At 35.6% G+C, this 72,089-nt stretch overlaps 1 protein-coding gene across 1 annotated transcript; it reads left to right on the top strand.

Annotated features, from left to right (window-relative positions):
- Positions 1 to 26,770: 26,770 nt before the first annotated feature.
- LOC124245030 (glutamate decarboxylase 1-like) lies at positions 26,771 to 50,061 on the top strand (the record flags this gene model as incomplete). The annotated part of the gene is made up of 14 exons (XM_046672146.1): positions 26,771 to 26,798; positions 27,015 to 27,269; positions 29,755 to 29,845; positions 32,673 to 32,785; positions 33,117 to 33,232; positions 34,764 to 34,843; positions 35,931 to 35,985; positions 36,504 to 36,620; positions 37,418 to 37,482; positions 37,585 to 37,663; positions 40,194 to 40,343; positions 46,217 to 46,324; positions 47,727 to 47,816; positions 49,888 to 50,061. Coding segments are annotated over 14 exons (1,521 nt in total), but the record flags the coding sequence as incomplete, so codon positions are not given.
- Positions 50,062 to 72,089: the final 22,028 nt, after the last annotated feature.

Raw genomic sequence — 72,089 nt, 5'->3', positions numbered from 1 at the left:
AAAAAAAAAAAGCATCAGCACCACGAAAACAAGTAGAAAATTCTCATCCACAATGCCACACCTAAAGAGAAACTTTAAATTTTTTTTTTAGTATATTATGTTCTAGTATTTTTCCATGCATTTGTCTTTCTGTGATTAAAATAATATGGAATATTTAGTAACATGGCATTGAACATATATTTCAAAGAAAAATTACAATGCCACAATATAACCCTTTTGTAAACAAAAATTTAAATGGTTGTGTAATATCCCAGTATATAGAAGTATAATTTACTTGTAAAAATTTGTAAAGCAAAAAGTTAGGGGGAATACAATCAAGACTTTGATTGAAGATATAGCATAATAGTTATCAAGTTTGCAGCGGACAATGCATATTGAAGAGGCACACTAGCAAATTTCTATTCATCCTTAGAGGGTACTTTGGAGACTGACTGGAAGTTATTGCTTAGCTGGTCCTATTGACAGGAAAGCCTTAGAATGTATATTTGAGCCAGTTCCAGTATCAGACAACATTGAAATGGGGGGAGGCACAATCACTAACTCCTCAGTTTGTTTCCACCTGGGGAGAGAGCAAATATTGACCTTTCAATGACCAAGGAATGAAGGAGGTGGATCCCAACTGGAGATTATTGCTGAGGGAAGTTTATGGATGTGGAGTGCCCTGTGCAGTGAAGGCTTCATCACTAGGAGTGTTCATGGACACTAACGGGTAATTAGAATGGGAATAATGCATATTTATAGACTGTATTTGGTAGAATGTTGGGTAACCTCCATTCCAGGTTTTTAGTGTCTGCAATTCTATTTCCCAAAAATACGCTGATAAATCTAGATAAAAGGGCCTAGTGAGTAAAAATTTGAAATTTTTTTGATTTACGGTGAAATTTTTAAAAATGGAGTCGTTGAAATGACATGAATAGATCCTGGGAAAATAATTATACTCAATCATGAAGTCGTTATACTGAGCTTAAAATAGTACAAAAGAGTTAACTGTTTTAACTAATTTTGTGAAATAAAATCCACTTTACTTCAGGGGCTGGTCCCTCAGCGCAGTGGTTAAGTCCACACGTTCTGCTTCAGCGGCCCGGTGTTCACCAGTTCTGATCCCAGATGTGGACATAGCACTGCTTGGCACACCATGCTGTGGCAGGCATCCCACATATAAAGCAGAGGAAGATGGGCATGGATGTGAGCTCAGGGCCAGTCTTCCTCAGCAAAAAGAGGAAGACTGACAGCAGATGTTAGCTCAGGGCTAAGCTTTCTCAAAAAAAAAAAAAACTACTTTATTTCAAAGTTGTATTAAATTTGCATTAATTATGAAATTAAAGAAAAGTGGGTTCTTAAGAATTCATCTTAAAGATTTTTCTCTAAACTCTATTGCTAGAATCATCTATTGAAAAACTTCAGGAGTCTCAAATTAGCTCTGTAGAGAAAAATAGAAAAATAAAAAGAGAAGTGAAGAAAAAAAATAAAAAGAGAGGAGAGATAACCACTGAAACACTGCAAGTTAATTATTTCACGTACATTTATTTGTACTCTGGACTAGGGAGGTAAAGAGGTCCTACTCTGTTAACAAGGAGGCTAGATAAATACGTTTTCGAAACGCCATTGGGCCATCAACGTGGGGAAAGAGTTGGAGGAAAAAGAGCGTTTGGGAATCAATAACATGTTATTTTCTCCTTGGCACTTTTAAAGACAACCTCCTGAAGAATAATCTATTTAGAGGATAATAGAGGACCAATTAGAACTGAGGAATCAATGGTGCATACCAGCAACCTAGAAGCAAGAATAAATCCTAAATAAACACTAGTTAAATGAAAATCTCAAGAAAAAATAACTTTAGGGGCTATTAAACAAGTACTTTTTTGGAGTTTAAATATAATCTACAAGATAATATATTTTGTGAGATTTTTTTATTTTCAATTTTTCTTTTTTAACGCAGGATCCACTTCTGAATAAAAACTTGATACACATTGCTGCATTTGCTTCAATATGTGAATACAAAGAAAATTCTCCTAGACTTTGTATTGTAAAATTAACTCTATAGTTAATAATATAATTCATAATAACCTCTCCATAAACTAGAGAGATATTTTCCCCGTGGAGATCATTATCTGTGAATTAGATCCTGTACTTTGCGGTAGAGTAAAGCCTGTTATTTATTTTTTTTAAAGCTTCAGGGCATGGTTGTGTATCCTAGTTGTTGGTTTAGTTTTCTCTGTGTGCTGCCGCCACAGTATGACAACTGACAGACAAGTAGTGTGGTTCCACAAGCGGGAAATAAACCCCAGGACGCAGTGGTGAGAGCCCAGATCTTAACCACTGGCTTGTGGTTAAGGCTGTTATTTTGTTCTAAAGTTGTTGCTTGACTTTTCAGAAATGACTAATGATTTTGTGGCCAAATATACATGGCATCTAACCTTTAGTCAGGAAATTTAAAGAACCAGGTTCTTGCCATGATTGCAAAAGATTCAGCTTAAACAATGGTGAAACCAAATGTATGAAAATTATAAGAGAATAGGCAACTCTAAAAGAAAGTAATTGCTATTTTGGGAGCTGGATGAGTGTAAGATAGGCCCAGTTCTCCAGGAGCAAAAAGAGATGAAGCTTTTGTGAAACTCAATACCAAATTACACAATGAAAGAAGAAATCACAGATAGAAAGAACTGACTGGAATTAGCAGACTGTAAATGTAAAGTACAGAGACAAATTAAGTATCCCGTTTTCGGTATCTATTGGACACACTTTACCATTATGCTACTAAATGACAATATCCCTGTTTTATTTTTAGCATTTTCTGTATATTTCACCTTAGCTATTTCCTCAGTACTTAAAGAGAATTTCTCTACCAATTTTCTTCAAACCTTGGAACAAAATGATGTATTGTTCAAAAGTGCAAAACTTTAGGCAGAGATAGTTTTAAAATAAATGAGATATTATTTTAAAATAAAAATATTTTTAAGGATTTCAAGTAAATTAATTTTTATCCTCCAATTTATAACATCTCTAAATGTTTAGATCTCTTATGGAATTTATCAGAAGATTAGGAAAAAAAAATAAATGATTCTGCAGCCTTTGCTTTGGGTTGAAAGCAAATGATTATTTGCCTTTCACTCTAAGTGAAGAAACCCAGTATGCCATTTTTATTGTAGGTTAGGTTGCCCTATATTCACAACCAGACTAATTTTCAGAATTATTTTGTATTCAAGGTTACTGGAGAGAAAATGAAAAGGAACAACAGTCGGGAAAAGGAATAAAAAAAGGAAGGGAACTCTCATTGCTATGCTAACATTATATGCCTAGCTCTGTTCTAAGCCCTTAAAATATATTTTATATTTATTTTTTTGAAACAAATATGCTGAGAAATATCGTTATTCTAAGTTTACACAGGTGGAATCTGAGGCTCAGCCTTAAGTAACTTTCAATGGCCAACGGTAATTTTTAAAAGTGGGTTTGAGATTCAGGTCCAAATCTCTCTGGAGCCATCCACATTTGCACTATGGTCACCAGTTCGGGCAGAGGGGAAATTTGCTTTGGGACGGATGGAGCAAGCGGGGTAAAACTCATTTGAATAAAAAAATGATGATGTAGAGATCCTCCTAACAGCTTATTTGAAGGGAAGAGATTCCTACTATCCAAGATTCAGTTCTGAGGCTGAAACAATTTTTTTACTCATTTTGAAAGAGCCTTAGTAGAACATATTATGTATGAGGCATACACCAGAGGCCAGAAATACAGAATAAAACAAGTGCCATTCCCAACCCTGGGAAGATCATATTGTAGCTGGAGACATCACTTAGATTGTATTTCTTGGTTATCGTGACTCAATAAATCACGTGATTACAGTGGTTTGAAGTTCTCTTGGGAGAAGTGGCGGAATCTCCCCCAATATGATAAGATTAGAACTGATTTTGACGTCCAAGTTGGCTAGGTATGAAAAAGGGAAAAAGTATTCCAGGCAGAGGAAATAATACAAACGAACACACAAGGGAAATGTTTCATAGTTTAAACATAATTTACATCTGCTCTGAATAGGGAAGATTTTTTTCCCATGATTTTTCTAGAGAAATAAATAATCCTTACATGGTCATTTGAATCAAATAAGAAAAAAAATCCTTAAGATTATTCAGTTTTGAAGAATTAAACATAGCAGGCAGGGAAAATTGATGGAGACAATACATCGGACTGGTGGAAATTACTCTAGGATAAAATTAAGCTGATGACATTTCTGCTAGAATAAATCACAAATAATCCTATGTGTATATAAAAAACTATGTATGGAAATTTTGCTCTCCTAAATATAAGGAAAACATGATCACTAATTCATTTACTCATGATCCCTTAAATTATAATTATTAGAATTATTTTTGTATGTTTCATATTTAAACTTGGCTGGCAATAAAAAGCCATAATTAATCTAAGAGCAATACGTGGGGTGGGAAAGTCTAGATCAGATGATGACAAGAGGTAGATAATCAAAGGAAAGTCAGTGTAAATGTAACTTTCGCCCTTTTACTGACTAGAGTGCTTCTGGTTTATAGGAGCTGCAAGGAATTCTACATATTTTATGTTATTTACTTCAAGATTTTGAAAAAGCAAAAAGCAAATCACTCTGTTTTTGCAAACCCATAGCTCGTCAACAGGAAAAAAATTGTTCCACTTTGAATAAAATCCAGATTGGTTTCTCTTCTAAAATGCTAATTGCTGCCGTGAAAGGAGGGATTTGCACAGGAGGTTTGTCAAGAAGGTAGTATCAAAGTAGAAAACCTTCCCAATGGGAGGATTCGAACAATGAGGCAGGAAAATGGTAGCAGGATGAGAAATGGTAAAAGCACAAAAACAAAACCCAAACCCATGTTTTTGGTTGCAAAGGAACAGTCATAGTAGGAACCACAGTAGTAGATTGGAAACAATTTTGTCATCAGAGCTCTCAGATCCTGTGAGCTCCAATACGAATGAAAGAAACAGGAAGGCAAGACGAGTTCACCTTGAATTTTTTAAAGGATAATGACATAGAATCTTCAAAAATTTAAGAAGAAGAGAATCCATTTATTCACATCATAATAACGATTTCCTTTAACCCGTTTTTGAGAACAGAATATTTCCCTTATTAATTTCTTTTCTTTTCCTTCTGTAATATATCTGATAAATTGAAAACACTTTTCTATCTATTTATCCCATTACACACACCATCTCAATTTCATTTAGTGTCATTCACAGTAATCAAGAAAATGTTCCATCACAACTTTTAATCTCATATCTCAGTTTAATCCCTACTCTCATGAATCAACTTGTTTAGGATAAAAGTCTATAGAACTCAGGGGAATGTAAGAGCTTTTCTACCTCTCAACAGCATCCTTCTTACTCACATCCCTTAACAATAGAGACAAGATTAGACTTCAGAGGTTTTAATCTTGGTTTTGAGGAAGCTATGATAGGCTTATTGTTCTACTCATAAACCAACCTGACTATGATCCACTTTATGGTTAACAGTAATGTGGATAGTATTTTGAACTTGCTTACTCAAATGTATTGAATTAAATCTTCCTATAAATTATTGATCCAAAATGTCTATAGAAATATAGTATGAATTTGAAAGTCAACATCCAAGGTTATTGTGAAAATGGAGGGACTGTTCTTAATATTCAATTCTCTTCTTACACTAAACTTGTAGTAGGTAAACTATATACTTATATAGTGGGTCAAATAACTTAGTAGCATACAATATGTTTTTAGTTTGTTGGGTTTTTTTCTTCATTGTATAACTTAAAATCTAAGAGCACGGGGATAGATAGCTCACTTTGTACACAACGAGCACATCACTTACACAACTGAGAATTTGGAATTTACATTTTCATCATAAATCCACAAGATTCCTAACATTAGGGCTTAGTCACTGTGAAGGGGACTCTGCCTCAATTTCTTGGCCTCATATTCCTCTTTATTTATTTACTTGAGGAAAGTAATTTTAAAATTATAGACCACTTAAAAATATGGAAAAATACAGAGACTAGATAAGGAATATCCACGTATCCTCTGACAATCTTAACACTGATACTGTTTGTTTAATGTCTTTTCATAACTTTGATACACAATATTTTACACATAAAGAAAATATGTGTAACACAAATGTAAATTAAGAAGCAAAATGATGAAACAAACATCTACAAACCCAAGCTACCTATGTTCTCCTACCCCATCCCATTGCCCTGCTTCAGATTGCTTTTCCTAAGGAATAAAATATTCCCAGTTTAGTTGAAACCCCCATGTGCTTCTCCCAATTCTCTATCCTTTCTTCTCCACTCTCTTGAATTTGTTGTTTGTAATTCTATGTAGTTTGCTTTTCCTAACACTTTTACAACAAATATATGAAACTCTAAACAATGTATTTTCGTTATCCACGGATTTGTTCAACTGATACTTGGAATTTCAGTTAATTAATTTTATTCACATATTAAATGAATATATCAATATTATTTATCCCTTTTTCAGTTGATAGTGTTTGGATAGTGATATATATAATATAAAAATATATATTTTTATACATATGTATAAATACATATAAATATAGAATGTATTTTATTATAATATATATTAATAATAATAGATATATTTGCTGTTTGTGTTAATGCTTCTATGAACATTCTTATGCAAGTTGCACACAAATGTTGATGTTTCTCTAAGGTAGAGGTTCTTGACTTTGCACATTGAAGTCACCCAGAGAGTGTTAAATTCTGATGCCTGGATCCCATCCCTGGAGATTCTAGCTTAACAGGTCTGCAGAATTTCTTGTCCATTGAGATTATATTAAAGGTTCCCATGGTGAATTGAGTTAGGTTTAGGATTATATATCTAGAGGAAGAAATATTAGGTTGTAGGTAATTGTGTATAAACACCTTCAACTTTACCACATATTACCACACTGTTCCTTTGAATCAGTGTTCCCTTTTACAATTCTAGCAGAAATGCATGAAAATTCCCTTTTCTTTCTATCCTTGGCAACGCCTGATATTTCCAGGCTTTTATATTTCTGCCAATTTAATTAGAGTACAACGTTTTATCATCTATTGGTTTTAACTTGCCCTTTGCCTGATCATTAACGAGTGAGTAATTTTTCAATTTTATTGGCCATTAGGCTTTTGTTGCATGGATTATCTTTTAATATTTTTATGCATTTTAATTACTGAACTTTTTCTTCCACACTTAAGCCATTAATCAATTCTGCATAGTTATTTGTGTATTGTGTAAAAAATCTAAGTTTAAAAAACACTTCTATATGAATGAGCGTCCCCGCATCATATGTCTAAATAATCCATCCTTTCTCCACAGATAAGGCAGTGTTACTTCAATGGTATATCAAATTTCCATATTTGTGTGGGTCTGTTTCTTGGCTCTCTATTCTGTTTCAATGGTTTGTGTATCCCTGCATGAGTAAGACTCTTCTTTAATGATAGCTTTATGACAACTATTTATATCTGTTAGGATAAATCCCTTTGTCTTTTTCATCTTTAACATTGTCTTGACCGTATTTGATCTTTTGTTCTTCCTTACTAAGTCTAGAATTAGCTGATCAAGTTAAGATTTTGATGGTAATTGCAATGAATGGCAAAACCTGGGCTGCTGAAGCAGAACATGCGAACTTGACCGCTAGCGCCACCGGGCTGGCCCCTCTAGCTCATCTTTTACGGAGGGTGAAGGCTTCCCAGAGTCTCAGCCTAGGATGATGGTCTTGAAACCGGCAAACAGCCATTGATGATTAAGTATCTAAGTACTAAAGTTGTTTTTCCTTTCTGCAATTACTGATTATAGCTTTTAGCTTTCTAACCCACCCATTGTTAACTGTGCTGCTTAGGCAATATGCTATCTGACTCCCACTAGGCTCCTATAGATAACATCTCCCTGGAGCCTGGGTCACCATGGAAATGGGTGTATGAGCTGTTTTTCAGGAATTAGAATTCCTTGTCCACTTCAGGCCAGTTGAGACCACCAACTCAACTGGGCATGCAGAGATGTCTGATAGCCGACCTTTTCACGTCAAGAGGCCAGAAACTCCACGCTCAGATCATGCTAACGCCGCCATTTTGTGAACATGGGTCCTATTGATGTGGATTAAGGCTGCCCCAGCTAAAGAAGCCCAAGGTGACCTGGCCTACATGCCAAACTATATAACCCTGTGGATTTTTTTATGGTATGAATTATGGCTGTCCCAGAGAGAGAAGCCCAGGGCATCCTCACCTACATGCCGATCTATATGACCAGATTCGTATCTAAAGTTATACGACCGCACAATAACCAGACCTCATCTGCACTGAAATCATTTAATGACTTTTTACATCATCTTTTCTTTTTCCAGTAAAAATAAGTCACGTACCCATGCCTTATAAATTTAGCCCTAACCCTCAACTCAGGGCAGCAGCAGGAGCTCTGACTGCCCATGGGTCCTGTCCCCATGCCTGCAGCTCTTCACTGCCCATGGGTCCTGTCCCCATGCAGCAGCTCTTTACTGCCCACGGGTCCTGTCCCCATGCTATTCCGTACTATTCTCTAAATAAAAGAGCACCACTGCCAGACCTTGAGAGTCCGAGAAATCTTTCTTTCGACTCCTCGGCTCACCGACCCCGCATCACTATGAAGAGGTATGAAGTCTGACTATGCTTGCGCAGATTATTACCTCACCTCGCCTCACCTCCAATCACCTCTCTGCACGTTTCAGACCACCTTGCCCCCATCCCATAAATACCCCTGAGTCCCTACTTTCAGGGAAGTGAATTTGAGGCTCATGCCCTCGCTTCCTCACGTGGCTGCCTTGTGATTAAACCCTCTCTTTGCTGCAATCTTGTCGTCTCGGTGTTTGGCTTTCTGGGCAGAGGGCAAAAACGAACCTGGTTCGATAACAGTCTCAGTTTCAACTTGCTGCCTCAGGAAGACTCTATTCCTACTAGTGTGTTGAAATCCAAGCTCTTGGTTCCTGAGATGAGCAAAAACCACCCCTTTAAACTTCTTTCCCAATGACAGCATAGTGTCAGCTTGTGTGCTTGTGACTATTCTTTTCAGATCTGCAAAGATTTCCCCAGTTATTTGAAAGAGCTCACCAGAGTCCACAGAGCAAATCACATAAGGTTTCTACCTAAAGGCAAAGGATGGATGTGGTGTGGTAAGAGAAAGAGAATGCAGCAAAGATCCAAAGTCCTAGACATCTCCTGGACAAAGTCCCCAAGGATCTTATGGACTCACACACTGGGACTGCACTGTGTCCCCAAGTTGGACTCCCAGGATCTGTGTGAGGAATTATGGCTTTGAGAGAGCTCAAAGGAAAATTTTCAAGGAGGCCTTTCAAGGACCTAAGCTAGGCTTATCAAATCAGTTAGTCTAGTTGCAAAAGGTGGGCAAAGAATCTGACTCTGGAAGCCACCAGGGAAACTTAAACAGGACATTTTAAACAGTGCACCTTAAATTCTACTTCCCTTATCTTGGCTCAGAGTAAAAATCAAACATACAAGCTTCTCTAGAGATAAAGACAGAGCTTTTCCACTCCATCTGTAAATCAACTCTATCTCTACAGGGTCTCTTTTTGTTTTGGTTCCTGGAATTTTCTCTTATTTTATGTGAGTTTAGTTATACAATTAAAGGTTGTTTAGGATGGTTGCTGCATTTTACCCAGAATTTTTAGGTGATTTTTAATAGGGAAATTTTCGAGTTATCTAGATGTTATTCAAATCAGTAGTCCTATTATTTTTATCAGTGAGAGTGTAGGGGAGGAAAAAATTTTTCCTCTATCCTTTTAGGTTCTTCTGGCTAGTCTAAGAATTAAATTGACGTGAGATTAACAAGAGAAAACTAAATTTAATTATGTATGTACAGGGTCGGGGGTGGGGAGGCACACAAGAATATGCCACCCAAAGATAGGCAATTGAGGCTTATATGACATCCTGAGCTAAGGAGAAGGAGGTAGGGATCTGGGACTTCAAAGGGGAAGAAGATAATTCACAGGGAGATGGGAAGAGCAAACATTTGGTAAACAAAGGTTTCCCCTGCCGTGCGGAGAAGTCTTTCTTATGTAAAAGAAAGTTATCTTTGCCGATAGCTCTCTTCTTGGTGCAGGCTCCCTGTCTAAATCCTTTTAGGCAGTTAAGGGGGAGGTTAAAAGCTCTTCTTGAGTCTGTTAGGTTTTGATTGTTTTCCGTTGGAAATAATCCACATGCCAAAATGGCACATTCTGGGGTAGCCTGCCCTGAACCCCATCACGAGAGAGATAATTCATTGGATTTACTACAGTCCCACTGGGCCGGAATCCTCTGAATCGAGGCTCCTTATTATGTTTTTGATCTTCCCTCTGAGGTTACTATGTCCTATTTCTTATACTTTAGGCCTCGGGCTGGGCTGGGTTGCCATGTGGAAGAACTGTTTTCCATCATACCTCATCTATTTTACTCAACTTCTGTTATTGAAACTTGCCTCACTGGTATCTGTTTTCTTTTCTCTCTCTCTCTTTTTTTTTTTGTCCTTGTAACTAGGACGGTTCCCCAGATGTTATTTCTTGGTTCTAGCAATCTCTTTTTTCCACAGGCCACAGCTACTGCTGTTTGATTATACCTGCTGCTCAAATCTGTTCAATTTATAACAGGGAGCTTAAAAATTAAAGGTTAAATGAGAAGAAAGAGCATATTTTGATCTTTTTTTTCTGTATGAAACAAATGTTTTTCTTCAGTTGTTTATCTTGTTGAGGATTAAAAATTCTACCACAAAGAGAGATCTGTCAACAAAAATAATCCATAACCAATCTATAAATGAAAATTTGGGTGAGTTTATTCTGAGCTTAAATTTTAGGATTATAACCCGGGAGAGTCTTTCCACAAAGGAACAGAGCACTCCAAAGAGTGGGGTACACAGGGTGGTTATATACCCTCAAAGAGGGTGTTTCACATATGATTGAAATGTCCTTCCCACAATAGTCACAAGATCGCCCTGTCAACACAGCGCTTGATGGACACAGCAGGTAGTGGGTCTGCTATCTCGGTGGGTTTAGGAGGTGGCAAGTCTATTGTCTCAAGCTGGGCGGTCACAGGTGAGCACAGCAATCAGTTTCTAGCCTAAGGAAAGATACTTAATCCTTAAGGAGGTGCCAACGTTGGGAGGAGGAGAGACGTTGCACCTTTATCTCAAGGGCCTTTGCTCTTGCCATAGAGAATCTCTAAAGCAGATATACAATGCATGCTCAATGGCCTCAGTCAGGCCCTTTTGGAAAGACAAGGTCAGGCCGAATTAGGTTTACACCAAATGGCTTCCTCATACACTCCAATATATCCTATTGCTTGCCATTTTTATTTGTCAGATCCCTCCACATAAACGTAGAAATAACACTGATTTCTTATTGAATCAGCATAAGAGAGTACATACATGTAGGTGGAACATAAAAGACTAGGAGCCAGGATAAAATTTTATACAATTTATACAGCAAAGCAGGTACAAAGTTCACTTGGGAATTGTGGTAGCTATTTGTTTAGTTAATTGACTTCCTCCAAAAGAATAACAACACTTCTCTTATCTTTCCAAAAAACCAATGATTGTAGCTGGCACTGTGCGCCTAAAGATCAGAGGAGGGAATGAAGGAAAACTTCTTTCATTACTTAAGATCTGTACTTTCCCTTTCATTATCACGTCTGAACCTCAGTGTCCTGGGGAAGGAGAAAAAAAACCCGTTTCAGATTGGGAAGACCCCAAAAGGCTGAAGAGACTTGCTCAACAACACACGCTCAGCTGGTGTAGTGTTACAACTCCTTCCTCTCATCCATCCTTCCTTCCTCATTTGTTTTTAAACAGTAAGTTGGAGTCTCATATCAAAGTAAATATAGGGATGTAAGATTGTCAAAATATCGCTTTTGGCCACTTTAATTTTCTTTTATATCTTTTGTTCTCATTTTTATTCTATAAAGTTAAGTCATTATAATTTTCTATACATGATTAAGCTCTAAAACTATTGTAACATTTTCAAATCTCTTTCTCATTATTGAAGAAATTGAATTTTCCCTGAAGGGAAGTTATAATTAAACTTGATTTCCTTTTATCCAGAAAATAAAAGAGAGTAATATAGAACTATTTTCTAAGTCAGGCTTTTAAATAAATATTTCCCACAATTGATTAAAATAAATAAATGTTGTGTGCTTTGAGCCATATATTATTTATATAAATATTCAAAATTGTTTTCTTTATAATTTTACCAGGAATTCTTTTGGGTGCTCCTGGATTCTATAACTATCCATTATATGCCAATTACATGTGCATATATAGGTATGCGTATATATATATAATTTGTAATATGCCAAGAAGAGATTTTGAGTGAAAGGCTACAGCAATGGGTAAAGGAAAGTCTCAGCTTTCAAAAAACATATACCTCCTTGGGGGAGAGAGATAATATCCAACTCAACATATAATATTTTTGGTGCAATGTTCTGCAGTGGTAACAAAGAGAAGCAAATTATAACCCTCCTGGTAACTTAAACATAATAAGCATTTAGATAAGCTCACAAGCTTCACATAATATTTGCTGCAGGCATATTGATTTATTAATCTTAAGGGAATCTGCAATGCAGACTAGTGTCCTCTCTAATAATAGTTAGTAATTATTAAGCACCTTTTCTTATTAATATACACACTTGTAACTCTGAGAATTCTGAAACACAAATCTGATAATGTCAATTTTGTGGTGAATTCCATAATAGTTTCTTATTTCCTGTAACAGTCCTTTCAAACTTTTCCGCCAGAGTACCTGTGGTGAGAGTAAAGGATAGGAGAAGCTACCTTTTTGTAAGAGACATTTATATTTATAAGGAAATCTCCACTTGTAGGATATCTCTCTCTCTGTTCCAGGAAGAGGAAGACAACTAAACTCTCATCAATGAAGAAGGCAACAACTTAAATCTGTGCAACAACTTTACATTTGTTTACTATACTTTTCCTGGTCACCCCCTATAATGGCTTGCCCTCTACTCCCAGCATCTGTTGTCTTTAGCTGGAGATGGTATTTAAGGTGGTGGCTTGGGCCATTTTGGGGAGTCACTCAGTTTGTCTTAGGTATCTCTCATGTATACAAGGGTTATACATGTTATTAAACTTCTCTTTGTTTTTCTTCTGTTAATTTGCCTTTTGTTACAGGTTGGTCTTAGCCAAGAACCTAGAAGAGTAGAGGGAAAATTGTTTTTCCTCCCCTACAGGCACAGTATAGTCACTCAATAAATGTCCTTTGAATAAATCAGTGAATGAATATAAGTAACACTTATTTGGCTGTGGTTTGTAAGAATGGAAGAAAACATACCTACAGAGAAGTTCAGTTAGAAAATGATTGAGATATTGTTGGCAACTTGGAAGATGAATGAGGCAAAGACATGATTAAAGATTGACTCCCAAAAGTGGAACCTTGATGTAGCAGATGCTGTAGGTGTCTCAGTTCCAGGTCACATCTCTAACAGTTCATCTCTCCATAGAACCTAATACTTAGTAATTAGGACTTTGACATAATTTACAGGAAAAAAATAAAACACTATGTTTAGCATTTATCCCAGTATTTAAGACTAGAGTTTTTATGTTTTTTTTTTCTTTTTTTTAGTGTGTTCTTAAATTCTAATGCAATAGTAATACAAAACAGAAGGATGGTACCCTGGACGATTGACTTTCCTTAGGTAAAGTTTACTTTTTGGTCCTCACCCCAGGAGATTTGAGCTGAGAGGGTAGAACTGAGATTGTTTAATACACTTCAGTCAACACAAAACAGCTGTCTTCAGTCACCCATTGATTAACAACAGGGATACAATCCGAGAAATGTGTTGTTAGGTGATTTTGTCGTTGTGCAAACATCACAGAGTGTACTTACACAAGCTGAGATAGTACAGCCTACTACACATGTAGGCTATATGATACTAATCTTATGGGACCAACATAGCATCTGCAGTCAGTCATTGACCTAAATGTTGTTATGCGGCACATGACTGTACTAAGTTCTCAGCTCTGCATCAAATCCATACAGAGAAAGCTGAGTAAGACACAATCCTACTTTACTTCAAATAACTGATAATGTAGTCAATGAAGTAGAATATATCTACATAATTACATTTCAAGATATGTAATAGACACTCTAAGGTAAAAACCCAGAGTAAAACTTAAAATATTCTATGTCAATACTGAGGAAAAAAAATTTTTTATTTTATGGTCTTGAGAAGGACTTCAGGGAATCCTGTGGGAATAAGTAGGACTTTGGGAAGGCATGCAAAACTGAGATAACAGCAAAATAGAAGAAGTTAACCTTTAATTCACTCCAGCAAACTTTCATAGGGAGATGAATATATGTTGGACATATACCCAAGACCCTGTCTTCTTGTATGTATAGATTACACAAGAGACTAAGTAAATGAGAGTTAATAGATGATAGAACTCCATTCTTACTCCCATAAAAACTAGATGGATGAGAGATATATGTACTATCCTCTGCTCTTTTCCGGTTAATCATCAACTTCTCTGACAGTTTTAAAGTTATCTAATGTGTAAACAATGATCAAGCTAATATCTCATTTTCAAATGGTGTTCAATTATGTGAATCTTCATCTTTCATCTTTGCTTTTATTAGCATAGCAATGTCCAGTGATTATAATGGGAGAGCATTTTTTCAACTATTCAAATGTCATCTATTTAAGGAGCAAAAGTTTTGCATAATATACCTATTGCCTTCTACAAAAGATCAAATAGATAAATAATTCAGGGAATATTTATGAGTCTATTCATTTGTTTTGCAAGCCTTGCTTATCTGTAGGTGAATTAATGTGCAAATTAAATATTCATGAGCCAGTTTGTTATTGGTTTATTTTGTGATATCCAGATGTTATTTCTTTCCTCTTTGTATTCAGAAACGATCGTTTGAGATTCAAACGCAAACACTAGGCATGGTTGTCATACCTGTACATCATTAAAAAATGAATAGTAAAGCACCATAAGAAAAAACATTTAGCTTATTGCTCCACTTCACATAAGACAATACCACTGGGAATCCTATTTTCTCCCTCAGAATGATTTTGTATCTACAACATCTGTGTTTATGATGGAAACATTTTATAACGCAGTACTTGAAAATTTTTGTCTCCAGATCCCTTTAAATTCTTAAAAATTACTGAAAACTCCAAAGAATTTGTTTTATGTGCCTTATATCTAATAATTTTGGCTGTGCCAGAAATATTATAAATTAAAATTGATGAATTTAAAAATACTTATGAATTTATTTTAAAAATAACAATTATAAACCAATATTAACATAAACAACTTGGCTTTATAAAAAATAATTTTATTTTCCAAAACCAAAATAAAAATAACACTATCAGTCACTTGTCAACCTGAAGCTGGGTACCTGGGGTTACTGTAAACATTCAATAAAAAGGTGATTACCTTTGACCTTGTTACCAGCAAAGACATGGATGAAAAGAAGTTAATCTAGTTAATTTTGCTATTTTCTTGTTTAACCTGAGGGGTGACTCAAGGGTCATAAGGATTTATGAGCTTGTTTTGCAGAAGAAGATGAATGCCTTCAAAGAAGTTATGATCACCAGATAACCAGCCCCCAGGGGCCCTTGACACCCAGAAGTCAGATTGCCCTAAGGGCTTATCTTGAGTGAAAGCAGCAAAGATTTCCCCAAAACTCCTCCTGCCAAGCCCCTTAGCTCTATAAAACCCCTGGCTTTCTTTTTTTAAGGCTGATTTAAGAGAACCTATCCTCTCACCTTCTCATTTTCATCAATTTGAATAAACCATTCTCCATCTCCAAATGTTGGTGTCTCAATGATCAGCTTATTGTGCTTTGGCACATGGATTTGAGATTAAGAGCTTTGGTATCAAATCCATAACAGCTGGCCTCTCTTCTTCATATTTCATTGAAACTTTATTTGACAAAGACAACCAATATTCTCCATACTACTGAATCCAACAAGTATTCTCTGTTCTTATGTCTTTATATTAATTGATTTTCTCTGTTGCACCTGAGAAGAATAGTTATTATCATTATTTTTTTTTTGCTTTAAATGATGAATTGTTTTGAAAATCTTTTTTAAATAAGGAAAATAATCTGATAACTTTACTCACACATTTATCCTTTCCACACATTCTTCATTCTTTTATGTAGAGTCAATTGTTTTAAAAATCTTTTTATTGTTTTTGCTTAGCTTGAAGAATATCCTTAAATGTATCTTGTACTGCTGTCAACAAATTCACTTTCATTTGTGATATAGAATTCTAGTTTTCAGTGTTTGTTGGTTTTCTCTCAGCACTTTAAAGAAGTATTTTCATTGCCTTCTGACTACACTGTTTCTGATAAGAAATCGTTGGTCATTATTAACTTTAGTCCCCTGTACATAGTGCATTTTTATTATTCTGGCTTCTGTAAATTTTTTTAATAATTGCTTTCAGAAATTTGGTATATGTGTCCTGATGTGGTTTTCTTTCTGTTTATTCACCTTGGGATATGTTGAGCTATCTGGGATCTATGGGTTTATAGTTTTCACAAATTTGGAATTTTTTAGCTATTATTTCTTCAAATGTTTTTCTGCTGCTGCTATCCTTCTGGGAAACTCCAATTAAGGATATATTAAACTGCATTTTTACGCTACATGTATCACTAAGTTCTGGTCATATTTTTTTTCAGTATTTTTTATCCCTGTGCTTCAGTTTGAACAGTTTTTATTGACCTTTCTTCAAATTCATTAGCCTGGTCTTTTTTTCTATAACCTCTGATCTTCTATTAGGCCAGTTTAGTGAATTTTTCATTTTCAGATATTTTATTTTTTCAGTGCTAGAAGTTCTATATAACTTAGTTTTATTCTTTCCATTCCTCTTTGTATTATGTTTGTATTTTCTCTAACTCCTTGAATATATTTGTAGTAGCTGTTTTTAAAGTCTTTATCTGCTAATTCCATCATCTCTGCCATTTCTGGTTCTGTTTCAAATTACTGATATTTTTTCCTGGTTGTGGATCACATATTTTCTTCTTTGTATGTTTTATAATTTTTATTGGATGCTGAACATTGTGAATTTTGTGTTATTTTGTATATAGATGCTGTCATCCTTCAATGTGTTGAGTTTTGTTTTGGTGGGTAGTTAACTCACTTGTGGATCAGCTTTGTCTTTTCAAGTCTTGTTTTTAAGGATTGTTAGGTCTAGAGTAGCCTTTTTTCAAGGACTACTGTTTTAAGTAATTAAATCTTACTTTTTGTCCAATCTAATGAGCATTTTTATAATTTTAATTATTAAAATATTGATCATTTTGTCAATTAATTCATTAATTATTAAAATATTACTAAATGTATTAACTGTCAATTATTAAAATATTAACAATGTATTAATTGTCAATTAGTTTATCAATTATTAAAACAAAGAATTTATTGAAGTCATATTTTATATGATATTCTATGATTACTTTTGAGATTGATAATTTTTTGTTTGCTTAATGGCCATTTTTGTTTTTCTTCTATTCCTTGTTTGCAATCTCCATAGTAGCTTCAAGCTTTGGTAATTTGGCTAGGCTAGGAGGGACCAATTCATTGACAATGATCTTATATATCCTTCTAACCCTTAGTTTCTAAAATATCAAGAAAACTGGTTGATTTATTATCATCCATTCCATATATGTTTCATTCAGTTACTGGATTAAGTTGTTTCATTATAACAACTATTTTTAATGAACTAGATACTATTTAATTGTTTTCTGGTTTACATAAATGGGATAACTTAAGGTTTGTCTTGATTTTCCAAAGCTACTGCCAGTCCATTAGCACAGATGTTATAGATCTGGTTCAAGCCAGGTTACACAAAAACTCACACAATTCAGCTTGGAATTATTTGTCCCTATTAGTCCATATTCTAAAATCATTCCTCACAATGTAGGCTTTGACAAAATGTGGGAACTTTTGAGAAAAGAAATATAAATTACATGTGTCATCAAATAGAATGGAGAGATACGAATGGCAATTCAGTTCCCTCAATATGGAGAGCCATTTAGAAATGCCTCAAAAAATGCAGATGACTGAAATCATTAATGTTGAAAGCAAAGAATCAGTATTGCTTTACTTATTAATATTTTATGTTCAAGTAAAACACACATTGCTTGCAAACAATTTAAAATATTGATAACACGACAGGCTCTATTTAGAAAGTCACTAGGTGGGAAGGCATAGTTACTATCTTATTTTGTTTTAACAAAATGAAGAGATTAAGGTTGGAATTTCTGGGTTTTGTTCTGGGGTCAAAACTCTGCGTTGACAGTAGCTAGTTGTACTTTGTACGGCAAACTGTCTAAGTTTTCTGTAAAATAGTTTCTATGCTGTAGATATTTTGTTAGAATTGCATATCTGAATAATGTAAATGGTGATTTACAAAAAAAAAAGTAAAACTCTTTTTCAACTTTAAAGAGCAAACTAATAAGAGAAAGATATCCTGTAGTCTAGACACAAAAACCACAAAGAACAATAAAGTTTCAAGTATATTAGATGATTGTGATCTTTTCTTCTTTCAATATGTATAAAAAATAGGTTTACAAGTGTTCCTGGGAAAATTAAAGTAAAATAAAAGATAAAAGAAGTATGTGAACGTAAAGACCAGATATTCCCACAAAGCATGAGCTGTTTTTTCTGTACTTTGTGTATTTACAATATGTGCTTCATGTTATTGTTAAAAACGATTTCTCAAAGATGAAAAGAAATTCTCCCAAAAGAGATCAGTGACTTATGAAAATAGATGAAGTCAAACCTTACAAAGCAAACACATGTCAATATGTCTTCAGGCTGTTTATTGAGTTATCATATCTTTCTGTTCTACAGTTTTAGTTTTCTACTCTATCTTCAAATTTATCTTTTTATTTGAACCCAGATAACCAGAAATTATATGGAAAAAGCAGCTGATAAATATGACTTTATAGATATGAAAGGGATGACAATTCTTCTTCGGATTTTACAGTGTGACTAAGCATCAGATAGATGCATAAAGAATTGAATGATATTTGGCACTGTGAAAGTGTAAAAGGAATTGAATGATTTTTTTTTCCTGTCTTCAAAGTTTGTACAATCTAACAGCTAGAGGATCAACGCAGGTAAAGTTAAAAAAAAAAGAAATTATTAGGTAGCAATTGTCATAATCTTATACGTTTACCAACATATTGAAATTCCAAACATCCTTTATACTGTGGTCCAAATATCATTTTTTTCAACTCTGCTAGTTAAAAAATGTATAAATGTGGGCAAGGTACATAATCTTTTGGTGCTTCCCTTTCCTTCTCTGAAAAATAGTGCTACAATAGGACCTGCACATGGCATGGATTGTTAATTTTTCCCGATATCCATCTCCTCATCTTTGTTTCAGTAATGGAAAATTTCCCCTCTCCTGCTCTCATCTTCTCCACCTTATAGACAAAGTGTAGGCAAGGAAGATGTCCATCTAGCAGGAGACCATAGTTTCTATCCTTGTCTCCCAGCAGCTGTGTGTGGCCATGTCAGCTGTGTCTGGTCACATAACTAAGTTCTGGCTAATGGGATGTGCACAAGTTCCAGATCATACCTTAAGCAGTAGGTTAATTTCTCTCATCTCCCTTTTCCCCTATTTCTCGGTCTGGAATTCACACAAAGTGCTAGTGAACCAGCCTTGTGGATAAAAAATTGGTAAAACAATAATCTCAATCCGTGCTATCCAGTTCAGCGCCCACTGGCTATACGTGGCGATTGAGCAGTTGAAATGTGGCTAGTGTGTTAGTTTTAATTAATTGAAATGAAAAAAATTGATACGAATTTAGTTATTGGAAAACCTTTAAGTATGTTTGCAACATACACAAGTTAATGTATTTCTACAGCAAAAATTTTATGAGATCTAAATACGGGCCAAATATTTCCAATGAAATATATCATCCTGAGATGCAGTGCGTGTTTGAAATGATAATATTTTGGCTATCTGAGGCTAAATCAAATGCATTATTAAAGTTAACTTCATCTGTTTCCTTTTACTTTTTAGAAATATGATTAATAAGAAAATTTAAAATTACACATGCGACTCTCATTTCTTTCTTTTTTATGAGGAAGATTAGCCCTGAGCTAACTGCTGCCAATCCTCCTCTTTCTGCTGAGGAAGACTGGCCCTGAGCTAACATCCATGCCCATCTTCCTCCATTTTATATGTGGGACGCCTACCACAGCATGGCTTTTTGCCAGGCGGTGTCATGTCCACACCCGGGATCCGAATCAGCGAACCCGGGCCGATGAAGTGGAATGTGTGTACTTAACTGCTGCCCCACCGGCCGCCCCAACAGCTCACATTTATTTCTGTCAGCTGGCACTCATCTAGGGAGTGGAAGAGCCACAAAATTAGAAGAAACCAGGTCTTTGGATGATGTCATGGAACAGAACAGCGTGACAGCCCTGAACTACCTACGAGTTTAGACTTCTTTATAGGAGAGAAATAAATATTCTAATTGGCTTAAGTCATTATTATTTTGGTTTCAGTTAAAGCAGCCATATGCTATTTTAACTAATAAACCACTTCATAGAGTTAGTTGTTGGGAGGACTGAAGGAGTTAATGCTCATGATAGAATAGAGCATGCCACATACTAAAGGCACAAGGCCTATAAGTTATTATCATTCTTATTGTATCTCTTAATTTTAATGAAATTTCCCCATGTTCTATGGCACTTTTCATATTTGTATAATATAGTGCCATCATCGTTCAATGTCATGTATTTAAATTGGAATTCACTTTGAAGGATTTTGCAGAAAGCATATGTTCCCGTCTCTACAGTCTCTGTTAATCCCACAGATGATAAAGAACTCTTGCTCCAAGTTTTACTAACACACTTACTTTCAACCACTATCCCTTCACCATTGTTTCTCCGACCATCGGGAAACCAGTCCTGTCACTCAGCTTAATCCCTTCTCTGGTTTTATACTGCTTCAAGGATAAACACCCAACGCATTCTCATGCCTTCCCACCTCCCCAGGACCGTGTCTCTCTGTTGGTTTTCTGGGCTGTCCCATGCTCTTGCTTTCTCTTATTTCCTCAATTGGAATCTCAAGATCTTGTGCATTTGTTTGGTTCTCCCTTGAATATGCTTCTCCTCCCGGATCACCCAGTTAAACGCTATTTATCCTTCCTATCTCACATGTCAACCTCTTTAGAGAGCTTTAGATGGCCTTCCAGACTGTGTTAGTCTCCTGCTAGATACTCTCAGAGCACCTCGGTGGCACCCTCCCACGCCACTCTGTCCCATGTCTCTACTCCAATCTATGATTATAATCTTACTGTCAATGTAGCACTTCTCTGCATTATTAAAATACAACACTTTTTTTCCGTCCATTACTCTCTTTTCTGCTAAGTTATAACTTCCATGAGGGCAATACAGATTGTATGTTTTGTATATCCCCTCCTACATCAAGATGAAACTTCTAATAAATGCATTAAACTGCCAAATAAACCGTACAAAAATATTTGGTGTCATAATTCGGAGGAAAATAAAGATGACTTCAGCTCCGTGGTGGAGATAAGGAAATATTTATGGAGCTGCTAAGATGTGAGTCAGACCTTCTAAGATCCAAGTCAGGGTAGGGGTTAAGAGAGTGGACTCTAGAACCAGCATGGCTGGGAGGGAATCCTAGATCTGCCACTTCCTAGCTGGTGATCCTTGGAAAAGTGCACGATTTCTCTGTGCCTTAGGTTTTTCATCTGTAAAACGGAGACAGTACACAGCAGTGTTATCTTATAAGATTGCAGGGAGAATTAAATGAGTTAATATGAATCTAGCTTAAAAAAGTGGTTTGCGCATAATACCTACTCAGTAAATATGTATTATATGTGGGCTTTGGATTAGAAAAAAGAAGATATTTAAAGCAGATGGAATTGCATGAAATATAATGCAGGGAGGTAAAAAAAGGTGACGTGTACGAGAGAGCGAGTGAATCTACATTTGAGACGAAGAAAGTTCCCGTAGATGAGCGTCAGGAAGTAAGGCAAGAAAAGAGCCAACATAAAGACTTCATAATATAGTGTATGGGAAGTCACTGAAAGGTTTTTGGGCATTGTGGTGATATTATCAAAATTTTCTTTTTGTTTATTTTTGTGTTGTCAGTAAGGATTACCAGGGAAAATAATGATATAAAGAACTAATAGATTGTCAGGGGCCGGGCCTGGTGGCCTAATTGTTAAGTTTGGCATGCTCTGCTTTGGCAGCCTGGGTTCAGTTCCTCGGTGTGGACCTACACCACTCGTCTATCATTGGTCATGCTGCGGTGGACGGCAGCTCACATATAAAATGGAGGAAGATTGGCAACAGATGTTAGCTCAGGGCAAATCTTCCTCAACAAAAAAAAAAAAAGAAAGAAAGAAAGAATTAATTGATTGTCAAAAGCACTTCAGAGGCATCTCTCTTGATACCATAAACCCATGAGTTGGTATTATTTAAATGCCCACTTTATTGATGGGGAAACTGAAGTAAATAGGTATGTGAAACAGAACAAGGCAATATAAACTCCTAATTCATAGAACTTCTATAAGAATACCACATATGAAAAATATTTAATACTGTATGCAAAACAGTAAGGGTCCAATGAAAGAAATCTATCGGTTTTAGTATTAGCGTTATTATCAATCCTAAGAGGAGAGTACTATTCTCTTTTCCCCCTTTTTAGTCCTGTCTGATGTGGTATAATATAAGAAAGCTTTCACCACATGCTTTGTAGAGAAAAACTGTGAGTTTTAATTTCAATTTATATGTTTTATAAATGTATAAAATTAGGCTAAAATGAAAAATTTTTTAAAAACCCCCATTAATTTCCCTTCGGGCCTTGGAGGGTCAGTTTCATGCTGAACATGTCTGCAAGTAAAAGTCTAATTGTCAAGAGCTAGGACATGAAGGGAAAGAAGTGGAATAATAGCTAGAGAGTGCTTTCTGGCTCAAAGCCCATTTCTTCAGAATTGGGATTATTTGAATCTTTTTGAACATAGAGTGCTATCGGTTATAATATAGGAAGAAGGACTGGTTAAGGATGAGGATGAGGAAGGGAAGTTTGCAGGATGAACTTCATGCATGAGGGTTATATCACAGCTAATGCAAGCAGTGGGAGAACGTGGGTGGGTTTATTAACAGACAGGAGCAGATGTCCAGGAGTCATGAGAAGAGATCATCTTTCTGAAGGAAGACAATGAGACCATCTTCCTTAGTGGATGTAGTGGCATATTAGAGCAAAGAAGCTCTGCAGATCATTGAAGGAAATGGAAAAGCAGTTGTGGACTCCTTTGAGCTTGTTTTTTCTACCTTAGCACTTGTATGCCACTTCCACATCATCAATCAGCTCCACTGGAAAGCAGTCAAAGGAGGAAGAAAGGAAAAGAGGAACTGGTTTTCAAGTCATCAAATATATATATATATTTATTTGTTAGAGGCTCTAGTGATCTCTTTAATAGGAAAAAAACTTGCAATAACTTGCCCAAATTAGGTTGGAATGGCTTTTGATAATCTACAATATCTTTTCTATTATTATTAGAATGAATTAAGAATTACTTAATCTTTTAATAAATTACTCCCCAGTGCCTAGGCTAATGTATTCCCAGGTGCTTTTGCTATGTGAATAATCCATCTTTTCTTGCTCTTTCATTAACAGGCTTAAAACTTGCTTAGCAAAGAAAAATAATGTTGACCAGCGCATTATTCAACAATTGTAAAACCCATGAGATAAGTTGACATTTGATAGATTCTTGAGACAATGTGTATCTGGAAATGGGGCTCAGATGTGATGATCATTATATATTTTTGGATTATTTTAAATTTTAGAATTTTCAACCCACAAGCACAGAGTAATTCTTGTGTTACAAAGATGTGAGTTGTACTATAATATGCCCATGCATTTTTTCATTTCTACCCTAGAATGATAAGTATGTAACACTTCACTCTGTAGATAAAAGTTGTAATCCTTAAAGGGGAAGTTGAAGCCCATTCCGTTTTTTTACACTAAATCATACTTCTAAAAAGCAAGTGATGTTTACACACAAATATCTCACAGTCATCTCTCAGTCTATTCTCTAAACAGATAAAAGTATTGTATCCCTGGCTGTTTTACAAATAGTGGAATTGCTCCAAATTTCTATGCCATCAAAAAAAGGACTTTGAAAGGCTCTGCGTTATAAAATACAGCAGGTGCACACCTTTAACAGTCAAGTTCTTTTTCATTGCCTAAAAGCACACTCTGGCTCCAGGTATTTTTTTAAAGCAGATATTTTTCTCACAGTTCATGGATTTCAAGGAGCGTGGACATAGCCTGGCAAGTAAGTTGAAATTTTGTGAGAATAAATGGTAATTAAATGGGAATTATTATTGACCAAGAAAGTAAATGTTCACAGGGTCTTTGAGTGGGATTTTGTTACTTGTCAAAAAGTGCAGACCGTCAACAAGTCTCGCTTATTTCATAAGATGATTAATTATCAACATATTTTGATGAGCATATTAGCAATCTTTGTCTTACTTATGCATTTAAAACAACTGTTTTTTTATCAAATGTAAATTTAACATAGTTTTAGATTGTAGATTCAATGTGTAGTTGAATTATTAATGGAGTATAATTCTTATGCCAATATATCACACCCTTTGGTTACTTAATTTCTTCATAAACTTTCTGTAATACTGTTCCATGTATAGGGTTTTTTTTTTAAATTTCAGTTTTTCTTGTGATTTTTGTTTCCACTAATTATTTAGAAGGAGTGATACTTCTATAACTTTAGTCACTTTAGGATTTATTTATTAATTTTTATTCAGTGTTTATAGCAGTGAAACTTTAAAAAAGCAATTTTCTTCCAGAAAAAAAATTATGCAAAGAATTGACCTCATATATGTATACTGGATCAACACGTAATATAAAAATTTATTGATTTATTTTCTGTGAGGAAGACTGGCCCTGAGCTAACAGCTATTGCCAATCTTCCTCTTTTTGTTTGAGGAAGATTGTTGCTGATCTAACATCTGTGCCCATCTTCCTCTATTTTGTATGTGGGGTGCCTCCGCAGCATGGCTTGATGAGCGGCATGTAGGTCTGCACCTGGGATCTGAACTGCAAACCCTGGGCCTCCAAAGTGGGGCGTGTGAACTTAACCATTACTCGACAGGGCTGGCCCTTGAAAATTTATTTTTAAGTATACTGCTAGCTTTGAAAATCATCTCACATTTCTGTAATTTACACCATCTTTTCTTATGCATAAATCTTTTATGTATTAGGATTTTATTTTTTAAGGAAAAAGCTATGAGAACATTATTATGTCATACATAAGCATTTAAAAATGCTTAAACATTGTATCAGTGCTTAAAAATTAAACCAAATTATCTTGCTACCATCTTAACAAATGCAATTCTGAAATATATAGGGAAAGACCTTATTTTATTTTAAGAAAAAAACATTAGAACTGGAAGCAATATTAAGCTTGTGAAATCAAAACTGAAAAATTTAGCTTTAGATCATTTTCTGAGTACTTCATGTTTTCTCTATATAGCTATTGGTAAGTATTTTGATTTTAAGAATTATAGTTTGTACTTCCTTTTTCCCCCTACATTGCCTAGAGCATTAAAAGTTGCTTAAGAATGACTTGTTTGCTTCCTTGGATTTTGGTTTAATATTTTTATTGGAGATGATCTTAGGACTTACTATTTTCATCTATTAATTTTTAAAGAGGATAACAATGGTTTTTGGATTCAAACATTTGTCTATAAACCCTAGTTCCACCATATAAAGCTATTTTTGTTAATAATAAGAGTATCTACATCATAACCCTATGTTATGAGGATTGAATAGAATAATACATGTGAGATACGTAGTGCCTGGGCCATAGTATGTGCTCAAAAAGTGTAAATTATTTCTATTACTTCACTTTTTAAAATCTGTTTCTTTATCTACATACTGGGAAAAATGTCCTTATATTATAGGATTATTCTGATGATTAAAATGTATGCAAGGCACTTAGTGCGCTTAATATATAGTAGACATTATTATACACAGTTAAACATTAATAGCAGGATCTTGTTATGTAGTAGGTATTGTTATTTATAGTTAAAGATGATATGTCTTAATTACTATATTCCTAATCCTGGACACTAGGCTTATATGAAAATCACAATCAAGAATTGTACCTTTTGCTCTCTATGTGGTTATAAAAGAGCCTTACATAATTCCAGTAGAATTAATGCTTCTCTCCAGTTTACACCTCTCCACCAGAGATCACATGTGAATGTAAATAGGAATTTCAATCATTATGAATTTCTTGGAGGCATCTATTTGATTACAGATAAAAGCGGTAAATACATGTTATCAGCATGTTTTAATACTCACAAAATATTTTCCTTTTTTTGACTTAGATAAGGAACAGATGAGAAAAAAATCTGTTCATACTTTTGAATCAACTGAGAAAGATGGGAAAAAAGATACTCGTCCTGAGAATTTAATGACTAATTTATCAAATGCTTATGCTTCAGGTATGAATGTCATTAACAAATATTGTTTTAGTCTTTTCAATAAACTCAATGTCATCTATGCAGGTCCATTTGAAAGACCTTGAAGGACTCGTTACTCCAATGGTATTAATCTAAAAGAGCTTATTTTGGGGGCTGGCTCTGTGACATTGTGGTTAATTCTGGTGCACTTCACTTCAGCTGCTTGAGTTTGTGGGTTTGGATGACAGGCACAGACCTACACTTGTCAGCCATGCTGTGGCAGCGACCTGCATACAAAGTGGAGGAAGACTGGCACAGATGTTAGCTCAGGGCTAATCTTCAGCAAAAAAAAAAATAAAAAATAAAATGGCTTATTTTTGGTAAAAATTATTATCCAATTAGACTTCAAATGAAAGGATATGAGCAAATACTACTTCACTTGCAATTTGACCTGGCCTTTCGATGTCTCTAATTTCCGATGATCAAAACTCTATCTCATGGAGATTTTCTTTGGCACGTTACTTACTGACCTTGTTGTTTATCTCTTTTTTCCTCTAGATTTGTTGCCATCCAAGGGTGGCCAAGATTTAACAGAAAGTTTTCTGCTGCATGTAGTAGATATTCTTCTGCATTACATCCAAAAAACCTTTGATGTTAAGAGTAAAGTGCTGGACTTTCACCACCCTCATCAACTTCTTGAAGGTTTGGATGGATTTAGCTTAGAACTGTCTGACCACCCAGAATCGCTGGAACAGTTACTTGTTGATTGCACAGATACCTTAAAATATGGTGTGAAAACAGGTGATTTTCAAAATGGTGTGTCTGAACTGGAGACTGGGTGAATGCAACAGCCTTGAGTTTACATTTGTGTTGAAAAATGGTCCAATTTTACTCATTTTTATTTAAAACATTTGTCTAGTTTATTTTCAAGTTGGTGTTATAAAATGTGAATTGCTTATTAAATAACAAATAAAATAAAATAAATGGGTTTGGTTTGGGGAGTTATATCCCAATGGAAACTAAATGTACAATATTTATTTACCTTTTTTCATTTACCAATTTCATTTTATCATATTCAATATTGATGCTCAACTGATTATCCTTCTATGTCAACCAAATATATAGCACCAAAATTATCATATAGATATAGATATACAGAAATATAGCTTATATTTTAGAAATTGTCTTTTTAAATTAAATTAGCTCTATTATAACTTGATTGTTAATCACTTAAAGCAATAACGTTTCCAGGAGCAAACGATTTTGAATAGGCTCTATGAAACATTTTTTCTAAAATCTTAAACATATACTAAATAATGTATTGGCAAGAATATAGTCTTTGGAAAGAAAGAAACAAACAAACAAAGGATCCAAACACAACTTGCATCCCTGGGTTTATTATTCATTTCTTATTATGTGATCTTGGAAAATATTTTATGTATTATTTCAATAATTAGAAGTTATTTGTGTATGATGCCTTGCCTTGTATTTGATAGACATCAAGTAAATGAATACGTAACAATGTATTTTTAACATCCCAGAAACTTTGAGCATAAGAAATATTTTGTCTACAGACCAAACTGATCAACTATTCCAAGAAACAAAAATGATTTACATTTGAGAATGCTCATTGCTGCTTTAGTTTTAATAGCAAAACCCAAAAGTATCCTTATTTTGACCTTTACCTTACATAAGCTATATACATCCTTTGAGAGGACTATTATGCAGTGTTACTACTTAAAGAACTAGGAAAGTCATGGGGAATTTCTCATAGAATTTTGAACATTATAAGAAGACATACCACAGAATAATATGCTCAATATGACTGCAATTATATTTAATTATATTTTAAGTTATATCTTGCAAATGTATTTGTTAGAAATAGTTGGATAGATATGTAGATAGATCATCTTTGTATGTGCATAGAAAATTACCGTTCTGTGTGTACTGTTTCCTATTCTATGCAGAATATTTACAACCAGAAAAATATTATTGAATAAGACAAAAAGAAATCCTTGTAATATTCCAAAATAAAAGACACATATAAAGACTCAAATTCAACCACGTAAAGTAAATGTGAAGTAGAAATAAGTTTTAGTTAGAAATAAAAATAGTAAAAGGAAGTTCTGAAAAATAGGGAAGCAATTGGGAAGCTCTTCTGACAGATGTAGCTCAAGGTCTTTCTCCTTCCCTTATGCAGCGCTGCACATGAAGATGGAAGCGCCGGGAGCCCATCCCCCACTTTCTATTGCCCAATGTCAAATGAGAGGAAAAAAGCAAAGATGTTAAGTGAAAAATAAATAATAAAAAGGAACACTTTGCTAACACAGTCACAAATTTCAGACATTACATTCTTTCATATTTAAGAAAGATTTATGGAATGCCTACTCATTAAGAAATCATACAGGTGCTATGGGGGTGGATGAAATCATGGATAACTCGCTAGAGGAGAAAAGAGAGAAATTTACAAAGAGCTATGATGCACGTCATCTGTAAGAAGTACAAAGAACAATCTATTTTGTAGCTAAGGAGGGGAAGATTAAACTGAGTTAAATATAGATTGTTTAGTTTGTCAACTATTGCTTGATATTCTTATTAATATAAATCTTTAAAAAATCATTGTAAGAAGAATAATTTATCCAAAAAATGTATACATAGCTTTTGAGGGAAAATTATTTCATCTTTTAACTGGTCCCTCCACATTTGCTGAGGTGGCTTTACACACTCCCATCTTTGGTCTTTCTACTTTAGACACAGGATGGGTTCCTCACCCTTGATCATACTGAGCTCTTTCTCAGCTCGATGCCTTCTCATAAGCTGGTCCTCACACTCATATGATCTTCCTCCGCTCTTTCTTTGTCTGAACACAAACTTTTGATCTTACCTTAAAATATCACTTCCCCCTAAGAAGCTTTCTCCGGAGATTGCCTCTCTCCTGACTGCCTTCTACTTTCTCCAGGGATGGTTGTATGACATCCTGATGTTTTCCTTTGCAGCACTTCTTACAATTGTAATTAAACACATTTGTGTCATTATTTGAGTAGTGTCATTCTTCCACCAGTCAGTGAGATCCGCACGATAGTGACTATGTCCACCCTGTTTACTGCTGTATCACGCGCCCTGTCCTGCATATGATAGTGGCTCACTGATGTTTGCTGAATGAAATAATTAGTTTGTGTGCTTAATCTACAAATACCTGTTAACTGAGAAACTGCTATTAAATTTAACCTCTTTTTAGCCCTGCGTTTTTATTTTGGCCCATTTGCAATTCTGTCCTTTTTTCTAGGACATCCTCGCTTTTTAAACCAGCTCTCCAGTGGGCTAGATGTGATTGGACTTGCAGGGGAATGGTTGACAGCCACTGCAAATGCCAACATGTGAGTATCCTTCTGTGCCAAAGAATGTAACAAGATTAGACACATGTAAGCAAGAGTGAAGATGTAGATTGTGGAAGCTACCTTTGACTAGATATGACGGTTGTTGTAACAAAAACAAACGGTATCCTTAGAGAAATCCAAAGGAGCTGCTAAGTGTTCCCCGGTGATGTGTTTGAAGTTTACCCCATCCTCTGGACATTCTCTCTCTAGAAACTTTCAGGATCTGAATCCCCTGGTAAGAGGTAAACAGTTGATTAGCCTGAGTCATTTGTGTGCAGACTGAAAGTCTAGTTTTGGGATTAGATTCATTGCCACACTACTCAAAACATCCCACAGTACAGAATATTCTAAAGACACGTGTGAGGTTATGAAAAGTTGCCTGAATATAAATTGGAACCTCAATCTGATTGAAAGCGAATAAAGTAAACTTTTAAAGAAAAGTTAAATCTAACTCCAAAGTGATTCTTTTAAAATTTTGACCTTTGCCGCAGCAAAACTTTGGCCCTAAGAAAATTCAATAGACTGCTACAATGTTTTGAGGTAAAGTTAATTTCAGCGCAATATTTTTCAGGGTTAAAAGGGATAGGGAAAAGATTGGATACGAAATTGGAAAGAACAGTCTGTGTCAGATGTTAATACAATTTAACTAGCAATCAAAAGAGGTCCCTTGTAGAAGTTTAAACTTTAAAACCAAGAGCTGAACATTTATGAGGAGAGACTGCCTTGCTATGTGGGAAAAACTGAGGTTTATTTTAACTGTTTAGATATCATAGGGATTTTAATGATGCCTAGTTCATGGTAGTAATCAACATTTTATAGATGTGAAATGCAAATAAAAACTGTGTGTGGCCTACACAGTTTACTGCTATTTTTAATTTTATTGCTTGATTATGTCCCTTTATTTAAACATGCATAAAGTAATACTTTGCTTAAAAAACTCTTTTGATACAATATGATGCATTCTATATACTATATAAATTATTACATAAAAATTAATCTATAAATCTTACTCCGTTGTTTGGAATTCCATCTTTATGAGACTTAATCATTCTCTATGTGAAGAAAATATAGATTTTTGGTTTAAACAGAGAAATAATGGAAAGAAGATCTGTGAGACGCAAAGAGAAAGGATTTAAGAGATGGTTCTTTGCCTTTGAAGTTTCTTCCTTCTTTAATGAGTGGATATCTCTTTCTGTAATCTGAGATAGTGTAAACGCATGCGAGATGGAGATGGAATTAAAGAGACCCAGATTCAAGGCTTAATTCTACTGCTGCAACTGCTGTGAAGTTTAGGGAGTCTTTGTTGTCTGAAAACAATAATACCTACTCTGTGGAATTGAAATAGTATCAAAAAGGTAATGTGTGTAGAAGCTGGAATTGATACAGCACGTTTGGGCGGAAATGAGAGCCTTGTTGAAATAAAAGTGCATAAGGCTTGCTTCTTACTTTGTTTCTTTTAGAACTAGGATTTTAATCCAAATAGACAATGGGTTTTCTTACTGGCTGTCTGTGTAGAGCCCTGGGTAAGAGCTTATGTGTTACTACTTTATTAGGCCATGCCATCTCGAGGAGCAGGGCTGAGGAAAACAGAACAGGCAGAAAGGCAATGTGAAGGGTGTTATAGATCTGGCTACCAGTTTGTACAAACGGAAGTGAGTGCTCAATCTCTTGGCATGTAGCACAGCCCTGTAAATGATGGCTTCTGAGGGCAGTCCATCTGTAGGGAGGAAAGAGAAGAATTTATTCCCCACCAGGTCTCCTATGGTTCTCCACACATAACGGTTGGGCATTCTTGGGACTCCCAACTGATTCCATGACTTGTCCTAAACAATGGCAAAAGGAAGCCCCTGGGCTGGAGCTCAGTGACTGCAGTGTGGGTGGGTGGTGATTCTCTATTGGGTGTCTCTGAGAGGTAGTGGTCACAGTGGTGGCTGGGCCTGAACAATGTCCAAAGACCTTAGAGACAAGGCAAGCTGAGAACATCTGAAGTGGCACATAAATGGTGCCTGATACCAGTATCTCTCTAGAAGAACACTTAAAGAGGTCTTCAAATTTCTTTTGAGGACAAATAAAAGGATTTCTTGAGAATGACTGCACCCACTCTGATTTCAGAACTGATTGTTAATCCTTCGTTATTGGTTGTAGACGGTATGTATAGAGAAAACTTTATAGCCTTCTTTTTAATCCCAGCTTCTTCTTTCTGTGGAGCTGACTCTAATCTCATAGTGTGACTCAGAGGAGAGTACCCATAGTGGTGCTCTCTGGAATTCTTTTCCAGGGGTCTCCCATTGTTCTTCTATGGTACCATCTCCCGTCTTCAAGCTGTTATTGAAAACAATAGTTTTTAGCTTTTTTGGGTGTGTTTGTTTAAAGTACAATCTTGAGGTAGAAAACATCTATCAATAAATTTTCAGAAAAGGCTTTTTCTACCTTTTTCATGCTCTGCAACACATTGTCTGTAACTCTAGATTTCTGTCTTTCTAACTTGCCCACTAGGGAAGGTATATATATTTTCTTGATAACTGGACATTTTCTGACCCTAACAGTATTGTGTGTGTGCTGAGGGGAGAGGAGTTGCTTTAAAAGTTCTTTTCTTGGGGAAAAAATTCCCAGCTACTGTACAAGACAATGGAAAGCATGAAACTTTCTTCTTAGAACTAATAAACTTCATCTGGAAGGGGCAATTCAGAGCATATAAAATGTAACTATTTCTTGTAGAGTCTGCTACGGAATACAAAAATGTACAAAATCTTATTTAGGAAATGATTTTATTTATTCTCTTCCATTTAATATAATTCACAGTAGAATTTCTATATATGTTTTATAGGTTTACATATGAAATAGCTCCAGTATTTACAGTCATGGAGACAATTCTTCTCAAGAAAATGTATGAAATTATTGGTTGGGGAGAAACAGAGGGAGATGGATTATTTTCACCTGGTAAGAAAAAGCAAGAAATCATTTCTATATGCCAAATGAATTACATGTTAGGAGACACTCAAAATATATTTTAGCTCATACTGTTATCTTTGAGACAGAAATGTTCACGAGCCATTGTGTTGGTTATAATTGCAAACAAAGTTTCCAGAAATCTAAAAGTTGTGAGTTGTGTTGTCTGGTCTTTCTCTCAACACTTTCAGGAAGTATCTTTCAAAAATAACATCACTGATTTGGCACCACTTTAGTTTCAGAAAGCTCTCAAGTTGTCATGATTTCAGTGAACATTTCTGATTTTGAAATTAGATTATCAGTTGCTGTTTCTCTTCCATAGGTGGGAGTATATCAAACCTCTATGGTATATTAACAGCTCGTTATAAACAATATCCAGAGATAAAAAGAAAAGGCATGACAGTGCTTCCAGGCATCGTATTATTTGTTTCCGAACAAGTAAGTGTCAAGTCCAGATTTTTCCAACTTTTAAGAATCTTCTAAAATAAACTGATAAAGTAGTTGGAAGACTGAGAATGTTAGCTTCATTTTTTTCATTAAATATATTCAGTAATCTCTCTATCTGGATCTATTGATATTGGAAAGGGAAAAAACAACCTTCCAGTCAATACAGGCTCTCTAGATTAGCAATACAAATAATTCAGGATTAAAATTTAATTTCAACGTATGAGGAACTACAGAAAAAAATGTGATTATAAATATAAAACGTTCTGCTATCTTCACCAAAAAAAGAAAAATTAAGCCATAAAAGTTTCAAAGATTTAATGGTTCTCTTTAACATTGAATGAAGAGAACAAGAATGTGATTAATGTTTTATTTTTCCAGTTGGGACTAAAGAAACCAGTTGAAAACAAAGCTTTATTTTTATAGACTAGGCTATCAACCGAATGTTTCTGATATTGACAGTATACCCTCAGATGGGTCTGTTTTAATGTTCCAATCTTGTACACAGCATCAAAACTTCTTTAAAAAAATTCATCCTTCTAATAAATCTGGTCACTTTTTTCCTTCTACCACAGCAGTGCTTGTAATCTTAAAGCGTAATAGTAGTCCCAGTTTTAGAATTCTAGATAAAAATACCTGGAAAAACAGGATTTCTTTGAAATGTCCCTGTGTTTGCAATATGCTTCTACTACGGAACTCAAATTAGCATTATACATATGCGTGTTATCAAGTGGGAGATCACTGCTGCATATGTAATTTACTATAAAGCTTAACTTAAAATGCTTGTTTACAAATGTCATTTTCATCATTTGACATACAATTTTTAAATATAATGAGTAAATAAGCCGAAATTCCATTATGTAAATTTAACCTGTATTTTCTATTGAAATGAAAGCATGGTTAGGATTTTAAATTTCTGTATTTTTTTCTCTCATACATCTAGTCTTTTCTTGGCAACTAAAAATAGCCCAGGCCAATTTGTCTTTTGCCTGCTACTATCTCCATCTTACTGATATTATTTATATCCGGTAGAATGATACAAGGAAATAATAGTTATCTAGAAGGCAAGAAATCAAAGTTGGTGTCAAAGTCAGAATTAAGTATTGCAAATATCACAAGAAAGAATGCGTTTCTCCAGGAATTGCTCTTTTTTAAAAAAAACTTTGTAATGCAAGAGTGAGAGCTGTCCTGAATATGTAAGGATTTCCCTGGAGGACATTATCACTAAATCTATAAATGACATGTCTTCATGTGTATACAAAGAACTAGAATATTCATACACCTACTGCACTTGAAGAGTTGTGTTCTGTGACAGTGCCTTCTAGAAAGAAGAGCTACAATCTTCTTCATCTCAACAAGCATCATGATGAGGGTCTGGAAACAGCTTGGTACCTGTACTTGTGTGTATACATGTATACATGCACAAACCTGTTCAAAGTCACGCCTTTATGCCCCGAATGCCCTAGGGTAAATGATTATTTAACGCAGAAAATTCATGCCTTTCTCATTTTCATTTTTGCCCAAGGGTCATTATTCAGTAAAGAAAGCTGCCGCAATCCTTGGTATTGGAACTGATAATGTAATTGAAGTAAAATGTGATGAAAGGTATGTTTCTTAATATATTCTCAAAATTTTTTATCAGAAATTTTTTTAAGTAATTTAAAAAATTATTATAAAAATTTTATTATTATAAAAAATTTTTATTAGTCTTCGTAGACTAAAATTCCACTTTCTTATTATTCTAATCTTTAGCAAGAATACTCTACCAGATTAGTTTCAATGAATTTTAACTAGAATTAATTATTAAGAGGCACCAAAGTTATCCTATCCTATTGTTAAAATTTCTTCACTAAATATGGTCTCATGTAAGTGGGACTGCCATGTACCTGTTCCCTCTTTTGAGTATATTGACATCAATATAATGATGTTTGAAGACAAAAAAATTGTTGGCCTTTGAAACAATGAACATCTTCTAATATTAGGATCTTTTCCTATTTTATTTGCTATCTATCTATCTATCTATCTATCTATCTATCTATCACCTACCTATCTAATAGATTATTTCATCAGAAAAAAATACTGTAATGTTGATGGAAGTGAGCAGTTTTATCCTATTCCTGACTTTAACAGGAACCCTTCTAGTTAATCATCAACAGACATGCTGGTCTTTAGTCTGATAGCTAAATGAAGTAGAAAAATACTGGCTTTTGTTTTTTCGCAGAAATTTGCTGTGAAGAAATGTGAGGCCAACTGAATTCATACCACTCTCTTTCCCCCCTCTCAGTTTGGATACTTGATTTTTCTACTTTGATGTCAAGAGGGCTTTATTTTATAAAGAGAGAGAGAGAGAAAGGAAAGAAGGTAAAAAAGAAAGAAAGGAAGAAAGAAAGAGAAAAATAAATTTTATCATTCTCTATCTTTCTTAGAAAGACCAGAATCTTCTGATTAGTAAGTAATGCAAATTTTAAGATGACTAAATAGTAAACTAAGCACTCTTTAATTCAAACAACGTGATATGTAACATTGGTTTTAGGCAACTGAGCATTTATCTAACACCTATTTATAAACCAATAAATACCTTTGAGAGACACTAAAAACTATTTTTTCTCCTGCATATAATTTATTCTCCTAATTTATAGAATCAATACGTTTATTCACTCATAATAGATCAATGTATATTTGCATTTTTAAGGGGAAAGATGATTCCAGCTGAGTTAGAGAAAAATATATTACAAGCTAAAAGAAAGGTATGTTCTACAGTTCCATATTTAACATGCAAATGCATCTTATTTTCTTGACCTATATTCATTATTGGAAAACAATTGATAAGATAATTGCTAGCAGAAATAAAATAATCCCTAAATGTAGGAAATTCCTTATAAAATTGAAGTGAAATAATTAAATAACTGTGCAGTATTTCTCTAATAGTTTTGTTTCTGTTAAATATCAAAAGAAAAGTTATCAAACTATTTCCTAAATAAAGGAATTTGGTTATCTCTATTTTTGTGGTGTTATTTTACGAAAATAAATTCACGGAGAAGTAGTAATAAGTGAAACTCAGGCATGATGGTAGGGATAGCAGTTCATCTGGTTAAGCTCCTTTCTCCAGCCCCCTGAGAATATCTGAAGTTGTCAGGTTCTTAACGCCCTTCAGCAATGTCACCCGGCTTCCTGAGGTGCAGACATGTAGTGGTTAAGTAACAATATTAACATGCCTGTGGACTCCATGAGACTGTAAGAATGATTTAGCTTTTGCCATCACCAGGGCCAGACTCCTTTTTGTGTCACTGCCACAGCTGGCAGCACAGTGTTGGGGGCCTTCGACCCTCTCCAGGACATTGCAGATATTTGTGAGAGGCACAACCTCTGGATGCATGTGGATGTAAGTAGGTCACATCTTTCAATCTGGTTCATCATTTCCCTTTTAAAAAAATGTATCCTGTGAACAATCCTTAAAATTTCTTAATTGGCATTGCGGGCAAGACAAAAATTTCTCTGTAAACTAATTTTTATAATGAATAAATATAGAGAAAGAATAGTCTTATTTGCACAAGTGATTTTAAATGGACTAATACAGGATCATGGAAAGAGCTACACTAGTATCAAGTGATTTTAAAAAGTCCAAAACTCTACACATATTCAACCAACAATGTAGAAAATCAATGTGAAAAAATAGCTAAACCCAATTTGAAATCCAAAGATTTAGCCCATTACTCTAATATACATTTCTTAATTAATAACTGTTAAGGAAATCGAAACTTTTGATGCTATTAATTTGGTACAGTGACGTTGGGCAAAAATTTCCTTGGCTTTGAATAGAGTTGGACAAATTTAAAGTTATATAATATGATAGCGACTTTAATTTTTCTGTAGCATTGCCAAACTTGATGCCAACTTTTTTTATCTGTCTCTGGCAATTATACAGAAGGTGTCTGTTTGAATTAATTAGAAACCTAAAACTTTGCTGTGTCATGAATAGACAATGAGGATTCATAGGAGGAAATTTTAAAATGCATTGTTCTTGTAAGTAGGATAATTATAGCCAAGTTTATAATTATCTAGCATAGCAATTAAATCTTCATCAACTTTTGAAATAAATTTCACATAGAAAAAGTAGTCAATGCAAATTAAAAAGAAATAATTAACATAAGAACTCGTGTCCTTTGTATCCTGTTGTAGGCAGCTTGGGGAGGTGGATTGCTGCTGTCCAGAAACCACTCCTATAAACTCAGTGGCATTGAAAGGTGAGACCTGGGCTATTGCTTGTGAAAGCAAAAGAAGCTGCTTAGGCTTCTCTTCCCTTCCATTAGACTGTGAGTACTCACTGGAGCTGTTTTATCACCTAGGGCCAACTCGGTGACCTGGAATCCACATAAACTCATGGGTGTCCCCCTTCAGTGCTCTGCTATCCTGATCCGGGAAAAAGTAAATGATCTCTATTTTTAAGTCATGACATAATGGATGTCTTAGTGATGACTGGCTTCATTGTGAATGTTAATAAAACCAAAATAATTATGGCCTCATTGACTTAACATAGTGTACCACAATTTGCCCTACAGAGGAACACTGATCCTTCCTCCTTGATTTTCAAGTGGCCACTGGGTAACTGAGGTGCCACAAAATCAAACACCTATGGAGCACAGGTAGTAGCTCAATGTGCGCATAAGACCTAGGATGAGACAATAGACGGTGATGACAAGGTCCGTGGAAAACCTGATCATTCATGCCCCACTTCCTAAAAACACCATGAAAAAACAAAACATTTCCTAGGTGTCAACTTTGACGCACTGGCCAATTTGTTATCTCAGAGTGTAGGACCAAAAATAGAACTTCTTTTAAGTGCAGGTAACCGAGTAACTTCGATATACTTTTAGCATAAAAAACACAAATTTACGGGTTGTGTGAAATTATTTTCTGCTTATGTTTGTGTACTTTATCTCTGTCAATAGTAAAGGTGATGCCGTACAAGGAGATAAGCCCATGATCTCCTCCAAGGAGAGGTGCAATTAAAGCTCAATGAGAGAATTCTTATCTCTACTTAGTTGTCAGAAATGCAAACAGATTTTACGTAGTTATCATTTATAGCTTTTTTTCTTTACTCAAAAGCAATCCAAAGGGTTTGGATATAAAAATAGCCTGTCTTCCTATTGTACTGCCTTACCTGGTACTCCTAGCTTACTCCTGAGTACGTAATGCCTACTTCACCTCTCCTAGTTCTAAGAGAATCTTTACCCTCTCCCAGTCTGGGCCATTGCCACCAACTTAGGCTGGAACTATTAGCGCTGCTTCAGAGTCTGCTTAGTTGGCCACATGACAGCAGAGTCTCATCAATAAAATGCAGCTGCCTTGTGTTCCAAGCCTGCAGGGTAACAAGCTAATCCTTCCTTCCCGCTGGTGTGTGTCCAGTACCCAGGAACTACAGTGTGGCTGCATTTTTTTTCTTTAAGAAGCTGAGTTTGTTCCCCTTTCCCCTTGCTAACCCGTCTATATTAAACTTTCAGATTTCTGCTACTGTTACGCGTAGGGCTCAAATACAAATTTTCTGCAGTCTTTTCTGATTTCTTCACCCATGATATGTTGAAGTAGCCCCACGCTTACCCACCCAGCCTCCTGCAACCCAGATCGTAAACTCATGCGGGCAACGCTCTGCCACCGTTTTCCTTATCATGAATCCACTGTCCCAGCAGTGTGTGACAGATTGTAGGTGCTACAAATATTTGTTGCCTTAATGAGTAAACGTAACTTAATCTTCTCATTAGAAGGGATAGGCAGAAATCATATTGATTATACTGTTTTAGCTATTTTAAATAGTCTCCAATGCTTATCTAACAAAAAATTAAAATGGGAGTTTGAGGTAGACTAAAGAGAAAATAATTACATGTGTAAATAGGACACCCAAGATATACGCACATAAAGTACTCTCCTTTTCAAGGTATCATTTCTATTCCATTTCCCCCAAATCCTACAATGCTTCCCACCACACTGCGGTCGTTTCCCTAGATCAATAGCCTACCCTAAAAAAGAGTGTGAGTTTCCTTTCTTTGGAAGTTGGGTTTCCAGATACTCCAAGACAAACTGCCCTTTTGTCAGCTCCCAAATCCATCACTATGTAGATATATGACCTTGAAAATTACTTAACACATTAAAGTACTAGTTCCTTCAATCTGTAAAATGATGTACTAGTACCAATGTCATGAGTTTTCTGTGAAGATCAAATGATACAATATTTGTGAAATGTCCGGTGTATAATAAACACAGAATAAATATCTTATTTGCTCCCTATAGAAAGAGTTATGCTTGTTATATATTTAAACCACACCCTGTCAGCGCGCACAGATGTTGCCTTTGTTGTGCTGTAGCAACACACAGCCTTTGAGAAAAGTCTCTCTTTAATGGGGTGATGGAAAGATTACTTCCTTCTACTGAGTATTTCTTAAGCATCCAAAGCAAATGTTTCTCCACTCTTTAACACTGAGGAGGAATGTTTTTAACATCTTTTAGGTGAGAGGAAATGGCTTGGAAAGCACAAAATTAAATGAACGGATTCCTTTGTTGTCTACCTACTGTGGCCATGAGAGCAGTTTACTGACTGGCACGTACATTGGTGATTGAGGGGATAGTTTAGTTAAAGTGACCCAGGCACTCAGTTCTCATTAACTTCAAATTATGATAGGCACCTAATTTCAAAAGAGCAGCAAAACTTCAATGCTTTTGAAAAAGTTAAAGAAAAATAGACAAATATTAATCCAATTACACCACCTGCTGTTCCAGATAAATCCTAAGAACAACTGAATATACCAAAATCCTAAGAGCCTAACATTTTTGTATAGAATAAACAAAATTCTATTTAGGTGTGCATGTAAAGTAGAAATGCTCACTTAGTTGAAATAAATAATTGTGATTTCTTAGTGAAATGTATATGACTTACATGTAAGGTATATTATTGCTTTTTTAGGGTCTTCTGGAAGCCTGCAACCAGATGCAAGCTGGATATCTTTTCCAGCCTGATAAACTCTACAATGTTGACTTTGACACTGGGGATAAGACTATTCAGTGTGGGCGACATGTGGATATCTTTAAGCTATGGTTAATGTGGAAAGCAAAGGTAGGGATTTGCCACCTCTTTTATTAGGTCTTATTTATTCAGATGCAAAGTATAGACTATTCCAATTTTTTAGAGCTCTATTAGCCCCAAATTACAGCCCCATTATTTTTCTAAACATCTCCCAAGGAAACTGCTATATTTCTAATTGCAAATGGAAAGCTTCATTTCTCAGATCAAAATTCTAACTGAGTTGGAAAAAATTGGGGTATATTCCACCATTACTATATACTCTACCAAATTGCAGGGATAAAAATCTGGCAGGAATATAAACTGGTTTGCAGTTTTTTTGTTTTTTAGTTTTTCTTTTTGGTGAGGAAGATTTGCCCTGAGCTAACATCTGTGCCGATCTTCCTCCATTTTGTATGTCGATGGCCACCACAGCATGGCTGATGGGTGGTGTAAGTCCGTGCCTGGGATCCAAACCCACAAACCCTGGGCCATCAAAGTTGAGTGCACTGAGCTTAGCCACTATGCTACAGGGCCAGCCCTGCAGCTTTTTTTCTTTTTGCAAGGAAGATTGACCCTGAGCTAACACCTGTTACCAATCTTCCTCTTTTTTCTTGAGGAAGATGGTCCCTGAGCTAACATCTGTGCCAGTCTTATTCCGTTTTGTATGTGGGATGCCACCACAGCATGGTTTAACAAGTGGTGCTTAGGTCCGTGCCCAGGATCCGAACCTGTGAACCCTGGGCCCCCGAAGCAGAGTGCAAACTTAACCACTATGCCACCAGGCTGGCTCCCCTACAGCTCTTTTTAAAAACTGTTTTTTCTCCTTTACTGATTGGAATTGGTAATAGGTCAAGCTACTTGACATCAATATAGATTCTCAGATGTGAACGCTTTATTGCCCGAATGTTCAATCTACCTTATAGTCAAGGTCAGCAGATAGAGTCTCTCCAAAGATTGTGACAACGGTAAGACATGTTCTGCATCTCCTGCTCCTTGTTTATAATTATTGACTTAGATAATTGACATGCTTTTAGGAAGGTATTTCTATCACCCTCTTCCTAATTCAATCCTCTATAGAAAGATGGACATTAGATTCTGTGCAGATGAAAGCTTTGGCATGAACTGACAGCATCTTTAATATATTACTGACCCTATTATTTAATCTGAAGTCTCTTTTTTTGTTAGAAATCTACTACTCCAAAACCAGAGACATCACTTTTCATGGAAATCACCCAGCAACAACCTGGTGTATAATCAGCACTCTGATATAGGAATCTATGTAATCAGTTACCCCGGAAGACATTGGCAATTAGTTCATCTTGGAGGTGTCACTGATAATTTTCGTTATTCAAAGATACGCATTCTGCAAGTTCTTTTTCCTGAAGATTTTTAATTAGCCAATTTGGAAATTTGTTAAACTTGCTTTAAAAATCTTCTAAGCTCAAATTTTTGTAAGCACGAAGCTCAAATATTTATGTAGACCTTTCAGACACTGATAATCCAAATATCCCTCAATCCGATTCTGTACAGCTTTATTTATGTAAATACTTTCATGAACCTCCTCAGCTTTTTAAGAGGTTGACATTTCTCCCATAGCTTAGCTGTCAAAGCATATAGCTTGACTTCGCTTAGATCAGAGTATATGTACCTAGACACTTGTCATGCGGTTCATCCTTGAATTCGCAAATGCTCAACATGTATCAAAACATTTTAAAAAGAAATTATATGTGTAAAGGATTATGTAAAGGGTCATATAGTTCGTCTATTCCTTCATGCAATAAAAGAGTGGCATTCAGACTTTTTAACACAATCCACAGTAAGAAATGCATTTGATGTTGTGGCCTAATGACATACACACACATACACACACACACACACACACTGTAATTAGAACAAAAGTTTCAGGAAAAAATCTATAATATGTGAAATTCTTTAGTATTTTCTATTCTACTCTATCTCATTGAAAGAAAAACTTAATTGTTTCTATTACCCACTTACAGGCTACTACCTACAGTTTAAAAGACACAGATAAGCAAGTCTGATATGGATTAAGCCAGACCCTCAGAGAGTTGTGTACCTGGACCACCTTGTTTGGCCTTCTATAAAACAGACTTGACCGATGATTTTTTAGTATCTATATGTGTTTATTTCATCCTTCAGTAAACATAAGGTTTCTGGGTCAGAGGAAGATCAATTATTTACTTACAGAATATCTCAGTGTCAATTTCCCACACCCCACTTCCCCCTTGGGGGAATACGAGGAGGGCATGTCACATCACCCCACGTTTGCAAAGGGGATTTATATTACAGAAGAGGGAGCCCGAAGTTGGGAAGCTGGAATCTTATATATAAGCTGGCACGCCCACTCTGAGAGGGAGAGAGGGAAAGGAGGAGAGAAAGAGCTTATGTTTATTCCCGAATGCAATGCAAAGAAATCTTTTGGTAGAGGAAAGAGAGATCTCTGCCCACCTCTGCCCCAGAATGAAAGCATTTGACTCCTGGAAAGATAACAAAGATTTTATTATTATATTTATTTATTATTCAATGGGAGCAGATGATTACAGAGAAACTCAGTATAGGGTGAAATGGAAATGCTTTTCTCAGAAAAGAATATTTCTATACAATGGAAATCAGGTTCAGGTAAATATCCACGGCAGGCTTAAAAAGGAGTTGACTTGCAAGTTTGTTAGCATGATTTATGACTATTAAATATTTAAACACTTGAAATGTGAGCCTCCATCAGCATTATTTACAAAATAATGGGCATTAAGAGCAAAGTCTAGAGATATAAATTTAAAAAATTCTGTTTTGTCCTTGTTTGCTCTAATTACACAATGACTGCTTCATTGATAGTAGAAAGAGGAGCCATCACTAATGAAATTTATGTACCTTATAAATAAAATTAATTATAATATTCTATGATAGGTTATAAAAATAAGTTAAGAAAACATACAAGATTCTTCAAACACTGATTACATATGCAAACTCAAGTATAATGCAAAAGCTTCTTTTTGGATGGATTCTCTAAATGGGTTGGACTGGTTTTGGACTCATAAGATGAATCTGTTTGGGCTATGAGAATGCGATAGGGAGCTTAACTGTCCAAGAGCTCCATCTGCTTCTCTTAAATTCATAATTGCATTTGCCCCAAGGCTATGCTTTCCACAGTTTTTTCCCACCCAATGACTGAGCATGGCAGCAATTCTAAGGCATTCCCATTCCTGAGAGACACGAGACTCTTCTGAGAGCTGATTTGGTGTGAAGACTCCCCAGTGGCTTTTCAAATCTTCCTTAAACTTGGTGGCAATCTAAGATGCTTCCACCCCACCTCTCCTCTTCCCCTTCACTTAGGGTCAGACTTATTCCCCGTCTGATAGCCCTCCCAGTCTAAGTGGCTCCTTCCCCCGTCTTTCGCACAGGTACTTTCATTAAGAAAATCCTTGCACTTTAATCTTATCTTAGTGTCTACTTTTTGGAGGACCTGGTCTAACAGAGTCCAATATAGTTCAGAATAGAAGTGCTATTGTCTTTACTATTCAGTCTCTGTAGACTTTTTATGAAGAAACTTAAAGATGCGTTCACAATAAGGACGTAAGTCCTGATAGTTTTCATTGCCAATTTAATAGGCATGAATGCCGCCAAAAGTTCTATATGGAAAATTCCTGGAGAGTAATAAGCTCTATGCCAACTATTTCAAAGATCCTTAGCACCACTTCTTCAGAATCAAGAGTAGGAATATTCTTTATCAATAATTTCTATTAACTTTTCTGCAAGTTTTTCTTCTTTTCAACTACATACAGCTTCCCTCTGAAACAGATTGCCCTCAAGGAAAAATATCTGGCATAACATCAAATAATAAAGTGGTTATCTCAAGAAATTAGTCCATTCATATTTAATCACTCCTATTTTTAAGCATTTCAAAGATTGACAATGCCTTTTCCAAACCAATATTTGTTCAATATTGTGAGAGTTGGTGCTTCTGACCACGTGGTCATATAATCAAAACTTTTTGCACATTTGATTCATATATATGTTTCCTATGGAGAAAAACAAGTGTTGAAAATGGATAAGGAGTGAAGGAGTGCTGGGGGTGAGTATTTGTAATCTTAAATAGGATGGTAATTGTCAATAAGAAGGTTACATTTGAGCAAAAATCTGAAGAAAGTGAAGAAGGGGTCATGTTGATATTTAGGGGAAATGTGGCTAAAGGGAATCTCAACTTCAAAGCCGTGACAGAAGCATGCCTGTTGTGTCTAAGACACAACAAGGAGATCATATATGGCTAGGGTGGGGGGAGCTGGTTAATAAAAGACAAAACTTGAATAAGAAAGATATGAAAGGGTTCTTCACTTATTAATGCTTCTTAGAACTCCATCACCTTCTGTTTGTGTTGGCAATAAGCTCTGATTTAAACAGAAAGTGTGGCCTCTTAGGACCCTTAGCGTCCCTGCTTACTGAGTTGTAGATGCAGCGTGTTTACCTTGTTCTTGCATTTTGTGTCACTGAGCTCCCACTTATTGTGAATTCAGTGGAATTCTATGCTCATTGTGCAAGGTAAATGTTATGTGTGAATGGGGTGGCAAGGAATGGGAGATATGTATGTTGCATGCATCACCTTAGCTCACATGTATGATCCGTTATCCCGTTGGACTTCACTTACAAAACACAGTTCAAGATAAACTTTTAAAGTATTACAGGACAGTGACAGCACAGCATTAAATTAAACATGAAACCCTTCTGCGTATGGGGCCCTATGTTACTGCACAGGCTGTATGCCCGTGAAGCCAGCTCTGATCACAAAGGCTTAAGTATTGAGAACACACTGGAGTACCACCTCATACGGTTGGAAAGGCTCTACACTATACTAGCCTAGAATAAATGTTACTGCATACCCTCAGCATGGACAATAGATGTATGGACAGGAGCAAAGAGATCAGCTGGGGAGCACTTTGAATAATGCAGGAGAGAGTGAATGGGCCTGCATAATGGCAGTGAATATGAAATATTAGATTCTAATGAGATTTTGAAGGTAAACCAAGTGGAATTTGCCAAAATATTAGATATGGAGTGTGAGAAAAAGAGGAAGATCAAGGATAAGAATCACTTCAATGTTTTGGGCCTTAGCAACTAAAGGGTAAAATTGTTATATTATTGAGATTGGGAAGATTGTGAGAGAAATAAGTGTGTATAGAAAGACCAGGTGTTCAGTTTTGGCAATTCATTTTGAGACGTTATTACTCTTGTCAGTGGAGATTTGAATAAGCAGTTTATTATATGTCTGAGGTTCAGAGATGAGGTGTTGGATGAAATATAAGTAGGCGAGTCATCAGCATATCTGTGCTATTTAGAACCACAACATAAGCAGAAATAACCAAGGGAAAGAAGGTGAATGGAGATAGTGACTGGTCAGCTTGTCTTGGCTTTAGTTCCCCACCTCATAAGGTTCTTCTAAGAGTAAATTAGACCAAGTGTATAAAGCACGAAACCACATGCCAAGGATACAGCAGAAGCTCAGCAACCGTTAGTTTTTAAAGACACTATCCCGACAAGTATGCCAAGGGCTTTATTCCTAGTATTTTTCCTACTCCTCACATCATTACATATAATTTTTAAAAACTTGCTCTACATAACAGACAGATAAAAATTTTCTGTCAAAATATTTAGCAAACATTTGTAGATCTAGGCTTTTGAAACTTAGAAAGGCTAAGTAACTTGCCTCAAGTTCCACAGACAGTAGGGAGTAAAAGCAGTTTGAGGAGATAGAAACAAAAATGCAGTGATGTAGATAACACCTGCTATTAGTAAGATAATAATCACATTTTAAAAGAAAGTACATTTAAATAAATTTAATAAATTACAGGAAATTCTTCAATGTAGTTTAAAGAAACTTACTTCAATGGAAGCTTTCTTTTTTTAAATTACAGGGAACCTCTGGCTTTGAGGCACAGATCAACAGATATATGGAACTTGCAAAATACTTCTATAAGGTTTTAAAGAAAAAAGATAACTTTAAGCTTGTGCTTGATGCAGAGGTAAGGACTCTTAGTTTTGTGTTTTTTTTGAGATCGTTTAATGGATGTAAACTTTCTTTGCTGGATATTCTTACCTGACTCTGTTCCCTATCTAATACTAAGGGATAGTTTTAAAAGTATACTTAACAATGATCATAAATATTTTATTTTATCTAAATGCAAACTATTTAGATTTTAAAACCTTTTTCATTTAAGTTCTATATCTTACAAGCCAAGGGTCCAAAAGCCTTAATTTGATGATTCTATTCAACCTTTTATTTTTTAAGACAATTAAAATGATTTGACTATATTTGCTTTTCTGATTTCTCTGGCACTGAATCAAGAGTAATTTAACTGTTCCTTTAAATTATATGATCATCTTTGGTAAATCGTTATTAAGGTGCTACGTAGATATTAATGACAAACTGAGAGTTTTGCTAGCATTGTATCTGTCTTCCTCTTCAAGGCCCAGTCAACTATCCAGTGGCGATCACTGTTAGGCTAATAAGAGTAACTATAAGGAAACAAAGGTGCTTTGTCTCTCTTCTAAATTGTCTTCCTCTGATTACAGCATGGTCTCAATTTTCGTTAGCTCTCTCTCAGTCTTAAGTGGAAACTAGAAGTAAAGGGGTTTGTTGTCAATACTATGCATCCTCTGATAGTTTATTTTCCTCTCTGTAATGAGCTTTTCTAATTGATTAAATTTTGTGATTGAATCAGTAGAAAAGCTCGTTACAGAGAGGAAAATGTAAGTTCTCTTTGTCTACGTGAAAGACATCCAGTCACTGAAACCAGAAAACTTGAATTTATCTTGAAAGCCCAACAAAGATCAATTCTATGCTTTGAAGATTTTGAAAATGTAAACCCTCCTATCTATACCCACAGCCCTTGGTTTAGAGAAGTCCTCTCCGTATCCTGAATTACTATACCATCTTATTTATTAGTATTCTCTCTTCAATTATTCTTTCCTTTAATCAGTAGTCCATACTCCAACCCCAATGATCTTTCTTAAATATAAAATTGGCATTATCATTAAAATATTTAAAATATTTTGTAGAATGGGTATGGGATGGATGGCTAAAGATCTTTGAAGAAATTAATAGACCAGAGCATGGGAAGGACAACCTACATAGATAAGGGAATCATGGAAAATTATGGTAGGAGAGGTGTTGGGGAAAGACAACAAGAGCCCATGCCAGACTGGGCTTTCTGTGGGGACAGTGGCTATTTCTTTTATTTCCGTATCTAGTGCTTGACATGTATTAGGCCCTCAAAAATTATTTGTAAATGTATCAAAAATTAAATTAATTAAAATACTTCTGAAATAATTAAGAAATTAAGTAGGGCTTTAAGGATGCTTATAAAATCACCAAGGAATTAGGTAGGGATTTAAGAAGACTTATAAAATTTATCTTTGGTTTAGCCTGAGTTCACCAATGTCTGCTTCTGGTACTTCCCACCAAGACTTAAACATATCCCAAAAGGTTTTGAAAGAGATCAAGAACTCCAAAAGGTAAGTGTGTGTGTGTGTGTGTGTGTGTGTGTGTGTAGTGTTTTTAATTCTAATATTTCCTTTTAAATAATGTGTCTGGTTAGTTTGATTGGTTAGTTTTTAGCGGTCATGTGGTCCCAAGCCATTGGTTTAATACTCATATGGAGCCAAGTGAAATCTCAACCTATCAGTCATGTTGCACATTAATCCAGTCATCATTTATATAATTGAAAAACATTTATTGAGTGCTTAATATGCAATCAGCTGAATTTCCAGTCATCATTTATATAATTGAAAAACATTTATTGAGTGCTTAATATGCAATCAGCTGAATTTCCTACCCTTTGGTTAATTTATTCATCAATTAATATTTGCCAGGTATTCCACTAAGAGTTAGAGGTATGAAATGAGTAAGACAGAATTCTGGTCTAAAGTTGGCTAGAAGGCTTAGTGGGAGAGAAGACAAGAATATAAATAATTATAATCTCTAAGAGCAACAGAAGAAGTACTTTAAGAAGTGTTATCAGATTTGAAATACTTATGATAAGGTCATCTGAGCAAGAATCTGAGAGAGATTTTATTACAGATCAATGACGATCTTGAAAAAAATCCAAATGAATATCATGGTAATGGGGCATTTCATCTTTACCTTAATAATATATATTAAAATAAAGAGAATCACCACCATTATATGCTATTTATCACCCATATTTATTGTAAGTTTTTAACTATATTAAGCATTCATCATATACGTATATACATTTTATAATAATACCAAAACTTTTGAGTTATACTGATATCATGACCACTTATCTTAGGTACTGTGAGGTGCCCTAGGATAAGTTGCACAAAACCGATACCAGTGTTTCAAGGAATCAACCTTTTCTATCATTAGATAATTTTACTTCTTTTTTAAGTTCTAAGAGAAAATAGAGATTTTTTTTTTGTTTTGCTTTCTGCTTTACATAATTCCCCTTATTTAAATATTTTGTGGTTTGAAGCAAGTATTAAGTGAAGTTCTTAATTTTTTTCTTAACATATCAATGTTATCTTCCACTAGAGTGATTGCTACCAGCTGAGGGTTAGTGAGGGACATATTTACACAGACTTAGCAAGCTGGCTCCTGGAGGTCCACACAACCCATTTACCAGACAGCTGTCTCTCTTAGGGCTCTGTACAGGTTCCTGGATGGAAGGCAAGGCGGAACTATGAGACAAATTTTTTAAATATTGTGGGCAATAACTAATATTTATTATTTTATGGCCATATTGATTAATTACAATAATAAATAGGGAAGGACATTAAGTGAAATGTCTGGCTATTAAAGGAGATAAATATATATATAAATATATGTATATATATATATTTACTTTTGTGCTGCCATTATATAAATACTTATGGGAAAGTTAAATAATGGATGGCATCTGTAGCATTTTAAAGGTACACTATGAGCAGAAGCAGAAGTTTTGAGGAGGGACATGTTGAGTAGTTGTAGACTGTCCCGCTCTGGCTTTCCTGAATGTCAGTGCCACTGCTGTAAGATAATAACCAAAGAATGTACTAATGTGATCCAATGCCACATGCGTAATGTCATTTTAGGAGCTGTACAGGGCAATTAAATGGAATTTGTCTCTGTGAAACTTACAAAGAAACTATGATTTGCTGCAAAACAGTGACCTTGTAGGAAAACTCAAGGTGTAGTATAATAATTCAAATAATGAAACTTACAATACCAAAATATACTACTATTTTTCCATTCCCTATTTCATTTTACCTCTTGCCTGGATACTTCTATTTGAATTGCCATATAAATATAAGGAAAAGGTCACACAACTTTCTTTAATGCATTCTAGCACACTTGCGTTATTTTATAAGTTTGGTAATTGTGAATCATGGAGTAGCGAGAACTACAATATAAATATAGAAAATGCTGGTTTTTTTCTGTACTAAGCTGCTTCTTAAAAATTATCTCTGACAGCTTTAAATTGCCTGCAATTTATTTTAAGCTAATGATAGTTATGTAGCCATCTAGTATGTGGAAGCATATTTACTTGTAAAATTCCCTTTTAATAATATTTACATTTACACACAGATTGCTCCAAAGATTAAAGCACAGATGCTAGAGGAAGGCACAGCCATGATAAGCTACCAGCCATGTGGGGACAAAGTAAATTTTTTTCGAATGGTCTTTTCTAATCCTGCTACGAGACAAACAGATGTTGACTATCTTATTGATGAAATTGAAAGGCTTGGGAAGGATTTATGATACTTCAATATGAACTTGAATACCAAATGCAAACACCAACTTAAAAAAAACCTACATCTGAAGATAATACGAAAGGAATACTACAGATGATATCTTCTCTCAGAACTTTTGGTTCTCTTTTATCCTATGCTATCTAAGGTGATGAACGGGGAGTTGGTTTAGATAGATAGATAGATAGACAGATAGATAGACAGATAAGTTCAAACTCATGTATTTGTTATTTTCATTAATTCAATAAAAACTATTGAAAATCTATTAAATGCTAGGTACTTTTCTTGGTGTGTTTAGAATACATCAGTAAATAAGAAAGACAAAAACCCCTTTTATTGTGAAGAAAAGAGAAGTTCCATTGTGGACGTTTGGCAACTTAGCATATATTTATGTACTTGAGTTAATTGAATAATGACTTCCTGAATTGAAATTATTTTCAATATCTTATGGTAGTGTTCTGTCTCTGTAAAAAATAAAATAATATGTAAGGCATTTCTCTTTTTAAACAAATCAGATGAGTTAAGTGTTCTGTATTTTGGGGCAGAGAGTCAGGGAAAGGAATGGCAGGGCTTGACACATTCACCTTTGGACCTTTGCATTTTTATTTAGGAGGGACTATGGCTTCTACCAAGCGTCTATACAATGATTTAATTCATTTTTTTTCTGCAACACCATTTTTAACATCCCCCATAGATCAATAGCAGTGCCATCCTTTTTCAATTCTTCAAAAGTGTATTAGCTGTATTTCAAAAATAGAATCAGATAGCTCCCTTATTCAGCTCCACTTTTGAGATAATAGCTGACATTAATTGAGCACTTGCGTGTATCAGACAGTATGCTAAGGGTCTTAACTTGCATGTCTCATTTTGTCCTCTGTTCATATTATGATTTAAGTGACTTATTATCTCCATTTCATGAATGAGAAGCTAAGATTTAAAGAGTTTGAATAATGTGTCTAACATCATGCTGCCAATAAGTAATAAAACCAAAATTTGCAGCTAACCAGGTTTCTTCTGAAGTCCCTATGACAAAACATCCCGCCAAATGCCTTGCTGCAATTCACACACTCTACCTACCAGTTGAACGATTTTCAAATCACTTGACTTAAGCAGGTCTCTTTCCTCTTCTCTGAAATAGGAATAATAATGGAGCCTATACTGCAAGGTTGTTGTGAGAACAAAATAAAATAATTCAATTAAATCTTTTTAAAATTTTTGAATTACTCTGCATGTTAGTTATTTTTCTTTCACAATATATATGTATATCAAATCATCACAATGTACAATTTAAGTATCTTACAATTTTGATGATTATACCTCAATAAAGCTGAAAAATTAAAAAGATATTTTCTTAATGTAGAAAAAAATCAAAGGATTCTTTAACTTCAAAGGAAGCTGAAATCTTAAAAATTAGTATTACATGATGGGGAAAGTAGAGGGAAATACAGGGCTGAATTTATAGAAAAACATGAAGAGGGAAAGAATTTTCCGTAGTATATATGTAACTCCTCTCTTACAGCCTACTAACAATTTACCTTCTACCAGATAGACAAAGAGGAAGTTGGACCCAATAAGAGACCTATAGTCTTGGCTGTGTATAGGCTTAGTACGTAATTAACGTTAGTTTTGCATATTTAATCTTTTTACTATGTCAAATAGAGTCAGAGATTCAAAAACAAATACTAAGTAAAAATAAAATTTCATAACCTTGGTTTTATCTTCATTAATCATTCTGTGTACAACCAAATATTCTCATGGTTCTTCATTACAGAGGACATTGTACGCTTCTGTTCGCCAAGTTATGTTGCATTCATTGAAGTTAAATGTAGAACTTCCATATTTTAGAAATAAAAACACATAAATTGGGATCGAGATTCTTTTCAATTGTTCTTCTGCCAAACAAATGACATTTCATATCCAAAGTTTTCTCAGAGGAAATGTAAATTGATTATGCTATAGACTTTGATAGGCTGTGTCTTTGTAAAACGTAGGAAACAGTAGTTTAATCATCTAAGTGCAATTTACCCCTTGATAAGAATTACTGCTCTAGACAGGAGGGTTTGTTCCAAATGTGACCTGGTTTGTTAGACTTAGAAACATAAATCTGTTTCTTCCCTGTACATTATGCGTGATTGCCCATCATTACATAAAGGTTGCCAAACACAGATTAAACATTTCCTTATCAAAAAGTGCATTGAAGATGCTTTATCCTTATAATCGAAATTTTAGATATTGATTTTATTTCTCAATAAACACTTTGAAATAAGAATATATTAAATCATATTACTATTTTCATATAATATGCATATTATGTGGGTTATATAAACTAGTTAAAACAGTGCTTTCTTCCAAAATCAATTTTATGAATTAAGCAAGAATATTTTATAAAGAAATCTACAATCTGAATTATTTAGTAGTGTTCTATTAACAACAAGAAACCTAATACAATTTTTTTCTCTATTATTTTGAGGTATGCAGCATTTTCAATTATTTGGATATCTATTTTACATGTTGTAGGAAATTTGTGACATTTCAATTAAAGAAAGGCTAATATTCACTAACTTATGTTGCCTCCTCAACCCTTAAACTGGGATTATTTTTCATTTCATGGCCAATCAAAGTTTTTAGCCAAAGAATACTTAACCATTCCCATGTTCCCATGGCTGAATTCTCTCAAGCAAGGATCTGGCACTAGTCTTGTATTACATGAAACGATGTATGAATTTGCCTTCCGTAACTTATAGGAATTCTATAAAAAGAGCTCCTTTAGTGCTGCTGAGAAATTTAGTTTAGTATAAAATTCTTAAAGGGTTGTTACTAAGTTCATTTTTGTTTCTTTTGAACCTTTCCCAAACACAGTACAATATGTTTTTAACACAATAAACAACATTCATTTAACCAATAGACATGACTACCAGAGAGACTGTGTCTCCAGAATTTAGGCTAGAGCAGGGTAGACCAAAAAAAGAAATTAATGTATTTTTAAAAAATTTTATTTTCAATTCAAAGTGCTGCTATAGAATCGTGCACAACATGTAGATGTTGATTTTGATGGCAGTTTCAAGGATGGATTAGAGGAGGAGGAAGGCTCGAGCTCAGAATACCAGGTTTAGAGGCTATTGCAATAATCCAAGGAAGGATAAGGACCCAGTAGTGCCAGGCAATAGGGAATTAACAGCTATTTAGGAACTAAAATTGCCAAAATGCGTTGGGAAGATAAAAAAAAAAGTTCAGAAAGCCTGAATTTTCTAGGCTGAAAGACAGCTTAGATCTTATTGGTAGCACAGAAATCCAAACGTGAGAGCCATATTAGCACAATGTCCTTTGTCTATTTAGCTTGCATATAGTAAACAAACTGGAATTTATGCATTGATAAGGGCACAGGTTACTGGAAAATAGCACACAAGCTATGTAACTATCTGAGTAGAAAATGGAGCTATTTCATGACTAAATAAGCTCCCTTCTGTGTAATTAATGTAGCATCACACATTACTTAGAAACTTCATTTGTTAATGTAGGTCCTAGGGCATCCTGAACCAGCAAGAAAGGACCCAGGGAACCATTTGACAATCCCATCCCTCTCCCTTCTTCCCAATTACTTGTGTCCTAGAAATTCTTAGTAAAGCTTCACGCTGGACAAGATCTCTGGTTCGTCTGAGTCTATTTGACAATTGGATCCTTTGTGTTATCTCAATGATTATCTGACCCAGGAGACTGAGAAGGCATCATTGAAGACTCTGGCCTACGTTAACTGCTTAAATATTTCCAGTGCAGCCCAGCAAATGCGGGCCTGAATGGGCAAGACCCACCGAGGCACTGGATTGACTCTAAACAATCTTTCTTTGACCGAATCATGCTCGATATACTTGGATTCTTCAGTTTTCTGTCTGGCTTTTGTCTCAGCTCGGTCCCTTTGATTGAAGAGTCAGGTTGTTCCTGCCTCTCCCCCAAATGTCTGGCTTTAACGTTAGTCCTCCATCTAGGACGCAATTTTTAATGTTCATTCTGCCGAACCAGTTCCTTGCTTTCCCCTCTGGGCTGCTTGTCAGACCTTGAACCCTGAGCACACATCAGGAGATCAGGAATATCAGTCTCAGCCAGGGGCTGTGCCTCATTTGTCACCTTTGTTGTTTGTTATAATTAGAAGGTTATCCAACTCTTTCCCTCAAAAGTACCTATCCTACAAAGGTCATTCCAAGGTACCCCCTCCCAATGCTTTTTCCTAACCCAAACCCCCAGCGTGGAAGGTGGGTACAAATTCAGTAAATATTTTACTAGAATACTGGAATTTACTCCTCCAATCTCACGTGAGGATTTCTTATCTCTAGGTCCACATTATAGTTTTCCTTTTGCAAATACAATAATTAATGGACATTAAATCTTTCTGATCTTCACTCCTATGTGGAATGTCCTGTCATCCAGAAAAAAAATCTTTGCAAGAAGCTTCCTTGATGAACTGATGGTACTGGCTATGCTAATATGTTATTTAAAGTCATGTAGGAATAATAGATATTCCATTAAACCACATCCATATACTCTCAAACTGATGAACAATTTATAATGAACACTGATATGCCTTAAATTATGCAGTTCATTGGATATTTAACAGTTTTATCATCTCCCAACTTCCACTTTGTATTCTGAAATTTCCTCTTAAGAATACTTTTGGGGGCTGGCCTGGTGGCATAGTAGTTAAATTTAGTACACTTTGCTCTGGCAGCCCTGGGTTCACAGGTTCAGATCCCAGCACAGACATGCACACTGCTCATCAAGCCATGTTGTGGTGGTGTCCCACATACAAAATAGAGGAAGATTGGCATAAATGTTAGCTCAGGGACAATCTTCCTCAAGCAAAAAGAGGAAGATTGGTTAACAGTAGTTTCAGGACCTCTAGTTGCAAACCTTGCCATGTTTTTAATAATAAAACAATTAACTTTGGTCAATAAACTCTAGCAGTACTTTATGAAGCTATAAATCCTTGAAAGGCTGTAAATATTTTTGCTATTTTTACTTTGATAACAATGAATAATCTAATTGGGTTCTACAACCTCCTAAGTTTTAATCACCGGTAAATTGCATTGTGAAAATCCTATGTAAACATTTGTTGAAAATGTGATGCTAGCTAATAATAACACCTAATCTTTGGGGCTGGCCCAGTGGTGCAGCTGTTAAGTGCACATGTTCCACTTTGGCAGCTGGGGTTCACTGGTTCGGATCCCGGGTGCGGACATGGTACTACGTAGCAAGCCATGCTGTGGCAGGTGTCCCACATATAAAGTAGAGGAAGAAGGGGATGGATGTTAGCTCAGGACCTTCCTGAGCTAAAAAGAGGAGGATTGGCAGCAGATGTTATCTCAGGGCTAATCTTCCTCAAAAAAAACAAAAATAATAATACCTAATCTTTGATAGCCATTTCCCAGTTCAAAATGGGATAATTTATTTTAGCTGATTCTGTTTTCTAAAGAAGGCATAGTCACAAACTCTGTGAAAATAATAAGTGTAACAAAGAGATTAAAAGCACAGATGCTGGACCCAGGCATGCTGGGATCGAATCCTAGCCCTGCCCCTTACTAGCAGGCGAATCAGACAAGTTCCCTGGTCTCTCTGTACCCATTCCCCCATCTTTATAATAAATAATAATAATACTTCCTCACAGGTAAATGAATTAGTCTGTGTATGTTAAATTCTTTAAACAGTGCCCGGAATGTAGTAAGCCCTCAATACCTGCTAATATTTTTAATACTACAAACACAAGCTCTAAAAGTGGTTTTTGAACTCACTGTTCAAAACTCCTATTCTTTCTAGTTTGTCTTTCTACCTTTTCACATGCAAAGACTTGTGCTAGATGCATGATGTAGGACAAATAGACTATAGTCAGACCTGGAAGGCTGGATAGAAATGTGGCAGGTGGCAATGTCAAGAAAGGTATGATGTGGCAATGTTTAAAGCAGAGAAATGTAAAGATTATGAATCTGTTACTTAAGTTAAAAGCATTTCAAATAATTTGGCAAAACCAGAAAAATTGAGACACTTCTCAATTGTACTCTGGTTCTATAACTTTATTTCCTACGTGCAAAGAACACCACCTTTCTGATAAAAAGACCAGACTTTATCAGAAAGTGTAACATTACTCTAGATGGGAGAGACATATCTTTATCAGGTAAAGGAGTTTTGTCTGAATTTTAGCCACGAATTGTCCTTGATCCACGATCAGTTTGCATGTTGGTGTCTTCCATCAGCGTACCCTGTGAGCTCAGTGTCTGCTGGTCTGAGATAACAGCAAGAATAAAGGTGAGTTTTGAGGATCCTACTCCCTATGTTTACCAATATAAACAGATACATAGAGAAATTTATGAGAGACTTGGGAATCTTTGAGACAGCAAGCAACCCACTTGGATCAAAACAATGAATGTTACTTTTACTGAGGTTGGTCCTATGTTCCCAGGCAGATGGAATAATATTGGCAGCAGATACCTCACGCATGTTTGGGGCTTATACTTGGAATGGACCCATGATCAAATTTTCTCTCAGCAACCCTCAATCTTGTCTGGGAACATTTGACCACTGTGGTCCCTTGGGAATATTTCATGACACATTTAATCTTTCACAGATAGTAAACACAGTATTTTCAAGTCTTAGCTCCCTTATTCCCATTTGTCAAATCATTTAAAGGTAAATAGAAATAGAAGTGAAGCCATACCTGAATTATTCTTGGCTTAGTCAAGAGCTAGAGATATGACATAGTTGTTAGTTTATGTTGATTGTCTTTGCCCAGATCACATATCTCAGGGAATAACTGACATAATTAAAAGCGCAGTAACCTCATTCAAAACAGTTCACTTGAGCACATGCACTCTATTTCAGTGATTTATGGATAACTTTGAAAATCAATGTTGCTCAGTCCCTCTCAAATCTTACAGATTGATCCTTGCGTAATTAGAGCAAATGCATTCAGTAACTGTGTTATAAATTAAAATTTTCTTTGAACAGATGATCTATTATGATAATTCAACAGTGCCGGATTTTTGTCACAATGACCCTGTATTGAAAAGTTAAATACCTCTAGGAAATAAGATGACAAAAATATAAAAATGCCAACTATGTGGAGTTGTTTTATAGCTTTGCTAAATTTGGTCTCTACTTTGCCCTGATTTCCAAAATGAAGAACATTTCTGTGATTTTTTTCCCCCTTACGTAAGAGGAGCAATTTTACATCATTTTGCTTTTAATTTTATGCTTACCTTTTACTCCCTAACTCCAAGGCCATAAAGGTAGAGACTTAAGGTGTTGTGAGGCAGGGTTCAGGCCAGGACTTGGCACATGGCAGGGACAAAGAGGAGCTGGATTATTTGGTAATTGACTCACCATTCACAAATCATCACAGTAATGCACACACCAAATGAGATCATCTACAAGTAAAGATAGTTTTGTGGGAACTGGTTAAATGTTTGAGATGTTTAACACATGAAAAACACAGAAATTTATGTTGTTTCTGTTTCCTAGGATTGGCACATGCTTGGTAGCCTTATGCTCTAAAATTGGCATAGGAAAACTCTATGCCAAAATATTGCAGGCATTGTATTCAAATGAATTAGTATTTATTGCTTTCTTAATATCTTAAAAAAATTCTTTGTATTATCTAAATTGAAACAAAAACTTGAGATACAGCACAATTGAGGCAATACCTGTTTAAAAGAAGACTGAAGACTTCAAAAGTATTTAAAGACTATACAAGATCGAAATATGAACATCAATTTTATTTCTATACTTGAGATATTAAAAATCTGAAAACGTATTTAAGAAAAAAATTCCATTTACGATAGCATCAAAAAGAATAAAATTGTTAGGAAGAAAGTTAACAAAAAAAGTGCAACACAAGTGCACTGAAAAATGTAAAATTGAATAAAATTGGAGATCCAAATGAATAGAAATAAATTCATGTTCATCATCAAAAGATTCAGTGCTATTGAGATGGCAAATACTTCTGAGCTTGATCTACAGACGCGTCACAGTCCCCGTCAAAATCCCAGATGCCTTTTGGACAAACTGATCCTAAAATTCACATGGAAAAGCAAAGAACCCAGAATAGCCACGATAGTCTTGAAAAAGAACCAAGTTAGAGGAATCACACTTCCTAGTATCAAAACATACTGAAAAATTACAATGATGAAGACCATATAGTTCTGGTACAAGGACAGACACACAGTTCAGTGAAATAGAACTAAGAGCCCAGAATAAATCTTGACATTTATTGTCAGTTGATTTTTGACAAGAATCCCAAAACAATTTAATGTGGAAAGAATAGTTTTTCAACAAATGATGCTGAGACAACTCTATATCCACAAGCAAAAGAATAAAGTTGGACTTCTACCTCACACCATATAAAAAAATAACTCAAGATGGATCAAAGTCCTAAATTTAGAAGCTAAAACTTTCAAACTGTTAGAAGAAAACATAAGAGTAAACCTTTGTAGCTTCAGATTAGGCAATGATTTCTTAGGAAAAAGACCAAAAGCACAAGGGACAAAATTTTTGAAAAATAGATAAATTATATCACACCACAATTAAAAACATTTGTGCTTCTTGATCATCAATAAAGTCAAAAGACAACCCATGGAATGGGAGAAAACATTTGCAAATCATGTATCTTATAAAGGGCTTGTGTCCAGAAGATCTAAAGAAGTCTTATAACTCAATATTAAAAAGACTAGTAATCCAAATAAAAATGGACAAGGCATTTAAACAGACATTTCTCCAAAGAAAACAGAAAAATCACCAATAATCACGTGAAAACATGCTCAACATCATTAGCTGTTAAGGAAATGTAGATCAAAACATAGTGAGATATCACTTCACTTTCACTAGGATGGCTGAAACAGGAAAGATAGAAAATATCAAGTGTTGATGAGGATGTGGAGAAATTGGAATCCTCATGCATTGCTGGTGGGGAAATAAAATGGTGCAGTGACCTTGGGAAACAGTTGGGCATGTCCTCAAAATGTCAAACATAGAGTTGCGGATGGTCCAGCAATTCCACTTCTGGGTATATACCTAAGAGAAAAACAAAACATATGCCCACAGAAAAACTTGTACATAAATGTTTATACCAGCATTATTCATTATTCCAGCCAAACAGTGCAAGCAACCTGAATATCCATCAACTAATAAATGGACAAGTAAAATATGGTATAGTAATGTGGAATATTATTTGTGGGATAATATTAAAAACAAGTAGAGTACAGATACATGCTGCAACATGCATAAACCTTGAAAGTATTATGGTAAGTGAAAAAAGCTAGGCACAAAAAGCCACATATTATATGATTTCATTTATATGAAATGCCCAGAACAAGAAAATCCATAGACAGAAGGCAGATTAGTGTTTTCCAGGAGGTATAGATGGGGAAGCTAGTAAGGGAAGAATGAGGAGTGATTGCTAGTGAGCGCAGAATTTATTTTGGTGGTGAAGGAAATGTTCTAAAATTATATAGTGATGATGGTTGCATAACTCCTTGAATATACTAAAAACCATTAATTGTGCACTTTAAAAATATGAATGTTTGGTAATCAAATTATATTTCCATAGAACTTTTTTATTTTTTTATTTTTTGGTGAGGAAGATTAGCCCTGAACTAACGTCTGTTGCCAATCTTCCTTGTTTTTTTGCTTGAGGAAGATTAGCCCTGAGTTATCATCTGTGCCTATCTTCCTCTACTTTATATGTGGTTTGCCGCCACAGCATGGCTGATGAGTGGTGTGGGTCTGCGCCCCGGATCTGAACCCACAAACCCAGGCCATTGAAGTGGAATGTGTGGAACTTAATCATTATACCACAGGGCCAGTCCCTCCATAGAACTTTTATTTAAGAAAAAAACCTCCAAGTTTTTTTCAAGCTTTATTGAGATACAAATGACATATAACATCGCACAAATTTAAGGTGTACAATGTGATGATTTCATACCCGTATATATTGAGAAATGACACAATAAGGTTGGTGAACATCTTCATCAGCTAATATAATTACACTTTTGGTGTGACGAGAACAATTAACGTCTACTCTTTTAGCAACTTTCAAGTATATAATACAGGATTGTAAACTATAGTCAGCCCTGGTGGTCGAGTGGTTAAGATTCTGTGCTCTCACTGCCGTGGCCTGGGTTTGATTTGTGGTCAGGGAACCACACCAACTGTCTGTCACTTGTGCTGTGGCACTGTGTGTTGCTGTGATGCTTAAAGCTATGCCATTGGTATTTCAAATACCAGCAAGGTCGCCCAAGGTGGCCCAAGGTCACCCAAGCTCCCAAGAGGAGCTTCCAGATGAAGACAGATTAGGAAGAAGGACCTGGCCACCCCACTTCCGAAAAAATTGGCCATGAAAACTCTATGAGATGAGAGGATGGTGCAAAAAAGAATTAGCAGGCTTCAATTCTGCTATATACAGGCTCATTAAGAGTCAGAATCCACTCAAGGGCACGAACAACAAAAATTAACTATAGTCTTTATGCCATATATTAGATCCCCAGAGCTTACTCATAACTGGAACAAAAATTTGAGAGAAAGCCATGATTTTGGAGTTAGCTAAAATGGCACTAAGGAAAAAAAGACCAAGTATTTAAAAATAACAAAACAAATAAAAAAGCAGTTTACCATATCTATATGTAAATACTTTTGTACAGGTTTTTCTATTAATATAAATTTTAATTTCTCTAGGGTAAATAAGAAGTGGGGATTTTGAATCATATAATCATTTAACTATATAAGAAACTGTCAAATCGTTTTCTAAGTGGCTGTACTGCTTTGCATTCCCACAAAGATGTGTGAGAATTCCAGCTGCTCTGAAACCTCATTAGCACGTGGAATTTTTAGTAATTTTTATTTTAGTCATTCTAATATGTGTAAAGTGGCATCTCATTGTAGCTTTAATTTGAACTTACCTAACAACATTTTTCATTTTCAAGGGCTAGATAAGACTGAATATTTTTGTATGTGGAAGGTCGTTGAGTGGAAGGTTCTTGAGCAAGTAATAGAAGATAGCATATGTGTAAGTTTCCACGTAAGTTTCAACTTGCGCTCTGTTTAGTTCCCATTACACCCAACTCTTTAGCTGATTAAAATTTCCTAACACATCCCAGTATCTGGCATGATCCTTCCTGATCTAATTGCAAATCAAAATAATCTGTGAAGCTTTTAAGAAAAGAGCTACTGGGATCAGTCCAAAATCTACTGAAATGGATTCTCTAGTGCTTGGCTGTGATCGAAGTCTTTTGAAATGCAAAGGGGGATCTCCCATTGTAGAAACAGGACTGAGAAACACTGGGCTAGTATTCAGCGGACTTGGAGTCCAGGAAGAGCCCCAAGACAGTCACCTCATGGGCCATGTTGACGTAAACTCCTCCTGCCTCTATCCATGGTGACAGCCAAACTAGACACCTGCATGGGGTCTTCTATGTGTTAAGAGAAGTGTGCACTTTACTCATTACCAGAACTGTTACTTATTTGCATGCATGACTGCACTAAATCATCCTAAATAAACGTGGTAATAGAGTGTGAATTTTATTTAATTTGTGAATTACTTGATGAAATTAAGCAGATATGCAAATGTGATGGTGTCTTCTTTACTCCTTTACAAAATGGAAGAAAAGAAATCCCATTTTCACGTGGTCTGACAACAGATTGATAAGCAATAGTGAGAGATAAGAATCATCATGGAGACGTCTTAATAGTCACACTTTATAATTTCTGCAACCTCAGATTATCTGAGTTCCTGCTTCCAAGCAGGACATATCCCAACCACCAAGGAGCTACTTTTGCCGTGTAAACCATGACCATTGGCACAGATGCATTCCATGTTAAGCACTGCCATCCTTCCTGTCCTATCTTCAATTACTATGGTTTATCCAGAAGTGATTATATTTTATCAAGTATGAAATTTCATAGTTATAAACATGTGTTGTATGACGTAACTCTTCTAATGTTCTTATAGTTTAATTTGCTCTGTGTCTCATATCTTCAGTTGGCAGAAAATGTAATCTCTATAATTTAAAGTAATTTAAACTCCTTACCTTAAGATTTTATCTGAATTTTCTTCTGCTTTTATTTATTCTGGTGGTAATGTTAATTAGGGCTGGAAATATTATTATAATATGCTGCTATGGGGTGGTTGACATGCAGTACTCAAGGCTCTGCTCATTACATTTCATCTGGCTTCCTCTGTCTTGCATTGGCTTGTAAGGTTAATGCCCTTACCTTGACATGTCTCTAGTTATGGTAAATCCGTAATTCTGTGATCTTGTATCCATTCAGCATTTCCACAGACCTTTTGGGACTTGGGAAATCACAGATGCTTTCCCCCAGACCACAGTAGGAGTACTGGACTCTCTAAAGAATTCAAACATAACAAGATATGCAATAAGTTCTATTTTTTGGTCCTCTCCCTAAATCTCTTAGGGATTTATCTGCTCTCTCCAGTCACCATCCTACCTTTAGTTTTATCCCAGTTTGTGGTGGAGGGTGTACAAGGTGTTGGGCAAATCTTCAGTGGCTAAGCTTTAGTCACTTTCAATCTTGCTTTCAAAGTTTATCCTCTAGCCCAGAAAATGTGTGTTACTCTCCTCTTTGACCACATGACTACACTGTATTGCAGACTTTTTGGTCAGTACCATAAATTTGACTTCCTGTGTCTCCCAGGCTTCTCTGAAGTGCATAATTATTGCCAATCAAAAGTACTTTGACTGACCTTATGCAACCCAATTACAAAACCTGGTATAAAGTTACAAGTAACTAGTATAAAGTAATCAAGACAGTGTGGTGTTGGTGAAAGGATAGACACATAGACTCTTATAATAGAATAGACAGTGTAGAAATGAACCCACACAAATATAGTAAATTGATTTTGACAAAGATTCAAAGGTGAATTGATTGAGAAATGATGTCTTTGAAGTAAGTGGTGCAAAAAAAAAAAAAAACTCAACCCATAACTTACAACTTATACAAAAATTAATTCAAATGGCTCATAGATGTAAATGTACAATATAAAACTACAAAACTTCTGGGAGAAAATATAAAAGAAAAACTTGTTGAGTCAGTCAAAAAGTTTTTAGCAGAATTCATAAAAGAAAAATTGAAGTTTTTATCAAAATTAAAAATGTTAGGTCTGTGAAAACACCACTAAGAGAATGAGAAGACAAGCCATAGACTGGGAGAAAATCATGTTTCTGACAAAGGACTTCTATCTAGATTATATAAGAACTCTCAAACTCAACAATGAGAAAAGAAGTAAACTAACGTTAAAAAATGGGCAAAAGATCTGAACAGATACATCATCAAAGAAGATGTATAAGTGGCAAATAAGCATATGAAAATATGCTCAACACAATTATTCATTAGTAGAATTGATGTTAAAACATCACAATGAGGGGCCAACTCGGTAGCAGTTAAGTTTGCACGTTCTGCTTCAGAGGCCTGGGGTGTGCCAGTTTTTATCCCCGGTGCGGACCTGTGCACCGCTTGTCTGGCCATGCTGTGGCAGGCGTCCCACATATGAAGTGGGGGAGGATGGGCACGGATGTTGGCTTGGGGCCGGTCTTTCTCACCAAAAAGGAGGAGGATTGGTGGCAGGTGTTGGCTCAGGGCCAGTCTTCTTCTTCTTCAAAAAATTAAAAACCACAATGAAATGTCGCTGCATACGTACTGAAATGAAAAAAAATTGGCACTCCCAATTGCTGGCAAGAAAGTAGACCAACTGTAACTCTCATACATTGCCAGTGGGAATGCAAAATAGTGCCGCCATATTGGAAAACCATTTGACCTTTTCTTATAAAGCTAGACATAGACTTACAATAAAACCCTGCAAATTGCTCTCTTAGTTATTTATCTAAGAGGACTAAACACATGTTTGTATAAATCCTGCATGTAAATATTTATTTACAGCAACTTATTTATCACCAAAAACTGGAAACAACCCAAATGTCCTTCAACCAGTAAATGGATAAACACACTGTAGTACATATTCTACTGTGTATTCTCAGCAAGAAAGACAAACAAACTATTGATTTCTGTGACAATACAGATGACTGTCAAATGCATTTTGCTGAGTGAAAGAAATCATGCATAAATTGTAGGAAAAGACAAAACTATGGAGACACAGATCAGATGAGTGGCTCCCAGGGGTTGGAGGGTGGGGGGTGGGGTTATCTTTAAAAGAACAGGATTAGATTTGGAGGATGGTGTAACTATTCTGTATCATGACCGTAGTGGTGGATATATTACTCTATGCCTCAAAACCCACAGAACTCTACACCACAGAAAGTAAATTTTACTGTTGCAATTTTTTAAATAAAAAAATAATTTGGCAAATTAAAGTATTGACTGCTTTGCTCTAGGTTGCAGTCTCCCTTCCTCTGAAGTAATGCAGTGATTCAAGTCAACGGTTAGAGAGTCAACTAGAAGCAACCAATAATTACAAAATACTATGCACTATAAATATTTCAAAAATATTTTCTTGCTGCTATACTCCTGAAATTTGGGGATTCCCCATGTTTGTTATAGTTCTTGCATGAGGTTTATTAATCTTTGTAGCTTATAACATGGATGGACTTTATTTTTACTTTGTTCTGTAGGCAGAAACTTCAAGAAGCAAGAAATATTAGAATCCAAAAATTCATAATGGTTTCATCCAAGAAGGAATATGGATTTTAGATGCCATTTTCAGTGTGTTTGGGGCAAAGATGCCTATAGATGCTTCTATCGCCAGAAACAAAATTTACAATGATCTTTTGATAGATATTGCTTCATAGTAGGAACGCAAATAATGAGATATCTGGAGACAGATAATTGACTTGAACACGTTCATTAGACATAAATCAAGGAGAGAAAGAAATTTTACAAATATAATTAAAAGAGCCTATATTTTACAGCTAGAGTCACATGGAAAATTTCTACTTTGACAGAAGATCTGAACATCTACTTTGACAGATGATCTGAAGTATGAAAATAACAGTGAGTCACAACACTTTGGGAGAAAACAGTGTTTAATAAGATGCCATTTAATGGGCTTCTGACTGATTCTTCTCAGGCAAGGGAAAATAGAGAAGTTTATATCAGATTTTCTCTCCTTAATTTCAAATGACAGATCACTCAGTGGTTCTTCTACATTTGTTGCCATGACAACAGAGACGTGGAAATAGAGAAACTATTAACTATGGCTCTTTAGAAACTCAATTACATGTTTGATCAGATCACACAGCTAATAAAAAATGACAGTGCAACATATCGCTCCATAGGCTTAATCTGAGTTCTCCTTTACTGCAAGCTGTCTTCCTAACCACCCCATCAATTTTCATGATATCAAACCTGGTGAGATATTTTCCCTTAATCCAATGATCCTCATAGGTTATTGTTTCTTCAGATTACACAAATTTCCACAATATTCTCCACTGAAGAAGTTACTGTTGTGCCCAGTACACAATTATTACCAATTTGATAGTTTTCCTAAAACTTGTTCACCTGCCGCAGAAGAGAAAGTTCTTGCTCTACTGGCCTGTGGAGACATCAGCTGAGCTCTGAGTCCGTCTCTCTTTTTACATATATATCCCCGCTGCAGGTGTTGATGACTCACAGGAATTTTTTCCCAAATAATACTGTCTCCTTTAATAATAGATACTTCTTATATTCAGTTAGATTATTAGCTCTCCAAGGACAGCAACTTGTCTAGAATGTCATTTTGTAACCAGTGCTAACAACGTGAGTGTCAAGAATACAGTTAATATATGTTTACTGACTGACAGCACTGACTATGTTACATTGAAATAATATGCTTGGCAAACTGCCTCTCTCACTGGACAGTAGCCTCTTCTGAGCCAGGGAGGATGTCTTATTCTATGCCCAGCAAACAATGGGAGAACGGTGATGCCTAGTAGATCAATGAGTGTCATGCATTCAGCTGTACGAAGGCGATGCTTCAAGGTTGTGATAATACTATACAATGGTGAAACTTAGAATTGTTGTTCTCTGTCCAACAGATGCTATTTCTCCCCCCCCCACCCCGTTCACAGTAAAGAAATGATAGAGGAGTACAGAATAATTTAATACAAACAGCATATACTACATAAACTACACATACATGAAAATTACAGAAAATTAGGAGCAATTACATAAAATCAGGAGTTAATTCTCTCATTACCTAGATATGGCCCTAAACGAGTTGTGTAATATCCAGAATTCCAAGCTTTTAAGTGAGTGTATCATGAAGAAGCAAGATCAGAATTTTAAAATACAGTTACTTTATCTGATTACTTTCCACACATTTTCTTGCCAAGGTTTTTATGGCACTCTCCTCCATCATTAAGCAGTTTCTTGTAGTGTGCTATTAGAGAAAGATGACTTGGCTGGAATTTAATGCTTTGGATGTTCAAATCGTTTTTTGTTTCTGGCAGTTCTTTAATTCTGGGTCATGGCCTCTGTATGTTGACCCAATCCAGCCGTTCTACAGGGGAGGTTTTTTTAAAAATGCAAATGCACGGACCCACCCCAGACAAATTAAGTCAGAATTTCTGAGGTTGTGATCAGAATATTGATATTTTTAAGAAAGCATCCCTAGTGATGCTAAAATACAGGTAAAGTTGAATCTCTGGCTTATGAGCCAATAAAGTTAAAAAGAAAAATCTGACCTCACTGAGTTCTAGCCCTAGATAGCCATCAAGAAATTGGGTAATTTCCTGAGAGAATGGATTTACACATTTATCGTATACAATGTTTTGCTCTATCATAACATTTGACAAAAGATGAAATAATTACTTTGAGCCTAAATAAAGTATCCAGTGAATCATAAGAGCTCATTATCTAACCATGTAACATGTTGGTACTATGATCTACTGTATCTGGATATAGGTTCTAAGTGGAAGAATATATGATGGCTGAAGAAGGCTTATGATATTGAGAGAAGCAATTATTCATTCTGGAATGGAAGTAGCTGAATCTATTTTAAACATATCTCTCCCTACATCAAAAAGAAGCAGGCAATTTGTAAAACTATAGAATATAGACAAAAATAATTTGAAGGATACATCAAGGTCTAATGTAAATGACTTCTAGTTCAGTTAAAGGGATTACAGATAGCCTATTTTATTTCTCAGTAATCTACTAATGTGTATCAACAAAATTGAGAAAACTTAAAACCAACCACTTGAAAGCAATAAAAAGAGACTGATTTATTTAAGTGCAGGGAAAGTGTAAGATGTGGCAGGAACTCCTCCTCCTCTCTGTAGCTCCATTCACCAGGGAAGGTACCAGGTGCCCAGGGTTGGTTTTTCTCTCTCTCTGGTGCACAAGGCAAGCAACCAAAGAAGAGTTAACAGCTCCTGCCAGACTAGAGCTTGGCAGTGAGGGTTCCAACTTTCTCACCTGGAAAGAAATGAAGGAATGGTGTGGGGTCTCCTGGGATTGCCCAACAGAAAATTTGTCGTCACTCCCTGCAGCAGTTGCTATCCTAGCTACAACTAAAAACATCTTTTTAATGGTCCTCACATTCATTGCTCCTCTTAGAGAAAATAGCAGCTTGTTACTCATGGACTCATTAGATGGCATTGGATACATGTGGCAGGGTGAGAGTGACAGCTGTTTTCAGGAGCTTACATTACTTTTGGATCAACTGCTTTATTGCTCTTAGAAAAATAACAGTATAATTTAAAACACAAAACAATGTTTATGGACTCTTCTTTCTGACCCATATAAACTAACGAGCTTCTCTAAATGATTTGAATCACAATATGCTTAATATCTTAATGTAAATATTTTTACTTTACTAATTTTTCACCATTTGCCTTCACCATTAATCTAGAGGTTTCCTTCATACAGGTTAATAGCTATTCCTTTTCACATCTTCCACGATAGAAGGCTTTGCAGTATCTCCATAAATACGTTCATAAACAAGTAACTTAATTTTCATAAACCCAGATTTTGAATCTGCTTTGAAGGACATGTAATATGTTAAGATAGTTATTAAGACTTTCCATCTGCCCTTTCCTGAACTTTCTTCTCAACAGTACTGATTCTTGGAGATTTATATCTTACCTAATTCTCCATTGTAATGATGAGCATAGGATATGCTATAATAACAAACAACCTCAAAGTCTTAGTGGATTATAACAATAAAGGCTTATTTTTTGTTCATATCACATGCATTGCAGATTATCTGGGTGCCTGGTCTACACTGTCTTATTCTAGGTCCTAGACTGACAGAACAGCTACCATCTCTAATGTTGTTGGTCGCTATGGTAGCAAAAAAGATATAAATTACACATGAGCTCTTAAAGTTCCCTGGAGGAATTGCACAGAACTTCCACTCCCTATTTGTTGACCAAAACAAGTTACTTGGCTAGGCCCAATCTCAAAAAGGGCAGATGAATACAAAATTAACATGTATCTGGAAAGCAGAGACATGGAAATATTTGGTCAATAGCACTAATTACTACCACATCTGACCTTCTTATCACCCAATTTGACTCTATCTCACTTCTTTGGGCAAACTGTGCTCACCCTATCTCCAGGAAGGTAACTCAAAAAGACCCAGTTGTGTTACAGGATCAAGGTCAAAGTCCAGGATTGTTGAGTAATGTGTAGTAATTTCACTCTAATGGGTGATTGATAGGCTGTAGTTTGTAAACAAGAACCAGAGGTGGCACCTCTTGATTCAGAGACCAATAAAATCAAAAGACCAGTCATCTGTCCTGAACAACCTGAATACACAATGATGGAATAGGGATAGAATTACCACTGTGAAACTCTCTTTCCGAAAAAGGAAAGAGGGGATACTTGGTAGTTATTGGTACATAGCAACTCTAAAATCTGACTGTGAAAATATCAGGAGGACCTTCTACCATGAGGGCAGGGAATATCCTTAATTAGGCCCCAATTTGGCTCGTTGCTGTGACCCCCAATCCACTGCTCTCCATGGTCCCTGGCTCTGCCATTTGGAAGCTTTTATTTTTCCATTATCTACCTTGCCACATCTAAACTGCAAATTGTAGCATATGACCTCTGTGTGGATGAGGAATTTTCTCAACCCACTTCCTGTCTATAGACGCTTGAGGGCCCATGCCTAATTTTAATTACCAGGCAGTCACATTCTGTCTACAGTGCAAGTTGGCTTTTCCTTTGTCAGTACATCTCTCTTAAAAACTTAATAGGCTACTTGAATATTTGATTGCAACAGCCCAGTGTGTGAATAGCTTCGTCCATGGTTCTGATCTAGACTTACATTTTAGATTTGTTATACTTCTCTGAATTCTCACCTCAGTACCTCTCCTTAGGTATATATGTCTCTTGACTTAGTTGTGGGGACTTGAGAACCCTCAGTCTTCAATGAGAAAGCTATGCCTTTAGTCTCTTCCTCCTGAGCTATTTTGACCAGATGGAAGAATTTACTGGGAGCTAGCTTAATCCAATCTTTGATTCACCTAATACAGTTAGAGGAGCCTGTTAGGAAGGTGTCCTTCTGTTTTCAAGGTACAAAGAATGAACCTAAATTGGAGAACCTGAAATGTGTGTCATCTGTCTTTATCTAAAGGTTAAAACTCTAATAAAAGGATTTGATAAAAGAAATATTTATATGAACATGTTGACCTCCCCAAATACTCAGCTTCTATGTTGCTGACATAAGTTTAACATTTTAAAATAAAAGAAATTCTGGGCCAACCTCGGTAGCCTAGTGGTTAACTAGTGGTTAAGTTCGGCACACTCAGCTTCAGTGGCCCATGTTTGGCTCCCAGGTGCAGACCTTCACCACTCTGTTAGTGGCCATGGCGTGCTGGTGGCCCACATACTAAAAAATAGAGGAAGGATTGGCACAGATGGTAGCTCAGGGCAAATCTTCCTCAGCAAAAAAAACCCGAAAAACAAGGAAATTCTATTACCATGTGAAGTATCCCCAAGATATTCTAAATAAGTAAAACAAACCTCTACCAAAATGATTGATAAACACATAGAAGTACAAGTTAATGCTGAGATGAAAAGGAGCCTCAAATATAGATTCTATGGAGATTTTTCAAATCATAATAAAATTCAAAGAAAAAAACTGATGCTAGTAATTTTGAAAGACATATTGCCATAAAAAGTTTGAAAGAAACACTGCCATATCAGGAAGAAATAGAAAAATAGAATAAAGTGAAAACATGAAAGGAATTGGTTCAGTAACTTTTCTGCACTACGAATAGAAAAACATCAGGCCCTGGTGGTTTTATAGAGGGGTTTTACACACTCTCAAGGAACAAAGGATCCCAACTTTATACAAACTACTTTATCACGGAATAAGAAAAGAGAGAGACCCCCAATCCATTTGTATATGTATTCGTGTTTTAATAACACCAGAATATTCTGAACAGGACAATAAAGTTACGTTTTCTACCCAACTCCTTTGTGAACACTGAGATGTATATCCTAAACAAAGTGCCCTCAAATCATGTTTGCAGTGTGTGCTCCTCCAAAAGGAGACTCAACATCTTAAAATAGTATACTCTCTTAATTAATCTAGAAATTCAAAGAAACTTCCATCAAATTCTCAATAGATGGTTTTTTTTGTTTGTTTTTCAGAACTTCACAGCTGGATCTCATACTTCTTATAAAGGAATGAAGAGCCAAGAATAGTTGGGTCATTTTGAAGTACAAATATCGGGAACAAAAATGTGCCCTACAGAATTTTGAAACTTTACAAAACTCAACTCAGACACGGGAGTACTGGCACGGGAGTAGATCCATGAATCAATAGATGGCTGGAACTGAAAGTGAGAATTCATGCATATGTAATTAAAAAAGTATGACTGGTGGGCAAGCATGAGTCACACCAATTTCAGGGTTAATAACTTCCTTCTTGAGAGGGAGGGAGAGTAATGAGATGGGAAATGTTTCAAATGGCACCAAATATGGAAAGTTATATTTCTTCAAGTACTCTTAAACAAATATAAAAAAAAATTGGTTTGTTTATCTGAATGGTGAATGAATGAATGTTTGTTAATCATCTTCTCTTCTATATGATTGAAACATTTCACAATTTAAATAATCATTTTGGTGCAGTCGAGAAAGTTAAACTGACAGAAAATAAACTGACAGTCAGAAAACTTAAATTTTAGTCCCTCTTCAGCCTTTAATGATCTGTGTTACTTAACTGTCTAAATATCAGTTTTCTCATTTATAAAGGAAAGCAGCTAGAATAGATTCGTGGTTTAAGGCCACCGTCTGTGCCGTTAACCACCAAATGGTAATGTCCCTGACTCTCCAACCCACGTAATTCCCAAGAATTTCAATGTGCTTTGAATTTGAGCTGAACTTACCAGTCAGCCTGTATTTGTCAAGTAGGTGACTACAGTTCTTAACCCCTCCAGCTTTTCCTCCCAGGAGACGATTTTGGGGTCACCAATGTTATGCGCTAACTGGCTCTTAGTGTTTATCATTTCCCGGTCCATCCTCACTTAGTTATGGCAAATGCCCATAAATTCAAATATCCCTGTGGAAAACAGTAAATGTATACTGGGTTCCATTCAAAAAGAATGCAAACTGAGCCTGGCTGGACTCCAGTTTTGTCTTGAAAAGAAGGCCTTCACTCCATCTGTTAAGGCATACCCATCTCTGTGGATCTCTCTCACTTCCTGTACAGGCTTTTCCATATTCGATACTGCTGAAGCAACCAAAGGTACCACCTTACTTACTTCTCTATATTCTTAACCTCCAGAGTGCCTGCTTTACATACTGACCAGACAGGATGGTTAAGAGGGGATTTAGTGAGAAACAAAACTCCTGCTTCAATCCTTTTCTTCACAAGAGTAGTGATCTCTTGCTGCCCTCCAGGCAATTCTAATAGCTGTCATTTAGCATGGTCAGATAAAACTGGGCAAAGGGCAGACTTAGACAATAGCCCACGTGAAAATGGTAAGGACAACACCACCATTCACTCATTATATCCATCCCACTAATGCATTTGGGAAAAGACAATGAAACTTCAGAATAGTCTTTGCAGTTACACTTTCCAATTTGTAACCCAGTCACCCA

The sequence above is a fragment of the Equus quagga genome, chromosome 9, assembly GCF_021613505.1.
Source record: "Equus quagga isolate Etosha38 chromosome 9, UCLA_HA_Equagga_1.0, whole genome shotgun sequence".
NCBI classification, from domain to species: Eukaryota; Metazoa; Chordata; class Mammalia; order Perissodactyla; family Equidae; genus Equus; species Equus quagga.
Note: the sequence above shows the minus strand (reverse complement) of the source record. Positions and strands in the feature narration are given on the sequence as shown.